Here is a 72,089-nt window from a genome sequence, read left to right as displayed (position 1 = left end):
TTATATGACTTATATTGATCACTTGGCCTTCCATAATTTTGTTGGTTCAGGGTCTGTTTATATTGACCAATAATGTTCAAATGTAGATTTGGTGTTTCTGATTTTAGTAAATTTCAGATTCTGATATAATTTGACCTTTTTAAACGCTAAATATCAGGACAGAAAGCTGTAACGCAGGGTTGAAATAATCATATTAAACCAATAAAGACATTAATGTTTTGCAGTGCCTTTTTTACTTTTCTCTAGTTTTTACTCCTTGCATTTTGTCTCAAGCTGATCTTTAGCCATTCTTGTGTAAATAAATAAACCACCAGCAACTTTTCTGTAGGAATAATCGTCCTTTAAACTAATCAAGCCAGTTCTTTGTTCTTCAGGTGTTGATAGCAGTGGGCCGAGACGCGTGCACAGACAAGATCGGCCTGGACAAGATAGGGGTCAAAGTCAACCCCAAGTAAGTTTATTATCTCCATTTTATTTTTTCTACATATGCCGATCCCATTACATGTGGCAGCCTGTTCCTTTAAGACTCATGGTACAGTCAGGGTGATTCAGCAGTTATTGCCATCCCATGGCTCTCTGCAGGGGTGGTGTGTGAGTGGGTTGGGGGATTTGATGGGGAGAAAGGAGGGTTGTCTTGTTGGCAAGAAGAGACAGGCCCTGTACAGTATACGAGCAGCTGTTTAATGTCGTAAAAGAAATGATCCTAGTGCTTGGTGTGCTGTTGTCATTACATTGCATTCGACTGCTTATTTCTGATTAGACTTAATTTGGTAGATGTCTTTCATTGGTTATTAAAATTTCCTGTTGTCCTTTTTTATCACTTTTAAACTTAAGTTAGAAAACTAAAATTTAACTCTTATACAGCCATATGTTTTGCAATTGACTATTTATTGAAATATTACAAGCATAGAAGATGTTGTCTTTCCACTTTTTTGTGAATGACATAATAGTTCTATGAGGCCAGCATGGATTAAGACAGCATGAAAGAGCACTCTGTGAGTCACATGCCAGCGTCTTATGACCTTAGTAGTATTCAGATGAAGCCAACACACCGCTAAAGGGCAACTGTGTTTTGCGACGATCAGCAGGTTTTCTTTTTGCTGTACAGTGTAGAATATAGCACGGCCTTGAAACAGGAAGTTGTTGTAACTTTACTGTACATGCTCAGATCTGTACCAAATTTTACGTGTTTAAAGCTGATAATACATGGAGCAACTTTTAGAGCAATGGTGCTGGGCAATGTTGACGTCAATGGTAATGAGTAAAGATTACTACTGTAATCCCCTTTCCCCACCACTCCGTCAACCTCCCCGCACCACTGCTATCCGTTCAAAACATAGTCGGACTTGCCACTAGCAACATTGCTCAAAAAGTTGCACCGTGTATCATCAGCCGACATTCACCCACAGTCATAGCGCCACCTGCTGGCAACAGGAAGTGACCTTTAACGAAGCAGCCCCCGCCGCACGTTTGACCTACATGTATAAAATTTCTGTGGCACATTTATCATGTACCAAAAAGCCTCTTCCCAACAGGAAGTCAGCCATTTTGGATTTAATGCTCATTGTTGCCGTACTTTAACAAACTCCTCCTAGGGATTGAGTCCGATCGACTTAAAATTTCTGCTGTGCCTTCTAAAGGCACTGACGATGAAAAATCTGTGAGTTATCGTCTATGGGCGTGTCCATGGCTTGGTGTCCAAAATTGATGATTCGCCGTGAAACATGAAGTTGTTATCTTCAGTGTGCATGCTCAGATCTGCACCAAACTTTACATGTATAATAATAAGAGTCGCGCCCTGAAAACATCCATATGCCAATAGTTACTCTAAGTCACAGCGCCACCTGCTGGCAAGAGGAAATGACACGTTTTACTCTGTAATGCACTACTCCGAGCAGGTTGGACATCAGAACTGTCCCAGAAAACCCTTAACACATTGATGAAGCCATGTTGTTAAATTTTCGGTTTAACGGCTTGGCGGTGGCGTCGCGGTGAAGTTGTTTCCCCATTCTGCATAATTTGATTTCTGCCCTGTGATGGATAGATGGCTCTCTGCTGCATTTCTAGAGGTGTTGTATTTCCTTTGGACAAATGTCATGGTTTACCTGTAGTTACCTACAATGTTTAGAATAAGTTGGAATGAATACTAACATTAACCAAAGATGATTAATACGAATCGAATAGGGATACAACGATTACAGATTTTGTTGGTACAGTTAGTCTGAGGAATAATCACGGTTTTACAATTATCATGATTATGCATTAATTGATTTCACTAGTAATGACAAAAGTTGATTTTTAATAATTAATTACATTAACAATTATATTTCTATAATATTTCAGTACATATAAGTTTTAGTGAAAATGAATGAAGAAATTGAGAACATCTCTCATGCAGTGTTAAGAACTGAAATGCAGTTAATTGGTTCAGTCCTGGAAGTTTACAAGCTCCTTATGTTTTGTTAGTGATTTACGCCTGCCAACATTTTCTCAACACAGACAGGAGGAAACGTTTGATGTAAGTGACTGAAGGTCTCGAGAGAGGACAACATTCTGTCTGCCATAAAGGCCCTTTCAGAAAAGCAGCGATTTAAAAAAATTTATTGGTGTACCCGAAATGCTCCCACACTGTCGACTTCTGCCATTTCTGTGGTGGAAATGAAGCTTCACAGTTTGGCCCCTCTGCCATAGTTTAGCCAGCGAACAGTTAGTCTCCATGTCTCTGATAAGCACCACACTTTAAGCTTGTGCACCGCTCGTGTAACTTTGTTTTCGTTTTGTGCAAGTTGCAACAGTTTTGTTTCGTGCAACAGAAACACTCGGTGTAGCGGAGCCTTTACAATTGGTTAACCTTGACGTTTTTAAAGCGCGGTTAATGTTGAAATCCGGTAATTGCTGCATCTCTAGAATCAAACCTTTCAGACTGTTTTCCTAAAGAAAATGTAATTTTAATCTACAAAAAAAGGCCTAAAATTGAAATGAAGTGTGGTTTGTTCTTCCTCACTGACCTCCGTACCATCCTCCAGGAATGGAAAAATTCCAGTCAACGATGAAGAGCAGACCAACGTGCCCCACATCTACGCCATCGGAGACATTCTGGAAGGCAAGTGGGAGCTGACACCTGTGGCCATTCAAGCTGGCAAGCTGCTGGCACGACGCCTCTACAGTGGCTCAAAACTCAAGGTACATCAGCATTAAGAGACACTTAAACCGTAGACCTGCAAATTCTAGGATTTACTTTTAGCATGTTAGATTTTTAAATGTAAATGTAAATGCTCCGTACTTGTATAGCGCCTTTCTAGTCTTTTCGACCACTCAAAGCGCTTTTACACTACATCTGCATTCACCAGTCACACACATTCATACACTGAGCCTAAGTGCTCAAACAGAAACTAACATTCACACTCATTCATACACTGGCGGAATAGCCGCCAGTATCTTGCCCAAGGACACTTCGACACGCAACCAGGGAGCCAGGGATCGAACCGCCGACCTTCCGATTAACAGCCAACCCGCTCTACCTCCTGAGCCACAACCGCCCCGCCATGTTGACAATAAGGAGGAAACTATCATTCTCAGAGCTTCTTAAAGTTTCAATATAAATACCAGCACAACAGTAAAACACACTACAGTTCATAAATGATAGTAGAAGTAAATCCATCTGACTTCATTTATATTGAAAATGATGCTCTTGTTAATGTGGTCATGATGTACAAACATATGAAAAGAAGAGAATTGTGATGCCTCAAAAAATCGAATTGATTTGTTGCATCCTTAATGAAAATCTAGTAGTCCAACTTGGAGATTCAGTTTCATTTATATAGGAACACTTGATAACAAAAAATATCTCATTGCACTTTTCATATAGAGCAGATCTAGACTGTAATATTTGTGATCTCCCTTAAACTGATTTTGTCATGTTCAAAAACAATTGGCTGCTTTTAGTGATTTAGGTGTGCCACAATAAGAGGTGAATATTTGTTGCCTTTTTATTTGTACTTGTTTTAGATAATAGAATTAGTCTTTCTGCTGTGCATGATCAACACCTTAATGAATCCACTGAGATTCATATTTCTAAAACAATGCCAGGAGGAATTCCTAATGTGAGGTTCATTTTATAGACAATGTTATTATGAAAACTCGGAACTAATATGATGTGCAACATGTGACCGCAGGAGGACTTAAATTACAAACCGTTATTAATTGTCTCGTTTTATGCAGTGTGACTACATCAATGTTCCCACCACTGTTTTCACCCCACTGGAGTACGGCGCCTGTGGTCTGTCAGAGGAGAGAGCCACTGAGCTGTACGGACAGGACAACCTTGAGGTAACGAACACGTTCAGTCATCTGAATCATTTATTAGCTGTCTGGTTCACCTGGCTGTGTGCCTTCTAACAGACTGGCTAAAGTAAGACACGAGTTCTGCTGTGTAATCAATGAAGACATTAAAACTCTTACATGAGTAGACATAGCTGATTTCAGTTGGTCATGTTAGTAAGTTTTATGCTATCGTGCAAGCTTATGTGGCGTTACCTGTTAAAGAACTCATCCTGTCAGACTAGTTTTGTCTGCAGTTTCCTTCAAGGTGCTGCTTTAAACCTGATTATCCCTGTTACGATTTACTAATCATCTTCTGCTTGTGTGTGCATGCAGAATGAACCATATACCAGCCTGAAATTATATGTTATATGTAATATTACACAATTCCAGTACACTCAGACAGACTTTTACCGCACACCAACTGAACTTCCTCTTTATTTTTAATGTTTTGCAGTTTTGAACAAATTGCAGACATGGTAGATTTGTTACTGGATGTGTCATAAGTAATAAGCGTTAAAAACACCTACATATAAGTAATGGGATATCTGCTCTTTATGTTCAGGTGTACCACAGTCTGTTCTGGCCTCTGGAATTTACTGTGCCAAGCAGAGACAACAACAGATGCTACAGCAAGATCATTTGCAATAAACTGGACAACGTAAGATCATTACTACTTTTCCAAAGTTGTATAAATTCTGAGCCCGCAGCAACCAGCAACCTGTACCCCCTTGTTGTGTCATGTGAATGATGGTCTTTTCTTGGAACTATCACACTGTAGAATCGAGTCATAGGGTTCCACTATCTCGGTCCAAATGCTGGCGAGGTGACGCAGGGCTTCGGTGCAGCCATGAAATGTGGCGTCACCAAGGAGCAGCTAGACGGCACCATTGGCATCCACCCAACCTGTGCTGAGGTAAGACGTTAACGCTGTCATTATTTGCCATCATTTAATTAGAAGTTTGTTTTTATTTTTTTAATATTGTTTACCTTCCATCATTTAATGTTCTGTAGTCCGGTTTGGTTAGCTGTCCACTCTTGTCAAATTCTAGCTTACAAACAGTCAAGTTAAGCTCTAGATTAAATGAATATACTTTATATACTATATATTTAAATGAACCAGTTGCACAAAGCTGTTTGCTTCTCAGTTATTTTAAGTCTGATTAATTTGCTATGAATTCTGGGTAAAGGCTTATTTCAAACTAAAAAACACTGCTGACTGAGCAACCTGTTAAAACTCTGGTCACCCCAACAGAAACGTTTGCCTACTTGAAAATGGAGGACAGTTTACTGTGAAATTTCGGAATGTTTTTTTAAAAATTCAAGAAACTTGCAGTGGCATAAAATCTAAGCACATCGCAGAGCTGTAGCAGAGCTGAGATGCTGTGGCTTCTTAAAGGGGCGGGGCTCAGTGCTTTAGCTAATCAGTCACGCTCATTGTTTCCTACGTCCTCACTGCTGTATATATCCAACAGGTTACTGCTCTCTGAAACATTCTCTCTTGCTCTACTACATTGTTATAAAAATAATTTTACGCCACTAGTCCGCAGGTGTCAGATATTGGTTGGTACTAAACGTAATGGCTGAAATGTTGAGGAGCCAAGACACAAGTGCGTACCGGTGATCAGAAACCTGCATACTGTGAGAATCATGGATACAGGGAGATGGTTAACCAGGTTCATATCCCAAATGATCCCAGGCTCAAAACCAGGACACTAGTGCGCATGTGAACACACTCACTTTTTAGGCTTAAAAAACTAACTTGCATTAGACTAATGAAAGAGCAAAATTAAGATTGGGTTAACACTGCAGACCAGTCTAAAATATCATTGTGATACTTAACCACTTATCCAACATTTCACAGTATAACGAAACATCAGCTGTTTTTTATAGCATGTTGCAATAGTATTCTGTTGACCAACTAGTAAGAAGAAGCAGGAAATGGGGAAAAATGCTGTGCACAATGTATAAAATGTTTTAAGCAGGAAAAGGAACACAGCAAACATGTTGAACACAAATAGAGAGCTCTGTGTCTGTACATTGCGCACTGATTTTAAAAGATTTGCACTTGGGTCCCAAATATACCAGGAAGTCCAAAACAGTGAAAACTAAAAATCGTGCTCAACTATTCCCCCTCATTTGACTAGTTTCTTAATCTGTGTTAAGGATTTTGCTGTGCCAGACACAGATTTGACCAGAATACATAAAACAGGGCAGCCACAGGCAACGGCTTAAAGTATTAATGTGTGTTTGTAGTGGAAGGCTGTTTTCAACCATGTTTAGTTTTTCACAGATCTTGATGCTGAATGAATACTTCAGTTTCAATTGTTTCCGTCTACCATGATCCATGCTGTGTGTTAATAGCGTATTAAAATATCTGAGCATTACTCATTCATTATGTTAATGTATTATGGAGAAAATTATAGCACATTAAGCTACTCTGTTGTCTTTTGTTTGTTTCACATTACTAGCATTTATATTTTGCAACAAAGTTTGGCCCTTTTTATCTTTATTTTGAAATTAATGCAAGACACGTGGTGGGGGGTTTTTTTTTTTTTTTTTTTTATGGAACTATAGTTTTTAAACACCAAGCTGCAGTATTCACCGAGAAACCAATGAGTTTTTTTATTTTTTAATTGTTTAGTTCCAGGCAGCCTTGAACCTTGCCAATAGCCTGCTGCGTAATGAAGCTGCACTGCCTGACGTATGTTGCTCTTTTTCCTTTTAGATCTTTACTACTTTGGAGGTGACCAAGAGCTCCGGTGGAGATATCACCCAGGCCGGCTGCTGAGGTTAAACCCTGCTTGTTTAGTGGGCTGCTCTCATATTAGACTCTCCTACCAGCTCCTCTCATCTTAGTTCCCGGTCAACCTTTTAAGCTCAGCCTCACCTCAAGCTGTTTGGTTTACAGAGCAGTTGTTTCTCAGGAAAATCCTAACAACGTGGCCAGCGTCTGAATCGGTGAAAGCCCTAATTCAGGCTCGCTGGGAGCAAAGAGGTGACTGAGAGAATCCAGAGCTGAGGACGTATGAGTCTTGATATGAGGGCAGCCTGCTGAACAGCGGGGTTACTCTGCTGACATCTTTACCAGTGTGTCTTTGTCAGAGGAGCACCAACACACACACACAACTGCCGAGTATGTTTGTGTGTTTGGGCTGTTTGTGACGTCCTTGCCCGTAACCTGCAATACTGTGGTGGGCAAGGATCGATGTCCCTCTGCAGAAGCACCTGACCGTGGCCCTAATCCTTCGTCCAAACCCCAGCTTCAAACACTTCTCATTCACCCCCAGTGTACAGATGGCGTACAAATTTACTTTAGTAAGACAAATTTAAATTGGCACAGTTCCACGGCTCTGAGCTCTGGTTTAGCTTGTGATGGAAATGTATAATTTAATCTGGAGTATGTGTATAGATTATGTGTAATCACATCTCTTTTGTTAAGCCTTCATCATTCCACACATTTTTCTTACCAGGTATTTAAGATGAAACTGAGATGTATACATGTTGCTGTCAATATTTGTCTTTGCTATGTGGAGGCACCTGGGTTTATTTTATTTTTTTTTTATCTCTACCAAAGCGTTTATCTAAACAAGTCTGAGAGCTCAAGAGCCAGCAAATTCCCACCTTTCAAACGTGCTGCATCACAACCCTATCAGTTTGAGATTCAGAATTGAATGCAACCAGAATTGTAGTGAATGTTGTGTGTAAAAAAAAAAAAAAAAAACAAAAAAAACAAAAGCATTTTCACTAGTTTTTACTCAATTAATTTAATGCTTGTTTGTTGCAATTTAGTTGTTTGCCTCTGTATTTTGTGTATGTAAAAGATATAATCCAATCTTCTATAGGACAGTTTTCTGAGTGTCAGACTGCTGTAGATCACTGCTCTCTGAGAATGTAATAAAGGATGAGTTCATCTTCAGTTTTGTCAGACTCCCCATTGGTCTAAAGCCATAACCTCAACCGACTTGCCTTTCATAAAATTTTTACAGAGTAATTGCTTTAGCAACCAGTTCATCTCTATGCTGAATAAATAAAAAACACTGAGCTTACCTAATATTTTGTTATAAATATGCAGTCCTAAATTGGAAAAGGAAGGGAGGACCCGTGTAATGCGGTCTGGTTTCTCAGTGCTACAGTACAGGAAGATTCCTCTCTTAGCAGGTTCTGCTTTCTTAAATTAGTTTACAATGCTTTGGTTTCTGAAATATTTTACATGGTTTATTTCATTATTTAACCACTGTTTAATTGTCCTGGGGCCCTTAAGCAGCACAGTTTAAATAAGAGAAAATGTGGCGGGATTATTTTGAGCGCTGCACAGACGCAGGTACAGTGGATCAAAATCCCATTGAAGTGGTCGTCCTATTCATGTCATCTACATCAGAGACCTGTGGAGAAATAATAGCATAATTTCCCTTTTGGTGTCTGTTTTTCTGTGGGACTATTCAGCCTCTACAAGTGGCGGTCTTGATCAACAGCATCCGTACCAGCTCACATCTGAAAACGCTGTCACCTGCATAGGCTGCCATGACAACCCAGGCTTTGATGAGTTTTATATGGCTGATACATTTTATTGAGGACAATCTATCAGTGATGTAATCTAATTGATTCACTGGTGTTTCCAGCAGCAACAACAAAAACAGAGGCCTTTTTAAATGTTTGAGAGGCTGTGCTGAGAGGTTTCAGAGCTGAGAGGCATCTACCTTGGCCAAATCACTTTATGTAAAGTTTAGTTTCAATCTCCCTTGAGGAAGTGTGAGTGGAGTATTAGACCACCAATATCTTAGTTTGCCAGCTGACCCGGGCCCTGTTTCAGAAAGCAGGTTTAGTGAAAACATCTGAGTTTCCTGTTTCAGAGACAGATCAGATGAACCCTGGCTCAGTAACTCTATTCGAAACACTGCGACTCTGGACATGACAAGGCAGCTCTCAGGTTAGCAACAGTTGCTAGCGGGGGCTACATTACAGCAGTAAGCCAATCCCTGTTTAAATCAAACAAATCTTTATTAGGGCTGTAACTGATCAATGAACCAGCATTTGTCATGAATGTTCCAGTCAGATCATTGTTAACTTGTTGGAGATAATGGTGAGAATGATTAGCAGCAGAAATGATGTTTAAAAATGAATTTTTGAACATTAGCTGCATATAGTGTTAATGTGTTTTGACACATTAAATGCTTATTTAAAATCCAGTGTAACATACAGAAGGATTCCAGCACTTTATCATTCATTATGGAAATTTAAGTCTAGTAAATGCTGAATAAGCGGACTACACTGAATAAAATGTAATGTTAACTTATTGACTCCTTCCTCCACTCGTGTTTAGTATACCGTGAATGTCATGGTCCATGTTGGCACACATTCATATTTCTAGCGCCTCTGGATTAAAAATGGAGGCTCTGCTCTTAATTTACCCGTTGCCATAGTGAATTGGAGCTCCATTGATGTCTTCTTTTTTTTTTTTTTTTATCAGGTTGATTGAACTTATTCTGATCCGCTGTTCTGGAACTGAAAACTCATTTTTTCTGTTTTCAAGGACAATGCAGATCTTTTAAAAACAGAAATCCGCGCTGTAAAGCTGCCTCACCCTGAGTCAATCATCCGCTGAATTTATTTAATTTCTCTAAAGCTGCCCAATTAAAGAGCTTATTGTGAGTACATATGACTTTAAAGTTAAACGCCACAGTTTCCTTGTAATTGGTTCCCCTTAATAAAGGGTCCTGCATTGGTGAACAGATCGACAATATTGATCAAAACGAATCTAACAATTAACAAAATCTTAACGAGGATGAAAGGTCTGTATTTGAATAGGCCTTTCCGACCACTCAAAACGCGTTAACACTGCATCACATTAACCCCATAGGCTGAGCATAGGTGCCAACTGCTCACCAGGAACAGCACCGATCGCATCAGGAGCAATTTGGGGTTCAGTGTCTTCCCCAAGAACACTTTGACATGCAGACTGGGGGAGCCGGGGATCAAACTACCGACCTTCTCATAGGTGTCATTTACACTGGGGACGCTGGGGAAATGTGTCCATCACTTTTTGAAAGCATTTGTTAAAAATGTTGGAATAAAAATATTCCATTATATTTTTATATTCTGAATTGTCACCTGCCACCTGAATTTTGTGCTCCCCTTTCTATAAATAAAGACATTTCCACCGTAAACTGGTGCAGAAAATGTCTCCAGAATACAGGAAATTAAGTTTTTAATGCTCAAAATCTTCTGGGGAAAGACCCCAAGACCTTCTTATAAGTTGACACCCGCTCTACCACTTAACCAAAGAGGCCCCCCTGTAGAGACATTTTTCAGTGTCTTTGCCTTGTGGCCCAGCTCAGTACTATTTAGCTTTATTTCTGATAATATTTTGCAACAACCAACCTGCAACAACTGTTGAAGAAATCTGTTACTTAACCACCCTTCAATAAGGAAGTATCATTTGAAAGAGCTAATGTTGGAACTAGAGCAGGGACTAGAGTTCAGTTTGGCCTCTTCCCCTGTCATGTAATATAAATGTCTTTGTTTCTCTATGTTATAGCTGATGGTATATGTCTGTCGAAAGCTTAGACCTTTGTAATTATATTTTAAATAAAACCCTATTTGAAAGAACCGCCAGTTTCCTTTGACTCCTGCTGCAGATTTTTGGATCTTTGTGGACAATGTGGGACAGGATCAAGTGTCCTGGAAAAACTAGAAGTTGCCAGAAGGAAACTCCAGCCTTCTCTGACACAATGGTGTAAAACTGAGAAGTCAAAAGTCACCTCTGTCACTATGACTTGCTAGTTTCAACATACTCCTTATCATCACGAGCTGGCTCCCATATATTACAGCTAAGGATGTATAATGACTGGAAAAGTCCTTTGCATTATGCTTGCTGGAAATGATTTACCTACACTGAATAACATCAGTTCAAGTCAGCCTGGGAGTGTCATGCTGTTTAACATGGTTATTGATTAATAAGATATTAACTGTCTTTATCTGAAACTGAGTCATGCAATCAGTATTTGACCCAGAAATGTTTCTGTAATTTCCTGTAAAAAAAAATGCATGAAGCTGCAGGCTTTCTGTTTTTTAGGATAATTAAGTCTAAACAAATAATTACATTAAGCATTAGTGATGATGTGTGCACTTTTTTCATATGAGCGAACGACTTCCATCAAGAAGGGATGACATGACTACCTTTATCAGACATTTGTTAGCCTCAACTAGAAGATCTGCATTCTTCTGTATAGTGAAAGTGGCATTTAATTATAAAAATATATATATATATACACATATACTGAACAAAATTATAAACGCAACATTTTTTTTTTGCCCTCATTCATCATGAGCTGAACTCAAAGATCTAAGACTTTCTCTATGTACACAAAAGGCCTATTTCTCTCAGATATTGTTCACAAATCTGTTGAAATCTGTGTTAGTGAGCACTTCTCCTTTGCCGAGATAATCCATCCACCTCCCAGGTGTGGCATATCAAGATGCTGATCAGAGCATGGGGATTACACAGGTGTGCCTTAGGCTGGCCACAATAAAAGGCCACTTGAAAATGTGCATATATTTATAGTAATCATTTAAGACAAATTCATTTTTCTTCATTTAATACAGAAACACTGTTTTTGATCTCCAGGATTTGCAGAGTCTTATTATGTTCACTTTTGAATGAGACTTGGCAAGCAATCCTTGATCATGTTCTCCTCTCCTTGTAGTAGACAGAAGCTCATGCAATTTGTACATTGTGATCATTTAACAAAAGCCAAATCACTGAAATATATCCATGATTTAGATTGCACTTGTGACAGATGTAAATGAAAAATTCCAACTACTCTGATTCACATGCTTTGGTCATGCCCAGATCTGCACAGCTTCAAGGTTTTTGGAACACTGATGTTGTGGTTATTGAACTCTAGAGGGCAGCCCAGTCTCACAAATGTCTGCATCATCTTCTGGCTTTGTATGCACTGAGAGGACACTTTACTCTGGGCTAAACAGTGTATTTTGTTACAGCATGATATACTTTACCCTATAATCTGCTCTAATCTAGTACATTCTTAAAGTATGAGGCACCTAGCCACAGAAAAGTTAGGTATACCTTCCGGTGTAGTGAGTTACCACCACATCAACTTTTTGTCTCAAAATGAGTTTACATTAATCAAGCACAGTTTATTCTGTTAAGTCACCTACATACTGCATGCTAGCAAGGCATCATCATTTATTTTACAATGTCTCTCTGGGCATTGTTGCAGTCTGCTCCTTTTGTACATGATGTTCCCCATAAACCAGTGTGTGCCCCCCCCTCCACCCTTTCTGCAGAAATGTGTTTGTAATGAATCTTCAGGGTAGGTTTTATAGAAGGAGAGGAGGACTTGCAGCATATGTGGGTGTCTCTCCAGCTGCGAGTTGAGCCCTAGACTTCAGTCAGATACACAGAGAAGGAACACGGCTCTGTTCTGTCTGCATTAAGTCACTATATCTTCATTTCACAAACATACCACCACGCTGGACAGAGGAGGCACAGATCACGCAAGAGCTGGCAAACTGCTGCCGTGTCCTGATGCTCTCAGTGTTTTCCTTTTATTTAAATTGCGCAAGAGCAAAGTTTCAAAGTGGATTAGGAGATAAGGGTTTTTATGAAATGTGTTGCACTGGACTCATCCCATGAAGTGATCTTCTTTCATTACTTTTTTGTGCCAAGTACATTTTGACTTTATATCCTCATTTATCTGCCAGGAAAATATCAACCGATCTCCATGCTCTTTTCAAACAGTTTTCTACCGAGAAGCACTTGGCTTTAGAGCAGATCATTAGACATTTTGTGTCTCTTTGTGGTCATTTTGTATGTCTTTGTAGTAATTTTGTGTCTCTTGGATTTTGTTTTTGAAGTCATTTTTAATCAGGGTATCGTTTGTTCTTTGATTATTCCGTTTCAACTGAATCAGACAAATGAAAAAAGCAAGTTGTTTTTTGATTTCGATATTTACTGTGTCCGGTTTGTGTAACCAGGAAATTGCTTTGTGTGTTGCAGCAAATACAGGTGGGTGATGGCGGTGCCTGATTTTGTAATGAAGATGAACTTGAACACAAGTAGGTTTTTAGTTAGATAAAGAGGTCTGAGTGGGTCTCTCGTATCTTACTCTAGCCTAAAGCATCCACAAACCTTTGGTAGCCTACTGTGTTGTGGGAGAATATTAGCCTACCATTTGTATTCTACTCTCTCTCCTGTGGCTCTGTGTTGTCATTTATTTAATGGATCTCGACAGTATTGTTGAAGTTTAGAGCGTCACTGTTTAAAAGAACATGTTCCCAAACATGTTAGATCAGCCCCAAGCAAAATGTTACCTGGATTCTGGCGTGCTTCACCAATAATTAACCGCAATCCGCGGAACCGTGAATGTTTGAGTGGCTCTCCAGCAAAACAACAAATCAAGAGTAAGTTGGTAGTCTACTGATTTTGCTCTACTGAGTTCGATACCCAGCTTGATGCCATCATGCAAAAAAAAGGCCTACCCTATTTTGTCTTTAATTCTTCATTCTTCATTTTCGTGGGCGGCTATAATGTAGTGCTCATTTTTACAATCATATTCGCCGCAGTAGATGTGAGATGGAATTTGAAAAGGAATATGTTTGTGAACGTGTGTCGAATCTGGGGACGGAGGCACAGGTGCTGCACACATCTCGGTAACCAGTTTGAAACCCAGTAGCCTACTAAGCCTAGGATACAACACCGGTCAGAGAAAACTGACCACAGCTCCTTTGTTTTTCTATTTCCCTGTGTTTTCTGTTCTGGTTGTCCTTGATCATGTTTTGATTCTGCTTGACACCTCTTTCCTGATTGGTCAGCTGCTTAGGGAATGTTCACTGACTCCTGGCCAGCCCTAACCTGTGGACGGTTAAACATCATTCCATTCTCAGACAGTAAACACTGACAGACTTCACATCGTCTTGCCATCAGGCCTGGGTTTGTTCTGTCGTGTGGAGCTGAACCCACATGACTTCTCCCAGGTACCTGATCCGTGACATCTGGGAAGATGGATGTTAGGAATGTGTAAAAGGTCAGTGGTCAAAAGCAGCTCTGCAGGACGTCCTCTCTGCTCTAATAAGCTCAACTTGAGTTCCTGTCCTGTGATTGGTGGAGCTACAAGATGCCGTCTCGTTCACCCCATCTAGCTCTGAAGGTTCAGAATGGAAGCAGTTGTGTCACATGTCAGATTAAATTCAAACTCTGAAGGTCTTGCCACAGTCATGGGCTCTCTCCTTTGAAGGTTGCACTCTCCATGACCTTAGATCTCTTATTTACTGATGGTTGACACATTGTGCAAGAGCAAAGTTCCAAAGTGGATCAGGGGATTAGGGTTTTGGTGGAATTTGTTGCATTGGACTCATCCCATGTTATCTTCTTTCTTTACACTGGCAAAAAAGAACAGAATGTCCTGTATAGTCCTGTCCTGAGTCTTCAGGTTATATCAGTGACTTCATATTCAGCAGAAGGGTTGTGTTAAAAAATGACACACGAACGTGTTGTTACATGTGATTTTGTGTGGATTTCAACATAAGATGTGTAAAAAAAAAAAGTTTAACAAAATCTGTGGCCTAAAACAAGAAGCTCAGTAATTGCAATATGTGTTTTTACTCAATTAAATTGTTTATTAGCTATTATATATTTGCTATATAAAATGAATAAAAGGTCAATTTATTGGTCTTTTTCACAATCTTACCCTCATCATGATCTTCACCAAATTTATCCTAATGTAATTAATCTGATATTGCATGAGCGACCAAATATGGGCCCTGACTGGTACTCTAACCACACAAAACACTGACTCAGGCCCGAAAAGTAAAGTAAGATAAGTAAAAGTAGAAAATTAAATACATTAAAATACACAAAAATTAAAATACAGATGATGACAAAGCCATGTAAAATTAATCTAATCAGCAACATGACGTTCCAGTGCGGCGGAAAAGGGGTCGCTCTTTCTTTTTGCCACAGACAAAGGACAGTGATGATGGAGGCTGCATCGTCGCCATCACCTGGTATACATTTACATTTAGGTGACGCTTTTATCCAAAGCGACTTACAATTGCTATACATGTCAGAGGTCGCACGCCTCTGGAGCAACTAGGGGTTAAGTGTCTTGCTCAGGGACACAATGGTGGATGTGTCACAGTGGGGAATTGAACCAAAGGTAGGTATCCATTACTAATTTATCTGAATGTAATGGAAATATGTAAACATTCTGAAATTGTGAAATTTGGAGTTTAAATAAATTTAGAGTTAAATGAATATTTTTGAGTTAGGGCAAGTTTAAAGTAATGCTAACTTTACCACTAGCAGATTAAAATCAACTAGCTAAGAACCAAAGTTAATGTGCCGCTAACGTGAAATTATGTTAGTGTTAGTTGTGTGTTTTATTTTATTATGTTAGTTGCTGACAGTTAACTGGTGGGTCGATGATTAAATGGTCAGGGAGTCCTGAGGGGGCATTTGAGCTTGATGTGGATTTTATGAATTTCCAGAATTTGGAAGTATTATTAAGGTTTTCGATGATGCTCTTTGAATAGAATTCTGATTTTTATTTCCTGATCATTTCGGTGCATTTATTTCTCAAAGTTCTAAAAAAATCCAATCAGCAGGTATGTCTGAATGTCTTGCTTTGGCCCAGGGAACATCTCTCAGTCTGATTAACTCTGCCAAATCTTCGGAGAACCATGGATTATCTGTTCCTGTAATCCTTAATTTATTCACCGGGGCATGTTTATCACAGATAGATATAAAAAACATTTTAAAATGCTCAAAGGCAAGGTCGATCTCAGGAATTAATGTGGTTTGCTCATTACTTGATACATATCACGCAGAAAGGCTTGTACTTCAAAATTCTTTAAAACCCTCTTGTGAATAAAATGAGGTTTAACTTTTGGCAGTTTTGCATTTCTCACACAAGCAATTACACAGTGATCACTGACATCATTACAAAATACCCCAACAGAATTATTTTTATGGGGAGTTTTTATTAAAATCAGCACGTTGACATACCAGGAGTACAGGGATTTAGTCTTGTTGGTGCATTTATCAGTTGTGTAAGATTCAGAGAGTCATATAAGTCCTTAAAAGTGTCTGATGGGAGCCAGTCCCAGTTCAAATCTCCCATTAGAATAAGTTCAGACACTTAGTTTGTGCAGTACTCAGGGCAGAGAGCGGCCTGTAACAGACCACTGCAATGAAACAGTTCACTAGGCACGAATTTATCTTGGTGTCCCCTCATCCCACCTGCCCAAACCTAAACCGTCAGTAACATAACCCACCGCAGTGTATAGAAAGTCCTGCAGCCTAACATATAAACAGCCAAGTCAATAATCAATAAGTGTAATCAGCATACGCCATCCTCCAGACATCACAGCCTAAATTGGGAGATTAAAACCTAACCAGGTATTTGGGAATGTTCCCCTCAAAAACTATGTATCAAACAGAGATTGTTTTCCTTCATTACAGTTAATTCATGGGGTAAATTTTTTGCAAAAAATGCAAAAGCATTGGAGGGGACGGTCATTAAATGGGGGGTCTGGGGGACCTCCCCCTTGAAAGTTTGAGCATTAAACTCTTAATTTACTGCATTCTGGTGAAATTTTCTGCATCAATTTATTGTGGAAATGTCTTTATTTACATAAAGGGGAATATAAAAATTCATGCCACAGGTAAAACTTCAAAATATAAAACAATAATAGAATATACTATTGCCTTTAAATATGTTTTCTCCTGTAGATCAATGTTTCTTATTCAATAAAATCTCTGCTGGGTCAGCACACATTATTTAGCCTTCCCTCCTCTTTTATGTCTATTGTTTGAGGAGGTCACTTCTGTAAATGTGCAGACCTGGCAGGTTTTTAACCTCAATGATAAATTTATTCATTTTAATAATTGTTGTTATACTTTTTGTTACAAACCCCTTAATTGCTCCTGTGTTTCAGCAGGTTTTCTGCTCCTGATCAAAACTTTCTGCACATTCAGAATCTCTCGCACATCAGTGTTAGTGAAAAAAAAAGTCGTTTATTAAGAGACTAAGGTCATTAAATTAGAATTCATAGTATTTTTGCCTTCCCTATAGCTACTCAGTGCATTAGCCTGTGTTACTTTTCGGCTGATACAGACAGACCATCTGACGGAAACAGAGCTGGATGAGACCAGCAGGTGAAAAAAACCCGAAAATTCACTAACTGAAAACACTTGTGATCAGACAGAACTCTCACCATAAATCTGTTTCTACTCTGTCACAATCTGGCTGCCACTCCGCCGCTCACAGCGCGAGTTGGCTGCACTTTGTTCACTATCACACACTGGTGTCGCACCAGCCTCTGCCACGGGCCCCTGCGACCTACGAAAAAAAAAGGAGAAATAGTGATTCATCTTTGACATTGATTAACAGTGACTAATGAAGCAATGTTGAAAAGATGAGAGGAGGAACCAACAGCAGATGTCTCATTACAAACCAATCCATCAGTTTGTCACATATTGGACAAACACCGTGAATGTTAACTGAATTCAGACCTCGATCAGCCTCATCAGGAGTTCATGGAGCAAACTACGATCTCCCATTGTGTCCTCGCTGGGTTTATTCTGGGTAACGTTACCCATGTTTGCCAAGACGCTTCCTTTAGTGTGTGTCCATTTGTTTGAGACAGGGAGGCCTAGAAAGCTACTATGGAGAGGGGGCGCCTGCGGCTGTGAATCGGAGAATTAAAACGTTATTTTCCGATTGTTTCCAAACGGTAAAGTTCTTAGCACGAATAAGAAGAACCCCCAACCGCCGTGCAACTCCGCACAAGCAGAGAGAAACGGGATAAAACCGGATATCTGTTCATTTCGTCTTCAAAATAAAAGCACAACATTGCTTTACTTCACACTGTGTGTGGAGGCCCAATTTATTAAATTGTTCTCAAGACAAACTTGTTCTAACCCTCTTACACATTTGCCTGTGCTAATGTGCGCCAGTGTCCATTGCGTCCAGTGCCAGTTTTAGAACATACATTACATTACATTTGTTGGTGAGATGGAACGTTACATAATTTCTTTTCTCATTGTATTTCATTTAGTCCAGTTGTATTTTCATCTTTACCTCTGTGCCTATTTTATTTTTTACTTCAAAGAAGGGGGTGGGTGGATAATAAAGGTGCTATTGATATTTATGTAGCGTGTCACCACGAAGCAGATAGAAGGCAAATGTGGCCATGTCACCTCAGCTGAATTGATTTTTTTTTTTTTTTAAAGTTAAATTATTTTGGTCAATGAATACTGTCATTACACAAACAATTTGGAATAAAAGATAAAATAACAGCAACAACATAGCATGAACACTTTTGACAAAAGTGTAGGCTGACAGCTGACAGTCCAGCTTTCTAATCCTACAATTTTTACAATACACAACCTATTTGACATAAAAACCCATAACATAGAAATGACAACATGTCTGATCTATATTTTTAAATTTGTTCATTAAATTAGTTTTTTAAACTTGCGGTCTGCTACACATTTTCAATTCATCTTTCCAGCAGTTCCACAAATTCACATCTTCAACTTTCTTTGGGTTTTGGAGCCTTTTATTTAATAAATAGCGGGTTACTTTGGTTCTTAAGATGTTTTGTTCACAATTCTTATGACTCTCATATGAAGCCCACCACCGCATCTCTCTGTGAATGATGTATGTATTCTGTCATCTCAAAATAAAACTGAGTGAGCGCAATATAAATGAAAATAGATATTAGTCACCAATCATGTCATAATCGTCTTTTTGGGTGTTCTGGTGGCAGATAATGTTGGTTTTCTTTTACATAAGAATACATTATTAGTTGAGATTTACAATTTCCTTCTTATTCATTTGGACTGACAGAGGTTTCTGTCACCTGTAGGTGTTTTATTTTGAAAGGTGCAACCGGAACTCTCTCGTTAAAAGGCATAGGCTACAGCTCGACCGTAATTTGTAAAGGCTCGACAAACCTTGTGTTTGGGGAGAAAGGGGTTAACGAGTCAAGCAGACGTTTGGAACTATGCTGTTCGGGCATTTATCCCCCTCTTAGACAAACAAACCGGCGGCCTCTGCTCGGACTACACGACAGTGGCGCGGACTGGTCCCCTGAACCAGCGCACGGTAATGTTCAGGGAACGTTAACTGTAAGACAGCCCACGGCAGACCGAGCGGGTTCTGCTGCCCGGCTCGTTTGTTTCTGTCTTTTCCTTCTTCACCGCTGCTTCTTCCAGAGTGGGCATCCAAGGATGTACAGGAAGACAAGGAGCGGCAAAGGTCAGCGAGACGGATCGATGCAGTTATCGGTGATAAAGTAGACAAAGGCATCAGAACAAAAAGCTTGTTTTTCGCATGAACCCTGGCAGGATTCGGTTCGGCTTCGTTTCTATACACTCATGATGAGGAAACCCAAAGTCATTCGGATGGTTTTTGCGTTGTGTCTGGGATGTTTCGTCATGGTCATCCTCTACTTCAACAGCAGCCTGAAAGCAGGTGAGCAGAAATTCTTCTTTATCAGCAGTGCAACTGTACCCCAATAACTACTTCCCCAGTTCTTTTGTTGAACAAAATGAGAATGTACTGCTAAGATCTGTCTCAGGATTTAGAAACATAGACCTACATATAAGGATACTAGAGAAATCCCAGCAACACCAACAAAAATTCTAAAATGTAAAAAATATTCAAAAAGTTTCATAGGATCCAAAACAAAATTTCCATAAGCCATGCAATATTTTTTCCTTAAACGTGAACATTTGTGCATAGACTGCATTGATTTATAACATATTTTTGACATTAGAAATATGTTTTGAATGGCAAATGAAGTACAGTATGGCCTAACATTAGTTGATCTCATAGTTTATACAGTACAGCAGGCTAGCTTGTCCCGGGCTAGTTCTGCTCTTGTAATGTTCACTCAATCTCACTTGATCTCTTTATAATCAAACCCATTCTGTCATGTGCTGCCAGTGCTTTAAGGCGTAATGATAATCAGATGCAAATATCACAGCGCGTGAATGGAGAAAGGCCGTTTAAGCCATTCACATCTTAATCAAGGGACTTCTGCGTCTGTTTTTGATTCTTTTGATTGAGTCTTTACGGCATGTCCTCCCTCCCTCCCATCACCTCCTACTCTCCCACCCTGTATCTGGATTTCCACTAGAGCCACAGATCTTGGTTGCGGAACAATTTCATTACCAAATGGATAAGTGGAGTGTTTCCTCTGCAACGTGGAGGAAGGCTGGGAGAAGTTGAAGCTGGCTGGCAGCGAGATTGGCCCTCGCCAAGATCTGTTTCCACCTCTTTCAGTTCCCTCTCTGCCACATACAATGGCCTCATTCAGACGTGCCCAGTTATATCATGGGCTAAAAAAGGTTACATAGCCCATACTGTGAAGAATGTTTGGGTTTTTTTAAGAGAGAGGTCAGTCAGTTCTTGATGTGTGTGATGTTGGATGTATGGCAAAGACTGTTCAGAGTTAGGAATCTGTGAAAGACCAGCCTCTTGTGGAGACCAGAAGGTTTCCATACTTTTATACTTCTGAAAAGTATTTGCTTGAAATGTCTTGTTACACCACTAACGTTTTTTTTGGGGGGGGTCACACCCTGTGTAGAGCAGCTGGATTGATTAGAGGTAGGATTGCTCGCTGCATGGCTAACCAAGCTAACGGAAGCTAACAGTTAGCAGCAGTAAAGCTATTTGTTCATCAGGAAACTCCCTACAGAAACCTGGCACTGTATTCCCTGACTTCAAACTGCCCTCCATCTGTCTCTGAGGCTGTGTTCGGTCCCAGTCCAGCTTTGTTCACTGGGAGGCTGCTGAGCTTGGTTGTGTTGCCCACTCGCCCAGCTCCGGTTCTTGTGCCCATTGGTGCTGTTTCCCGTCAGCATTCTTGCTGGGTCACGCTCGCCCCGGGCCCGAAAACCTCTTCCTGTCCGGGCAGTCAGCTAAACTTCTACTTTAAAGCTTTTTGTCCATCAGGAAACTCCACAAATCACAGAGAGTTGAAGCAGAGCGGCTGGAGGACATCAGAGGAAAAAACAGAAACCCTTTCCCCATAAAATATGATCCAGTTTCACCCAAACCAGTAAATAAAGTTATAACGTTGTGTACGGTAATCATTTAGGCCCAGAATCACTCCGGGGGAAACAGAAAAGGGTTTTAGGTGGCGAACACCTGACGACAAAACGACACGTCATGGTTTTGCTAGCTTGCTAATTAGTAAATCTTAGCTCTGTGCTTAGCTTGTGATTGGGTGGATGTCATGATATTATTGGTTGAAATTGTTGGTTGAAGCGTACATAAGCACATGGTATTTAGTTTGAAAGGAAGAAAACATGATTTGTGATGGATTTTATTTTGCAGACGTTAAATAGGTGCATACTCAAACGGGGGGTTACCTTAATGGGTTAAAAGGGCCTTTTTCATTTCATCTCGAACAGTTTGAGTCAATTCAAGGAAACCTATTATGACTGCCTGAAAACTGCTCAATCTCTTTTGTAGAGCAGTTTTATATCATGGCAGAGCAAGGTTTTACAAAACTGGATAATATGGTGGCTTCCTGCCTTTTGGACTCTTTGGTTTTCAGTTCCTTTAAAGGTCAGCGCTGACGAGATGACTTGTAGTTGGTCAACTCATGTTCTCATGATGAAGTTCCCTTAAGTTGAATTCTGCACAAAAGCATCTGGTGAATGTATTTAACCTCTGCAAGCATTTACTGATCATGGGGTAGTTGTAAATGCTGGGATGTCCAAGCCCTAATTTTAAGATTCGTATTTTACTTGCTGACACAAAAGCAATTTTGCATCTAAGAGGTTGCCTCTGGGGTTTTAGTGCACAGATATGTAGCCAGTCTTGCCCGAGCTGCATATAGAACCCCCAAACCTTCCCTCTCTTGCACTACATCTGGAGTAAAGGTCATATTGTTTGTTTGAAGACTGTGTAAAGCTGCAAGAGAGCAGCCACATAACAAAGGAATGCACTGCCAAGTCAGAGTTCCACTGTGTAAAATTTTATACTCACACAGGATTCACTGCAATCATCTAAATTTAGGATATGGATGCCAGGTAGGTCTACTGTACATGTTGTGTCAGACACAGAGGATGGAAATTGTAATTTTGAAGAACACAAGATGCCTCCCACACTGCAAAACCCAACCATTATAACTAGTCAGGACATCTGTTTTTGGTTTTTGTTTTTACCTCTCATTGCAGTTTTTCTCAAAATGTGCAAAATCTGCCTGTTGGACTGACATCATTTTGTTTGTTTCCAATACAGATTGTGTTTCATACATTACATTGACTCAAGACAATGCATATTAAACATTTATAGCGTGAGCCACATTATTACCAAAAATCTGTGTTTGAATCATCTCAAATTGTCCCTGCTCTGGCAGATTTTTGTCACTGAGAAAGGATTCTTTAAGATACGCATTCCTTCCTATGTGTGGTGTCTTTATTACAATGGCAGCTGTGGCTTCCATTACGTTTACACAAACAGAAGGAAGTAGGCTGTGTGTCGCAGCACAGTCTGGAATGGGGTATGTCGTGTTGTAGCATTGTCAGGATCCTCTCGGTAATAAAACCCAGGAACTCTGATTTGTATATCGCCAGTAACATTTACAGATACAGATGTGAGTTGATGTTTATCAGGTTGTTCTAGCTGTTTAATTACGAGCAGAAGCTGAGACTGCTGTCATTATCCCTGTAATGGGGATGTACCCTCACCTCATACCTTCTTTGTCTGGGCTTGACTTTAGGCCATGTGACAAATAAAACTGTTCAGCACTCCAGTTTCATGGGAACGCCCTCAAATTTGCTCTTGTTGTCTGACATCTGCCAGATATCTACATTGCCAAATATCTGGAGATCCACATCCAGCCAATGAGAGCAGGCATCTGGCAGAGCAGGCAGCTACTTTTCGCCGCAAAATACTTTTTACTCACCTCCAGCTCTCTCTGTAGCTCAAACAACCCTACCTGCCTGTGCTAATCCATCCTTTCACCCAGATTTTTGTCTTTATAATAACGAACAACTGATGTTTCGTGTGTGTAGATTCGCAGCATTTCCCCTTTCACATTTGTCAAGAGTGTGTTCTTGACAAAACGTGGTTTGGAGACCAGCGTCGGCTGACACAGCCGCTGTCAGCTCGTGTAGTGTGTGACCTCCTGTCACCGATCAGTCACGTAGTGTGAACCACAACGACTTCAAGACTCCCGTCACAAGACGTCAAGTTGTGTAGTGTGAACAAAGTTGTGTAGTCTGCACGAGGCTTAACAGATGCCAATATAGTCACAATTTTCTCATGTGATGCAACAGTTCCGCTGGGACCTTACCTGACGGCATACCGCCAGAGATCTGTAAACACGGAATTAATACAATAAGGCAGACAGCGGCACAAGTAAGGAAGCGTGGCCGGAGAGGAGGAGTGAGGCAGAGGCTACGCAAACTGGGGCTACGCTGCCTGCCACTTCCCTCTATCATCCTCGGAAACGCACTCACTGAGGAATAAAGTTGACGAACTGCAAGCAAACGTGAACGCTTGTTTGATCACACTGACTGAAACTTGGGTAGAAGACCATGACTTGAGCCAGGATTTTGATTTATCTATTTCACTGCACCAGTTCTGTCTACCACGGGAAATCCCACAAGTATCGTTGCCTTGTTTGCAAAGCATTTCCCCTGATGCACCAGATTTTACACTTGCAGATTTTAACCTTTGTAGTCTTAAAAAGCTCCTCAGTCTTTCTAGCCCCAATTTATCAACCGGCCCTCAAGAAAGGGAGAGTTGAGCGCAAATAAGTTTCTATGTGGACAGAGGATGCTATTCGGGAACTGAATGGCTGTTTTCACAGTACTGATTGGGATGTTTTTAAAGATTCCTGCTAAATGATTATTCTCTGGAAGACGCTATAGTGTATCCTAATAAGCCTTGGGTCACTAAATCCCTCAACACTCTCATTCAGGAAGGGCTAGCTTTTCACCGGCACAGAGGTGCTCAGAAGCAGGGTTGGGTATTATGTGAAAAATTTAGATGCCGGGGGGCGGGGTTTTACAATCACGATGCCTGCTCAACCATCGACCATCTGTCAGCCATCGCTGATGGACGAAGTTAAGAATGGTAATTCTCGCTATGCCTGGAGAGAAATCAAATCTATGGTGGGAATTCAGAACAAGGAAAGTAGAGTGTTGAACACTGATAAGCCTAACTCCTTCCTGGCAGAGGAGTTAAATCAGTTTTGCATGAGATTTGACTCCCACAATTTTATTGATGAACTGGCTGAATTTAGTGTGGCTTCAGAAGGCAGTCAGATTCAAATTGATGAAAGGGATGTCTGGAGAACTCTCAAACAGACAAATGAGAGGAAAAGTCAGGGTCCTGACTACATCATGTTTTTGAGTGGAATTTTCATTTTTATTTTCCAGCTCTCCTCCTCGCGGAATAAAGTGTTGTGGAAAGAATGCCATAGCGACACTGCTGGATCTTGCTGTTGGGAGGGCAAGAAAACACATGTGCGCCTATGTTTTGTTGAATTATTATTATTTTTTTCCCATCAGCTTTTAACTGGATGCAGCCCCATATCCTAGCTCGTAGGTTTTCTGAAATTTCTTGCGTTGACTTTGGAACCACAGGTTGGCTGGTTGAGTTCCTGACAATGAGGTCACAAAGAACCCATGTTAATGACACTGTCTGAGGCCTTGGTGTGTTCTACAGGATCACCCGAGGGGTGCGTCTTGTCGCCTTTATTATTTGTACTTTACACTAATGACTGCCAAGTACGTTTAAGTCCAGGTTCATAATTAAGTTTGCAGATGACTCTGTGATTGTCAGCCTCCTGCAGGACCATGAGATGGGTCTTGGACCAGTCCTGGACAATTTCATCAAATGGTGTAATGACGCACACCTGCAACTCAATGTCTCAAAGACTAAAGAGATGCTGATCGACTTCCGCCCTGACCATTGGCACTAACTTGAATGATCTTGACCACGTTTATCAAGAGAGAGCCATTCGGAAGGCAAAGGCCATCTTGGTGGACCCTCGACACCCTCTTCTTGCAGAATTTCAACTTCTGCCATCAGGGTAAAGGTACACTTTCCATAGGAGGGCCAAATCAAACCGATATTTGAGATAATTTGTTCCGTCAGCTGTTGGGGTTTTAAACAAACTGTAAGCCTGGTTGCTGTTGTACATATACTGTACTGCAGGAGTTATGGATACACTGTGCTCTATATCTCATGCTAGCTTTACTGTATGTTGATGACATCTATTACATGTTAAACGTTCTTATGTCTTCTAGTTATTATTTGGTTTACGACTACTGTTGCAAACCAAATTGCCCCTCGGGGACAATAAAGGCTATCAAATCAAGTCAAATGAGCAGAAAACCTGTTGAAACACAGGAACTATTAACACACGGTAGCTTCGCTTTAATCTTGAGAAGCTGCAGAGCATTCATTTTTATTTACATTATATGTTGATATTTATCAGTAGTTCTATTTAAAATAAGACATCGAGCACCCCCATATTGCAAAAATGAGATGATCCTCATTTTATAACGCTGCTGCGAAGATTTGACGGTGAGATTGGCAGTCGAATCGGGCTCCTCCCATGGAAGCATGGAATCTCTGACTACTCGGGGGGTCAGCCCTAGGCGGGACATTAAAAAGAGTTTGACTTGCTAAGCCTACAGGAAACTTTCAAATGTTGAACTCATTGTTCTGCATGTATTAAATGTTATGATTATTGACAAGTTATCACGTAGCATTAACTAGTTAGAGACTAACTCAACCACCGTGTAGAGCATTTTACTTGCACAATCATTTAATAAATGAAAACAACCCACAAAAATTCTGTTTACTGCTGTAACTGGAATTAATATACTAGTGATAAGCTAGTATTAATTAAATGAACATTATATTTGTATTGCATGTGTTGATATTGTAGGCAATGTGGCCCGTCCGCTGCAGGCAACTCTGAACTTGTTACATGGTCAGCAGTTTTTGCTTGAAACTTTCAAGTTGCACAAAACTTGCTGGGACTGATCATAGATGTATATAAAAAGGGACTGATGCACCACCCTCCACACTGAGCCCCCCCACACTTCTTACCAGTGGTCATTGATTAATACCTGTACCAAAAAAAGGAGGGGGGTGAGTACGACCAAATCATGTGCCGGTGCGACCAACTGAGAAAGTTAGTCTGGAGCCCTGACCCATGGTTCCTCTCTCTTCAGCGGTGTGTCGGACCCCACAGGTATGGTGGAATCCCCCTCCCCCCCTTCAACACACACACATACTTACTTTTTCTCCTGAAAGGATCAGGCTTTCCCTTAGACAGTGTCTCTCTCAGTAAAGCTGCTGTTTGGCAGGAGAGGCCAAGGAGGGGCCCCCAGTTTTGCCAGTGGGTCCTAAACACAGAACTGTGTTTATGGACCAGACAGGAGGAACTCTCATAGGCCTTTCTATATTTTGCATTTGCTAAGCCCTCAGTTCTGTATGAGCCAGAAGGAATGCTGATGAGTTTTGTCGTCACAATGAACAGTACATTCCTCTTCATCTGATATCCAGTCGTTCAGCTCTGACAATTCAATCAGTTAATTTTATTTTTATTAAACACCTCATGGCAAAATGTGGATATTTAATGTCCTTGCTCGCTAAATAATGCCACATTAATGCATAGTACTGATATAATATGCGCTCTTTCAGCCCAGTCAGTGTGCCATCTTGCTGTAACACTTCTATGTATTTGTTAGTTATTTCAGACATCCGCTCTGCTGACTGGTGTTTCATCAGTGAGGTGTGAAAACGTCTTTGGTCGGCATGTTGAAAATGTGTTCTTGAGTCACTGGTAGTTTCCATAAGGAAGTCGTCACGTGTTTAGAAAACAGTTAAATGAATCGGTGTACAGTTGCAGAGTGCACACTTCACTTTGGTAGCTCAATGTAGGACAAAAGCTTCCTTGGGCAGCAGAATATTTTATGCATGTTTATTGCAGTATTACGGCATATTATGGTGTCTTGGCAAACTTGAGTTCATTAAGCAAGACGATTCCTCCTGCAAACAGTAACTTGAGCAGCTGTTGGGCAGCAATTATGCACACCAGAATTCATTATATTCAAAATCAACTTGTCTCAGAATCAGAAGGAGCTTTATTGCCAAATAGTGTTAAATACAAGGAATTTGCTTTGGTGATGAGGTGCCACATGTAGACAAACATACAGTTGACATAAATAAATCTATAAATAAATAAATATAAAATAAAAAATGCAAATTATATAAGAATAATAAAAAGAATAGAGAAAAATAATACAACTATTTGCAGAGAAAGAATGTCGCAGATATTTACATGTGCATTATTCTGGGTATGTGTTGTGCAGACATATTGCAAAGGAAGAGAGTATTGTGTACATATATATTTGGCAATATAAAAATATAGAACAACAACGATTAACAACAAATATGTACAATATGCCAGCTTTGTGCATATTATGAAATGAAATAATATTTACATGTGCAGACACATTTGTATCATTTGCAAGGGGGGAGTGTCAGTGGAGGACCCGGGCCTTGTTAATGAGTCTAGCTGCAGACGGGAAGAAGATGTTTTTGTGGCGAGAGGTTTTGGTCCTGATGGACCTGCAACCTCTTGCCAGAGGGGAGAGTCTGAAACAGTTTGTGTCCGGGGTGGGAGGAGTCAGCTGCAATCTTTCTGATGGAAGATTGCAGCCAATCACCTTCTCTGCAGAGTGAATGATACGCTGCAGCCTGCCCTTGTCCCTGGCAGAGGGTGATGGAGGAGGTGAGGATGGACTCAGTGATGGCGGTGTAGAAGTGCACCATCATTGTCTTTAGCAGGCGGAACTTCTTCAGTTTCTTTTAAATACATTGTGTGAACTTTAGTGTCCCCGTAGTGGCTAAGCTAAGCTAATGAAGTAATAGATTTGCTAACTTACAGCTAGCAAGCTTGCTAGCTTGGACTGCTTCATTTTCCCTTTTCAATAACTTTTTATTGAACAAAATGGTTTACAGTGTTAAACAAAATGCCTGACTAGCATGTTAGCAGTTAGCTTGCCAGATACAGACACACATAATCTTCTCTCCACCCAAGAGTAACTTTGTAACCAAGGAGATTGTGGAAGTAGCCTTCACAGGGTCTGTCCCTGCTGAAGCTGAAATTTACTGTCATGAAGAAAAGCAATTTCAGCTCATACGTCATACAGATGTCCCACTACTGAATGATCTGTGGGGTGAGGGAGCGCCATGAATGTGTATGTGTATTTACACGCAAACAAAGTGTTTGCGTGTAAATACACTTGAAATGACAAGTGTAAACGCTAGACCCTATGAAACCTAGAAAACATGTTTGAGATAAGTAATCCATCTCAATATACAGGAAATCTACTTGTAGATTTAGGTACAAATGCATGTCAAACATGTATGGGTTCCAAACCAGAAACAAAATCAGTCTAAGGGACCTGAGGGCCATGGATCTGAGAAAAATGGAGAGAGGTCCTCAGGAATGTGTTTCAAGTGGGCAAGCTGCTACCAGCCATGTCTCCGCACATTATGGGAATATCCAGAAAGACGCCGACAGCGGAAACAGCTGATCAGACGTGAGTTACAAGTTCGCCATGTCAGAACTTTTTCGGCAAAAGTGTTTCCATCTCCCATTTAGCGCATTTACTCTTTTCGGCAAAGACAAAAACCACCTCAAGCGAGCATAAAAACTTTTTGCGGAATTAAGGATTTTTTCCCCCCGAATTTTGACATTTCCATCAACCTTTTCTAATGCGATACTTCAAAATGCGCATTAAAAAAATGGTGATGGAAACACGGCTACTGATAGTCTAGAGCTGTGATGTTAGAAACTTAACCTAGAGTAAAAGCAATGAACACGCATGGACATTTTAGAAAGGGTAATGTGACTTTTATTGTTTCTTGCATTAAGCTGTTGCAGTTCAGGGCCAAATCTAAATTGTTGGAGTTTCCTTGAACATAAACCAAAGTAGTTCACAGTGATGGAAAGAGAGCAACTATATTAAGTGGTCCACATATACTCAATTATTCCTTATAGGTTGGTCATAACTACACAGTCAGTACTGTACATTGGCTGTCTCCATTATGTGTGTCAGTGAGTTTACAGCTTATGAGCTGCCTGGCATTCCCCACAGCGTGGAAAGAGGCATATACACACAGACATGGTCACTCAGCTGAGTCTTGCTGTTGTCTCGCTATTGTGTCAATGCATCATTCTCTTTACATAATTGCGCTCTTTAATGAATGCAACTAATTAGTATCAAATGCTGTGTACATATAAATGCAGTTATAAATTATATTGCTGTCTAAGCAACCCTGGTGCTTAATGACTGGGTAACATGGAGAGAAGATATGAATTATTTAATGAGGCTCTTTGAAAGCAGTAACGCATACTGAATTGAATGGGACTTTTACATTAGTCTGAATTATGACACTGCAGAAGGACGGGATGTTCTCAAGAGAGTAGTTCAAACACATGTCCGGCTCCTTGACTCAGCATCGAGGTCGACTGCTGATTCCCAACTTGCAGCTTCAGGGCTCTGTTTGCAGATGTTTTCTCCAATGATGATAATCTTTTTCTCTTAGTGAGGAAATGGGTGTCATTTTATTATCTCCGCCAGGTGTAAACCTGGAGGGCATTATGGGTGTGTGTGTGTGTACCATATGGTGTGCACATGATATTTTTTGGTGCACATTTCTGACTGTAAGGACCTCTCCTGGTTGCGATGATTCTACTATTTTAATGACTGCTGTGAATCCTCACTCCTCTTAACCGGCCGATAGGGGCTGCAATTGATCATCAGCTGCTTCAGTTTGGAACCTTGTTTCCACTGGGGACAATGTACCATCATACACGTGAACATCCCAGTCAGAATCACTAACCCGCGCCCACGCCTGTGGACACAATGACATCAATCAAAATGTGCTTGATTAATGCACACTCTGTGGCAAACAAGGCTCACATATTAAATGACTTGTTTATAGGGGGAAATGTACTATGCCCTGTGGATTGTTCATATACTGGGACGCCTTGTCTGTCAGGCCTCGGTGGAGGTCTGTAGTCTGGAAGAATCAGGATTCAGGTTTTCAGGTTTCGGTATGGTCGATCACTTCTCGACACGTTTGTGTCTTGTCTGAAACTTTAACGGCGTAGAGAATGCAGTCCTTTTAATGAGCAGTGCTTTATGTCACTGGACAAAGTGGAACCTCTAAAGATTAGAACGATCTGCAGAACTTCTCCATGGAGGATTCCGCTGCCTGAGGTGGGAGTGTGGCAGAAGACTACTGGGCTAGAAGTGCATAGCTTATACCTCAAAGATCTCCGACATTCTTTCAATTAACTGGTGAAAGAAGCACGGAAAGATTACTTTGCTAACTTCATCTCTCCCTCAAACCCTTTTAATGAGCACTTATTAATATCTGGATTCATAATTATAAATATTAAAAATCCATAAAGTACAGTCATAACTACACATGGATATACTTAAATTAAAACACATGTACATATTACATTGCATATGCAGTGAAGATTTGGTTGACAGGCTACAACGTGTGGGACAAGTTCCCCTGGAAGCCTCTCTCTGAACAACAAAGCTCTCTGTGTGTTGATTTGACTTAACGTTATGGCTGGCAGGCCCACAACGTGGTGCCTTGAAGGATGAGGAATTGTTCTAAAAATAAAAAGGTTCAAAAGCTCATGTGGTGATGTCCACAGTGTCTTGGCAATGTCTCAAAGACTCTGTTGTTATAATATATCAGTAAGTCAGAGTCCAGTCAATAGTTTATTAATGTGTGACCTCTTCTCATCTGTTGATAGACTGACCGCTTCAAATGCAACTGCAGAATATGTAAGAACAAATGGAAGTAATAACCCTTTCTGTCTCACAAAGATCCCAAATATGCAAATATGTGCTTCAAATTAATATCAATATGTAAAAGAATACTTCAACATCTTGGCAAATACGGTTATTCAGATTCTTCTGAACCTTAAAGACACTAGGAATTCACTGTCTGTCACATTAATCCCTCTAAATCCACAAATTATGAATTAAACAAACAAAATGTAACATGATGATCACTGAGCTGTAGGGGTTCTGGTAATTGGATTTTGTTACAGAGCCACCCAGGCTTGCTGTTTTCCAGTCTTTCTGCTACGTTTAGCTAACCATCTCCCGGCTGACTCTTTTCTGGTATTAGTGGTACACCACAGTACCACTCCACTGTCCATTCATATGCTCATTTTTATGGATGGATTTTATGCTCACATTTCTGCTAAAACATGGCAAAATGAAGAACTTAAGTCTTTATATATGACCCTATCAAGTTTTTATTAATAGGTGATTCGTTTTACAGCCATCTTTCAAACCTACAGGAGGTGCTACTCTAAGAAGACTTGTTAAGAACACTTCTGTGTCTTTCATTTTTTTAATTCAAAAACTGTGTTTACAATTGTTATATCAACCGGCCCACAGAAAGGAAACCCCGCTCTCTTTGGTCACCACTTTCCTGGGTGCCCTTAGCGTATTATGAATTCAGATACTTTAGATTCCAGAGACTGAACACATAATCTGGAATGAGCTCCTTAAAAGGACCAGTTTACTGTTTATCTGTAATGAGGAGTGTTAATGTAGGCAGTGTGAATGTTTAAAGAATAAGAATGCTAACTTACCAGTCCGGAAGAGGAGGAAGAAAATTAAGACAAAAAGAGATGGGAAAAACTCTTTCTGGTTTCTTAAGGTGTGCACCCAAAGAAAAAGTTATTTGTTTTCCAAAAAATGCAAAAACAAAAGCCCCTAAAGTTCCCCCCTTTTTCTCCTCTTTCACCCCTTCTTCTTTATTCTTCCCCCAAAATCTTCTTGATCTTCTTGAATCTGGGGTCAACAAGTTAAATAACTGTTCGGCAGGAAGGACATCACCCCTTTTCCAAACGTCCGTTGGCTGCCAGGACATGCCCATCAGATTGATTTATTGGTTCTTACATTCTCACCTCATATCCTTCCTCTTTTTTTAGAGGTAGCGTACACTTCCTGCCAGTAGTTGCAAGACCCCTTTGTCTCTAGCCACAAATTAACAATAATAAATATCAGGTAAAATAATAAAACATATTATGTAGATTCAACAAACTATGATTGTGTAATATTTTCTAATTTCCAATGCCTATAGACCAGAGATAGAAACTCCCAATTTAAAAACTAGACTAAATAAGCATTTCTTCTCTTATACATCTTAAATGGATCACACTAATGAAAATCTCAAACAAGATGCAGAAAAGACATCAATCATGGGTTGTCTCTTTTTTTTTTTTTCACTTCCTTCTGTTCTTTTATTCTCAAAATGATCTTACTTTCATTTTCACAATGGCTGGTGACGTACAGGCAAACAGTGCCTTCTTTCATGATTAAAATGATTATCTTGATGTCATCATGGAATGCGTACATCAGAGAAGACAAGTCTTAACTGATATAAACTCGAGAAGTAAAAACTCCTGACCCTCCCATTTTTAATCACATCTTTTTTCACACCTCCCCTCATGTGTGCTCGATACACAAATGCGTCGTCAGGGATGCTTTACCTTTTGGTTTAATTTACAGCAAAAGAGTGGACCTTAGCTTCCTCTTTACTGGAAACTAGCGTTATTTTGAGAGTTCAGCACACACTGACGCTGAGCATGACTAACCATACACAAAGGTCTCTTAAGGCAAAGATAAGGTCAGGCACAAGAGAAGCAAAGCTATAGGACTTATTAAAGAAAAAGAGACCGTATCTCAAATTAAACATCTTTCTTACTTAAAATGTTGTGCTTTTGTAATAAGTGCTAAGCAGTTAACGATTATAACTCTTAAAGCAAAGACAAATCATTTTACTATATGGCTTGTATGTCAGGCAGTCAAACAGTTTCTAAAAAGGCCCCTCAAGAACCAGAACCAGTCACTTCCAGTGTCCTTTTCTTCACATTTATCTCGTTCTGACAGCACAATATTTTGTGTCATCATCAATGGAGCTGTTATGTTCTTGTGGATATACCAGAAATTATTAGTTCATTGCTTGTCTTTGTTCTAATTTCAATTCTTTTTTCCCCCTCTTTGTGGGTTGCATTGGGTTGGTTGCTGTACAGTAAGTGCTATTGTTTCAAAATGCACTAGTCCTAATGTTGCTTTAACTTAACATATCATTACTTTGGAAGCACTTTCAGTCCGATTTAATGACAGATGTGTTGTTTCCTCAGCCTCGGAGCCAGTCGGTGAAAGAAACAGTGGGCAAAAATCAAGGAGGAGTCCGCTACAAACGCTTTATGATGGTGACCAGGTCAGTCCTCTCTAACCACAATCCACTAACTTTACTGCAAACAGTCTGTAGTATCACTCCTTATTAGTAGCCTGAACCTTTTCTGCACACATCAAATATTTATTTGAAAGTATTTATTCAAGCTTACTCATGTCTCTTGAAAAAAAATATGTACATATTTCAGAATGCAAACTCAATTTGAGCTCCTCAGACAAGTACTCATAGCAAAGAGACTGGTGGATGAACAATTTATGATCCTGATTCCTTGTGTGTTCCTAGCACTGATACCTGGTATGTAAGGACAGTGTGAGGAAAGGCCCAAACAACAACTGACAGACAGTACTAACCACATGTAAGCTTGGCTAAATGTTTAATGATAAGTAGTGTCTGATTTTAAGATTTTGTATTGGTTTTCCTGCATGGACACGAACGGCATGCTCTTGGCGTCGTGTCCAAAATCGATGATTCGCCATGAAACAGGAAGTTGTTGTAAGTTCACTGTACATGCTTAGATCTGCACAGAACTTTACTTGATTTGATAAGAGTCCATTCCTGAACACAACTACAGGCCAATATTCATTCACTCATAGCGCCACCTACTGGCAACAGGAAGTGACAGATTTTATGCTGTGGTGAACAACTCCTAGCATTCCACATCCACTCCAAAACTGTCTCTGACAAGCCCCGAGACATTGATTATGTTATGTGAATATTATGAGTTTTCGTTCAACAGCGTGTCCGCGGCGTGGCGTCGAGGTTCCATGGTTCGTCATGACACAGGAAATCATCATAGTTTTACTGTACATGCTCAAATCTGCACCAAACTTTACGTGCTTGATAACTCTCCCACCCTGAACACATCTACATGTCAGTATTAAGTTATAGCCATAGCGCCACCGGCAACAGGAAGTAAGTTCTGTGTGACGCTCATCATGCGACTTAAATAAAATTTTTAATGATGTTCCACACTTGACGGACTGGGACTTGGCATCCAAAGCGCATGACAATTCAAAACCGAAACATATTTAAATACAGTATGTGAATGCTTTTGTCTTCCTTTACCCATCCATTTTGCATTTTTCTGATGTGCAGCAGGTAATTAAGTGAACAGCTAAGTGGATAATGGCCTGCAGACCCGTGCAGTTGACAAACTAAGCTCCGGCTCTATGGACGTTTTGAAGATGTTATATAACTGATTTTAATTTGGACCAGTTATCAATGGTTTTGATATAATGGTTTGACTGATGAACAGGATGTTTGCATATTTAAGTCATTTGGATAGTGGCTGACTCCCCAGCTAATGTGTCTGAATACAAAATAAATAAATACAAACATATTTTGTTAGTTCTCTATAGGTGATGTCTACAGTCCAAACCATCTGGCTTCTACAGTAAGAAGACTGCACATACATAAAAATATATTAATATTATTCCAATCAGAATTAAATTTAAAGGCTGCATTAAATTTGTATTTGGAGGGGCTGGTTTGGGACAGCAGAACAAGCTGTAAATACAACACTGTTTACACATCTGGTCGACTGTAAGCGACATTAGCATACTTTTCGACCCAACTGATGGGGTCGAAAGTAACAATGTGCCACTTATGTTTAAAGTGAAATTATACGGAAGTAGTTCTACATTTGTACAAAATACCACCTGATATTGATAGACCACACTTGTGAGTTAGTGACCACAGCAGAAATATATCACTGTCTACAAAATAATCTTTCTGAAAAATGGTACTTTTGCCCCTGCTCTCCCCTATACAAACCTCTGATGAGAGAAGGGTCAGTGTTGGCTCTACAGTTTCTGGCCAGTCTGGTGTATCCTTGATGTTGCAGTGTCTGCCAGTAAACACAGAGAGCCACACATAGCATCAGGCGCTGAGTCAAAGTGAGAGATTCAGGTCTCCGACCGCTGCAGTGGTGAAACATGCTGAGTAAATGAAAAAAGTAAATTAGTCGTTTGTGCCACGAGGAGGCCAAGCAGAATGCAGATGGCAGGAATAGACCATGTTTAAAACCTCCAGAGGAGAGGCGTATGTAAATGTACTTTCTCAACCTAAGAACTTGTAGGTATTGGCTATATGAAGAATGTGCAGGGTATCCGCTCCACTTGGCCTACTTTTACACTCCGGTTTCTTTTTCGCAGTGTGGCCTCCTACAGCTGACTTAAAAGGGAAACAAACACTTTCACACATGCTTAAAGGGGAATTCCACTGGGTTTTTTTTTTACAAATCAAAGACCTATGACAGGTTAGTTTTGGTTGGAGCTGATAACTAAGTTTCAGAATGAGGGAGTGTGGAGTTATAAAGAGTGAGTGCATGAAATACAAAAGAGGTCATCTCTGGTGCAATGCTAAAATGGGTTGTGGTTATGTCCTTGTCAGACTACAATTTCCAGTGTACCAGATTGAGATCACTACTAATGGTTGAAATTTTGCACTTGGCTTTGGTTCTGAGCAAACAAAGGCACACCAGGTTCACTCACATTAGCAACAGATTTTATTAGGGCCCGAGCATGAAACATGCGAGGACCCTATTAAAAATGAAGGAATTGTATATCTGCAAAGTAACCTCATTTTTGGCAGCCTCAACATGCACCAAACTTTTCAAGGGTGGTGAAAATTTACGTGTCATATGGTTTTCACGTATGGGCGTGGCAAAATAGCTTGTTAGCGCTCCCTACAGAGCAGCCTCTGGGTTACGTTTCACCTAATTGGATGAAATGTTTGTGGCAGGTGTATCTGGTTTGGACCTACAAAAAAAGCCTCTGGGAGTAATGCTCTAAACCCAACAGGATTTTGGGCAATTTTGGGTATAATGGTAATTTTTGGTGTTTTACACACTTTGTACTTTAATGAAAAATTGTAAATTTTCACTGTGCAGTCTAAACCCACTGACGATTAAAACTTGTACAAGCTTTTATTACCAGTCGACCAGTTTGCCCGTGGCGTGGTGTTGAAAACTGATGATTTGCCATGGAACAGGAATATTGTTATAACTTCAATGTACATTCTCACATCTGCACCAGTCGCGCCCTGAACACATCAATATGCCAATATTCACTCAGTCATAGCGCCACCTGCTGGCAACAGGAAATTACACCTTTTACGCTGTAATGTACTACTCCTAGCAGGTTGGACATATCAACTTCAAAACCCAACACATTGACGATGCCATGTGAGGTTTCGACTAATGGCGTGGCGGCAAAGTTCCATGCATCGCCATGACGCAGGAAGTTGTTGTAACTTGACTGTACATGATCAAATCTGTACCAAATTTTACACGTTTGGTAAGAGTTCTGCCGTGAGCACAGTATGCCAAAAGTCAGTTATAGTCATAGCGCCACCTACTGGCAACAGGAAGTAACCGGGTATTCTGTAGTTCCACACAGTCGTCCCTGCAGCATCCGAATGCACGTGACCATTCAGAACTGCGTTGGCAGAGCAGCGGCGTCACCCCGACACGCTTCAGATGCGAGGGCCCGCCCAATTGTTGTTTATTATTTGAATAAACAACAATTGGTTAAGACTGCACACCGAAAACTTGAAAGTTGATTGGACAAATTCTGTAGGTGGAGTTTGTTAAAGTAAGTACTGTGCAAAAATGACCATTAAATCCAAATTGTACTTGTAGGTGAAACTTTGGCCAGGGGCTGCTCTTTAGATGGCACTAGCGAGCTATTTTGCTGCTCCCACGTGGGAGACCAATAAAAGATTTCACCCCACCTGATGTGTGTGCAAAGTTTTGTGAGTTTTTGAACATGTTTCAATATGGGGTCCTTGCACATTTCATGCTCAGGCCCTAATAAATTTTCAACACTTTTCTTTTGAAGGTAAAAGTGCAACCACCCAAAATATTGTCCACCACCATCGTTATTGTAACGCCCAACCCACAAAATGATATTATTATTATTATTATTATTATTATTATTTTTAAATAAACCTGCGTTGCATCTGCCTCGGACTTCTCTCCTCCCCACACTCAGACAAATCTAAACCTCTGGTCTCTCATTGCAACACACCGGCTTTCCTCGCCTCTTGCTGTCTTTCCCCCCTGTCTGACATCGTCCGATGGAAATTTTGTAGACATCACCCAACCCTATTAGCAGACCTTCATTGCACTATGAGTATAATTTTACCATTCATCATTGTTTTGTCTTTTAACTTTGTCTAACCTGGGCGAGTGGGCCGAGTAGAGTATATGTCGAAAACACTGTAACACAGTTACCGGAATTATGCTTAAAAGTAGAGTTATTTTTTATATATATATATATATATATATATATATATATTATATGCAATAACTTCAAGTTTTATTACTTTGTGTAAAAATCTCCTTCCCCTTTTTTCTGTAGGTTGAGTCGGCAGTACAGGCGATCCATCAGGGCCGACGGGAGGTGTTAGAAGAAGCCTGCCGCTCCTACACCCGCAAACGCAGAGTTCTCATTCCTGAGGACCTGAAGCACGTCATCGTGGACGACCAGCACAGCTTGCTGTACTGCTACGTGCCCAAAGTGGCCTGCACCAACTGGAAGCGGGTGCTCATGGTTCTAACAGGCGTCTCCGGTTCCCTCCGAGACCCACTGGCGATCCCTGCCAACGAGGCCCACGTCTCAGGAAACCTCCGCACCCTGTCAGAGTACTCCACCTCCCAGATTAACCAGCGCCTGCGCTCCTATCTGAAGTTTGTCTTTGTACGCGAACCTTTCGAACGGCTGGTGTCTGCGTACCGCAACAAGTTCACACGGAGCTACAACACAGCTTTTCATAAACGATATGGTACAAAGATAGTGCGCCGGCACAGGCTGGACCCACAGCCAGAAGCTCTGGAGAGGGGAAACGATGTCTCCTTTGAGGAGTTTGTGTATTACCTTGTGGACCCGGCTACCCAGCGAGAAGAACCCTTCAATGAGCACTGGGAGCGGGTGCACTCGCTGTGCCACCCCTGCCTCATCCACTACGATGTGGTGGGTAAATATGAGACGCTGGAGCAGGACTCCCGCTACGTGCTACAGCTTGCTGGGGTAAAGGACCAGGTCAGCTTCCCTGCCTCATCCAAGAGCACCAGGACTACAGGAGACATGGCTGCCCAGTTCTTCCACAACATCAGCCCCTTCTACCAGAAGAAGCTGTACAACCTCTATCGCATGGACTTCCTGCTCTTCAACTACACCATACCAGCCTACCTCAAGTTTAGATGAGGCAGAAAGGTAACTCATCCACGGACTCGACTTGAACTTGTAGAGCACTGACTCTTTTAAAAGTGTAGTTTGTTTTGAAGATATCTCTCTCTGTGTGGGCCTTTTATTACGCACTGCAACTGCAAATACTGTCGAAAGTGTATCCTGATTAGAGCTCAAAAGCAAATTAATTATTTTTACAGAGAGAACATAAGGCTGAAGAACGCCTGTGCACACAAGATAAGGAGGAGAAAACATGTCATAACAAGATAAAAGTTGTTGCCTAAGGAAAGCCAATTATATGTGAACAGGGATCCATTAGTCAGTAACTGCCTTTGAATGTGTGAAATGCCATTTAACTTTTGGTTTAATTACAGTTGTTGTCTGCTGGTTTCAAAAGTGTAATTTGCACAACAAATGTAATCTAGAGTAGCATAATTAAAGTATTAAAATCTTATTATTATTTGAATGTCTCCAAACGCATGTGCCTTTGATCGTGGGTCTAATTTTCACCCCAGCAGACAATGACAACTTTTGTAACTGTGACAGTTTTTTTTGTACTGTAGGAAAAGATTTTTGTGTAACTATGATATTGTCTTTATTTATTGTGTTATTTCTGACTTTATAGTCAGACAAACCAAAATAGATAGTTTCTTTCACAATTTTCAAATAAATGCATCTCAGTGAGAATTTGTTTATTGGTTTGAATACTGGAGTTCATAATTTTTAAGTTTTGAAGGCAACAATCCTGATGTTTAACACTGCTATACAGATATTTTTTACAGCAGTCATGACTTACATGTCAGTCTTTTTTTTAAATGACAAAGCATGGTTGCAAAGATGTCCTCTTGACAAATGTGAGAGCACTGCAAAGTCCAGTCAAGCTTGATGCCACTGTGAAAATTACCATGTTTTTATGCTATTTTCAGATCAGTGAGGACAAGCACTTTTCTAGAAGTGCATATCAAACAATTGAAAAGGCCACATTCAAAGAGATTCATACTAAATACTGTAATTTGTTCGGAAAAATAACACAGATATATCTGTATCGTCATTCACTGGGACACAAACTAACATAGATACAGTAAAGTGTAACTGTGTATAACTATGATCAGTGACACTGTGCTGCTCAAAAAATAAATTATCCAGTAGAAATTTGGCACACCAAACTCAACAGTTCATAGGAATTCATCAGACAACTGAAGGCTTATCACGGATTAAAGGCAAATATCTACATAAAATAAACATTTTGAAATCTGACATTCATCCAGATGGAACAGTGTAGGATTTATGTTACAATACATTTACGCTCATTTAGATATGATTATTGCCTTAATAGAGTCATTTGCCATCTAACATTTAAGAGCAGATAATAGGTGTACAGATGTACCAACAGTTAAAAATACAAAGGTTCTACAATATTTCAACTTGTATCCATTTTAGATGGATGTTGTTACTACAGAGCCAAGCTGGGTGGTGTTTGTATCAAGACCAGTGCAACACCAAGGAAAAGTATTGACCACAGTGAGCTGGAAAACACAGATCAAAGTCACAAATCAAACTGTATGTTTTTCTCTCCTTATTCTTTCTATTTTAAACCAGGTTTGTTCCACTTTTGTTGATGCAGCCCCTTATTTATAATTGTGCCTCAATCCTGGGCACAAAGGGATATTTTGTGCACAGAAAACTTTTTTTTTAGCACATGTACATGTTTTATAGAGAAAGTATCTTACAAAGTACAATTTAATTTGTAAAAAAAAAAACAAGAAAATCTATGTACTCAATGAATTATATACATGTTTTCTAGTATCTATGAAAGCACACAATAATAACCTCTCACTCAATTTTACCCATTTCCTCTGTAATTCTCTGCAAGACTAATAGTACCTAAGTTAGCTAGTTGGCTAACTTGAATAGTCTACTTACCCTCCAGGGCATTATAATCATTAATGTAATCTCTTTAAAAAAAAAAAGAAAGAAGAAGAAGTTTATCTATGCCGCTAAATGAAAACAGTTGAATATATGATTTTTGGGGGGGCAGTGTGCTTTAGGTGGTTAGTAGTAATTCTTAAGTCAGCTATACAATACTAAATTCAACTCAGGGTTTTACACTGGCATTTTTGACAAGTGCCATTGCTGCTGAGTTAAAACATTTAAAGCCACTGTTAACTGATTATAATACCTTATCGGAGTAGCTGGCAATGATCAAGTTAGCCAGCTAGCTTAGCTAGCTACTGGCCACTATCTCAATAGTTGGATAGAAATCTAGTTAGCTACCTTTCATGCTAGCTAGCTAGAGACTAACATACAAGCGGTTTATTATCAAACTAGTTAAGTAACTACTTTTGCATAGCTGTGGTGTCCCTACTGACGATTTTCCCAGTGCTTCCCTACTTCCCTAGTTACCGATAATCCTACTAGCAATCAAATTGGAGACAAAATAGCAAACCAGAAACTGCCTACTCCAATTTTTTGACCAGCTGAAATTGTAGCACACTGTAAAGGTGTGTTCAGACAGAAAGTGAAGCGTCATTCTTGCAGATTTCACTGTGGGATGGTTTGTGTTTATTCACCACAACCAGCCAATGTACCAACTGAACGCTGGCTGTAAGCTAGCTTGAAACAGAAGGAACAACCATATCTTTGTAGTTGTGATCAGCACAGCGTCAACTCACCAGAAACTACAGTTCTTTCTGTGATTTCCCTCCAGTCTCTCCATGTCCCTCTCACTGTGTCACCTCTAGAATTTGTTTTACTGTGTGAGGTTTAGCAAGGCAAACTTGAGCACAGATAGAGACAGCATAGGAGACACAGTGGGCAGGTGTCCAGAATCCAGGGAATTGGTGAGCGAATGAGTAAAACTGAGTGAGAGGTTATTATTGTGCACTTACATGGGTAATAGCAAACATGCATAGTGTATATCTTTGTTTGCTCAAATTGAATATTCTTACAAAATAAAATTTGCATGCTTGCAAAAAACATATGTTTCTGTCCCATCACATGCACAGTATTGAGCCACAAATACAACAGGTAATCTTATGTTCTTTTCTCGTCACCTTCCTTCTTAAATCCAATTAGCCCTGTAGTGGGTCACTTGCATATAGACAACAGTACATGCATCCGTGTGTCCATGTCAAACTCCAGTCCCAGAAGAACTGACAATTAGGATCAGTCTGAAGCTCAGTGCCAAGAAGCCAGTACCCAACAGGTCACCAAAAGCTGTGAGGTAGGGGATGGAGAAGTTGTCTGGATCCAGTCCTCTTTTCCACAGCCATCGCACCATCAGGCTGGCCACGTAAAGCAAAATCATCACCTGGATAATGACAATATTTGGAGAAGTTTCTGAACATGTTTTAATTTAGTCTTGTACGAGTACAGTTTTTTTTCTTGCCGTATGAACAACAAAGCTTTTTTGGTTTATCTGACCTGAAGCAGAGCTGCACAGAGGTAGCAGATGATGAAGGTGGGTGTCATGGCAGTATGGCCTCCCTGCAGGAGGTGGATGGTGTACAGGAAGAGCAGGTGGCCCGGGACTACAAGGATGACAAGGACTCTTGCTGATTTGGAGTTCACATCTGGAGAGAAATGAAATGAGTAGCAACAAGCTGTGTGTACTGATGTTTAGTTTTAATTAACGTCTGGACAGTTTATGGAGCATTAGATTTCTCTGCTGTATGCTTGTTTCTGTTAAAGTTCAAGTTTATTTGTCACATATGATGCACATCATACAGGATACAATCATAATGAAATGTTTCTCTGCAAGCTCCTACAATTCTTTAATTAATGTCTAGCATTAGATTCTTAAGACTGAAACCAACTACTGCCAACTTTAGAATGTTGGTGTTAGTTGGGCGCAATCTGAGCAGTGTGCAAGCAGCTTTAGTCTTACACCAGCTGCTGTAAATGCTCTGTTCACTGCACACTTGGGGCCCACACGTCTTCTCCAACTATTGAAATTAGTTAAAAATGAGTGAGAGAAGTGGTTGTAGTAAACGCAAACGAGAGGGAAAGAGGAGAGCTAGGCCATCTATTCAAACATTCTTGAAATGGAGCCAGGAGGATAATCTGGGTGAGCAAGCTGTGGAAGATGACGAGCAAGCCAACCAGGGACTGGAGGAGGCTAGTGTTAGCAGTGCAGCACGACTTGAGGCCAAGGCTAGAAGTAGCAGCAGCAGCGGGAGCAGCGTTGTGGGGTGCAATCAATGAAGTCGCTCTACCTGTTCTTAACGATTGCGGACCTGCTGCCTTTCATAACAGAAGGAGCAAATATCCAGCATCACCCGGTGATGGGAGTTTGGGCGGTATTGTGCGCTTCCTCACTAATGATCTGCTGTGTTGTCAACTCCCAAAAGGGGAAAAAGTTTCCTGAGACTGGATCACATATTCACCATCCACAGGTAATAGCTTTTGCTTTGTCTGAATGCTTTTTTCAACTAAGAAAAATCTATTTGTTAGTTGTTATGATTGCATGTTAACACTGCTTCGGCGTTCATCTGTCACTGAGAGCAGGACTGTGAACACTAAACTAGTGCAACATATGGAGGGCGAGAAGCGGGTTGTGGCTGTCATTAAGTTTTTAAGAGAGAGGGCTGTCCTTCCGTGGCGACGATGAAGTACTTGGATCACACATTCTGGAAGTCATCTCTTAGTTTGATCATTTCCTCGCTGAGCACATTAATAAGTATGGACTGAAGGGGAGGGGCAGCACATTCTATCTTTCATCCACTATATAAGAGGACTTTCAGCTTATGGGAGACAATCGCACACTGCCTGGCATATGTAAATGCAAGCAATATGTTGGGGCGTGGGCTCACTAATCCATTGTATTCCCTGAGCAGCACATTCTCTCAATTTGGTGGTTGTCAATTTTGAGCATCAAAAAGTTAATTTCCTGCATTCTGGTGATTTTTCCTGCACCGATTTATGGTGGAAAGGAGAAACACACAAATCAGGTGGCAGGTGACAATTCAAAATCTAAAACTATAAATATAATGCAGTGCAGCTCTCAGGTATTCTGTGCTGCTTTCAGATTTGCTTCTCCTATAGATTCTTTTCTCATATAATATCATCCCTGCTGAGTCAGCACACTTGCAGGTATGATTTAGTCTGCCCTCCTCTTTGTATCTTTGTTCGGGGAAGTAACTTCTTTAAATGTGATTGTGGAACCTTTTCACCTAAATGATAAATTCATTTATTATATTTAGTAAACTCCTGGACTTTAATATCTGCACACATCGGCACATTTTTTAAGTCTACCTGCCCTGGACTCTACTGTGCATTAGTTATTGCTCTGCTGGTAGTGTCCCCTTCGGACTGAAGCACTTGTGAAACACTTGTGATCAGGCAGAAATCTCACTACAAATCCACACATGTTAACTTCACCTCCAATAAAGTGCAACTCACAGTGTAGAACTACAAGACATTTCAGGGGCCTCTGAATTCTTAATCCTTTCTACGACCAGGTTGAAAATTACATTTATTCATTTAGCTGACGCTTTTATCCAAAGCAACTTATAATTGCTATACATGTCAGAGGTCGCACGCCTCTGTAGCAATTAGGGGTTAAGTGTCTTGCTCAGAATTGCCCAAATTTACAGAGCATCTGGTGTCATTGTGTTTTTTAATAACAATTCCAAGGAAGGTGACGGAATCTTTCACTGGAAAGATTGACACAGAGTGTATGTTGTCAATTATTTTAATAGCTGCACAAAAGTAAGTTCCAAAGCCAAATGTCTCCAAGGCCTGTAAGGTTGTGTTGTGTTGTGTTGTGTTGTGTAATTATAAAGAAGGAGAATTGGCTGCCAGTAGCCAATGCAAAGCAGATGTTTTGGAATTAAGGATTGAAGTCCTTGAGAGAAAGTGTGAGGGGGGTTTTACTTTCAATGTTTTCTGTGCACACAAGCCGTGGAGGAAGGAGGCTAGTTGTTCAGCAAAAGCGATATAAAACTTTTAGATGAAGCAGCACTTCATCTGAAATTATTGAGCTATCACTAAAATCTTTTTGGTAACTCAAAATTTACTTTGTTTTAATGAGATAGTCTAGTGTTATTCCAAAAGTGTTAGCTGCTCATTTTAATGAGAATCACACACATTACTATAAAAAGTGGAGCAGTGATTAGTTATCTTTTGGGGATTATTAGTAATGACTCCATTGACACGGAGTCTGTGAATAGAATTGGTTTTGTTGTGGGATCGTTCTAATTGAAACAAATAAGCAGTGTTTTGCTCTCCTTCCTCCCTCCGCTTTTGCTCTATATATTTCATTTTAAAGATTTTGATTACATCCTGTTTGCCATTCTAGAATTCTATTAAATTTTCTAAAAGGTTTTCAGAGCAGTTATTCTAGTTATTACCTTTGTTTCTTCAGCTTTTCTAGATTTAAACAAGGGCCGATACTCTCTTGAGAAATTTGACACCTCAAAATTAAAAAAGCTCCCAGTTTCTGGAAAAGCATTTGTCATTTAAAGCCTTGTTCCAGAAACAGTTAATCGATGTTTGTATCATATTAGTTACTAGGTCATGTTTTAAAGCAGAGTTATTAAGTTTCCAAAATAAGCCTCTAAATGACTGACTAGCATTAGACCTAAAAGAGATTTGGGCTGACGCTGCGCTATGGTCTGTTAGTGGAGTTGTTGTGGAGAGTAAATCAGCCATAATGTTAATGCTATTTAAGCAGAAATTAACCAATAGGCTAGTCTATACGTAACAAAGAAATGCAAGCTTTATTACTACATGTATAGAGTTTAACATTAGGATTTTTCCTCTCTCCATATATCTAACTAATTGAGTTTTTGCATTAAAATCAACAGATTGGAAGGTGAATATTTTTTTTGCATTTGGAGGCCATCTATCTAAGGAACCATTTAAGGCAATGTTGAAGTCACCACCCACCAGAAGCACTAAATTTGGGTATTTAGATAAGCAATGTAAAAAACGGGTTTCTATGACTTCAAACAAAATGCCATTTTCAGGTCTAGTGTTATATCCGTTTATGTTGGAATTAATTTCCATGCACTGGAATGGCAGCACTGGCCAAAGCTTCTTCCACAGAGCTTTGTCAGCTGCAGTTACATCCTTTGCAAATCTTAGGTTGTGCTCTTTGAGGAAGCTACAGCCCTTTGCCATTCTCTCCAAACCAAGTCCCACGTTGATCTGTTGCAGATGATCTGAGGTGCAGATGATGGTCGTCGTCGGTCACTTCTGCACGTCGTTATAGCAACCCAGACAATATCAATATCATCTTTGATCTTTGCTTGGGTCTCTCTGACAACAGCGCAACAAATGTCTGTACCTTTCTCTTTTATGTTTTCTTGTTTGCCTTCAGGAATACCTTGGAGTCGTCTGGATTCCATTACCTAGGACAGCCTCTGTACATTATTCTAAATTAATTAGTGGTAAATATACCACTATTTAACAACTTGCTAAAACAGACACCAAAGCTCAGTAGAGCTGCAAACAATGGTACCAACTATTTTCAAGCCTCTTCAAAAAGTCACTTTATTTCACGTATAGTAATTTCATTCATGAATTAATAAATGGTGAGTAATGGGGCTTGAATAACACTGTCACATGTTTAACTGTTTAAATTATGGAAGGGCCACAGCTGTGCACTGCACCTTTAAATCATGTATGCTTTTCTGTATCTGACCTGAGGAGCAGAGGGTAGCACAGGGTCCAGGACAGCTCCCGCTCATTTTAAATGGAAGGGCTCCAGGAACACCCCAGGAGTGGAGGTAGGTGGACATCCTACTGGCCTGGATGGCCACCAGATTTCCCCCTACACCTGCATAGACATGGAAAAGTGTAAGAGTGTAGCCTATACTGATCGATTCCATGAAGCATTTTATGAAAGTATGAATAGGACGTAGAAGATGTGTAAGGTGAAGATGCTTTGTCATTCAAGACAAAAAAATAATTTAGTTCCTGAACCTTTCAAATATTTTCATAACCAAAAAATTATTGTTTTTTTGCATTTACAGTATGTATAAAACTGCATCACCATGTTTTTAAGCCATTGCAGTACTCTTAACACGACAGACCATTACTTCCATGCACTCTGGCTCTGCCGACAAGTACACTTCTGGAAAGAAATAACCACTAAACTAGCACAGTTCCTTGGATACAACATCCCCCTATCCCTATTACTGTGTTTACAAGGAGATTCGGGTACACTTGACACATCAAAAACAAATCACATATATATATATATATATATATATATTAAACATATATATCACATCAGCCAGATCATCACAAAGACTGGCTACGGGTACCGGTTCCAAAGTGGAACAACCATCAGTCACCTCCTCTTCTGTACATGGATGACATTAAGCTGTATGCCAGAAATGAGCGAGACATCGCCTCACTGATCCACACTACCAGGATCTACAGCAATAACACTGGAATGCCATTCCGAATGGAGTGTGGTCGCATGGTATCCAAAAGAGGGAAAATGATCAGAACCGAGAGCGTTGAACTACCAGAAGGCCACATTGCAGATGTTCAGGACAGCTACAAATACCTTGGGGTGCCGCAGGCTAACGGAAACCAAGAGGCAGCAAGGAAGTCCGCCACAGTCAAATACCTACAGAGAAATGGGAATGTGACAAACAAGATCCAAGCCATCAACACATACTAGTCATCAGATACCCCACTGGTATAATAAACTGGCCAAAGGAGGAGATAGACGCCACTGACATCAAGACAAGAAAGCTCCTCACAATGCATGGAGGGTTTCACCCCAAATCCAGCACCCTGAGACTGTACACCAAGCGTAGCGAGGGAGGCGGAGGGCTAGTGAGTGTCAAGACCACTGTCCAGGATGAAACGACTAAGATCCAGGAGTACATCAGGAAGATGGCCCCCAAAGATGAAGGCTTTGTGAATACCTCAGGCAGCAGAAACCCGAGAGTGAGGACAAAGAAGATGAAGAACCTTCATGGAGGGACAAGCCGCTGCATGACATGTACCACAGACAAATAGAAGAAGTGGCTGATATTAAGAAATCCTACCAGTGGATGGAAAAGGCTGGGTTAAAGGACAGCACAGAAGCACTAATAATGGCGGCACAAGAACAGGCACTCAGTACAAGATCAATAGAGGCTGGGGTCTACTACATCAGGCAGGACCCCAGGTGCAGACTGTGCAAGGATGCCCCTGAGACAGTACAGCACATAACAGCAGGGTGTAAGATGCAGGCAGGAAGTGCGTACATGGAACGCCATAACCAGGTAGCTGGCATAGTGTACAGGAACATCTGCTATGAGTATGGGCTGGAAGTCCCAAGGTCAACATGGAAAACGCCTCCTAAGGTAGTTGAGAATGACCGAGCTAAGATCCTGTGGGACTTCAAGATCCAGACTGACAACCTGGTGATGGCTAACCAACCAGACATCGTGTTGATCGACAAACAGCAGAAGAAGGCTGCAGTGATAGATGTGGCGATCCCAAGCGACAGCAACATCAGGAAGAAGGAACACGAGAAGCTTGAGAAATACTAAGGGCTGAAGGAGGAGCTAGAAAAGATGTGGAAAGTAAGAGCAACAGTTGTGCAGGACAATGAATGTGAGTGTGGTGGCGTAGCTGCAGCTCCTTGAGTCTCACTCCCACGACTTTTGTGTTTGCTATTAATTCGATTAGCTGATTTCACCATGGCTGCTAAAGGAACCTGACTAAATCGGAAGGATCAAAATGCAGGATTGGCTGCTACTGATGAAGTTACCAGTGAGCTTAATGTGGCAACTATTTTTAGCCTCCTGGATGATCTCAGGAAATCATGGATTTTAAAGCTTCTTTTTCTTCGCTCGAAACTAAACATGACTGTATGCAAGAGACTTTATCTGATCATGCTCAGAAAATCTCAGTACTTGAGACCAATGCCAATCTACAAGACGAGCGTATTTCAGTTTTGGAAACTTCCTGTGCTTCATTGTCGGCAAATAACGCTAAACTGCTGGCTAAAGTGGCTGATCTGGAATCACGTAGCCGCCGCAATAATATTAGATTACTCGGCCTACCTGAATCCATTGAGGGCGGCCAACACACTTCCTTCTTCTCGGGGCTTCTGATGGAAGTGTTCGGCGAGGGTGTTCTGGGTTCTCTGCCAGATTGTGACATGGCTCACCAAGCTCTCTTTGCTAAACCAAGCCCAGGTCAGTGACCTAGGCCAGTTATTATATGGCTTGTAAGGTACCAGTAGGAAAATGTTCTCCTCAGCTGATGAAGCCAGAGACTATGCAGCATCACTCCTTCCTGCTAAATAGAATTCTCTGGTGTTTTTGTTACTGTGTGTTGCAGTTCTGCACTCTGCTGTTTGATTTAATTGTGCTACTCCACTGCATAGATAGGCTAATTGCTCTTTCTGAAGGCCTGCTTGTTTATTGATTCCGTTTGGACAGCAGTAGCTCTGTCTTGACTTTTCTGTTTGAATATTGCTTTTTGTCCCTGCTGATGGCTGGTTGCTTTAGTCTGAGGCCTGATCTGGTTTATTAATTTATCTGATGCCTTCACTGTGAAACTATTATGTATTGATTAATGATAAAAATAAAGTAGAAAGATTAGCCATTTTTATTTATGTGGGTTTTGAGACTCCCTGAGTAATTTATTCTTTATAGTTAATGATCGCTGAGCAATTGTGCCCAGTTGAAATTTGTTGGTTTGTCGTGTGTTTAACTTGTTTTTTGTTTCTATGTCTTTGTATATTTTTGCTCTTGTCTGTTGCTATTGCGGCTTTTTTCACCCTCCCCTTCCACACTTCTCAGTATGGTACCCTGACATGTTCTTCTTCTCTTCTCATTTTCAATGGAATCCGTTAAAGGTCTAAAGGTCATTCACATTAATATCAGGAGCCTTGCTTCAATAATTGTTTTTCTTAGAGCCTGGGTTGCTCAGTACAAACCTAATATTATTACTATTTCAGAAACCTGGCTAAGTAATGCAATTTCTGATAGTGATATTGAAATCAATGATAATGTACTGTACAGAGCCGATAGATTGTCCGGAGGAGGTGGGGTGGTCACACATGCAAATCTTATCTCTGAATGTATTACTCCTGAAGTAGATCCAGCTAACTTTGAAAGTCTTTTTATAAGTATTATCTTTCATGTAAATAAACATTTAATTATTGGCAATATTTATAGGCCTCCGTCTGCCCCATCAGATTCCACAAAGTGCATTTTATCTACGATTAACTCATTAGGCAGGCATAAAGAATTGATTATTCTTGGCGATTTCAACTTCAATTGGCTTGATCGTTCCTCCGCAGGTGATAAAAACTTATTTAGTAGTGTTAATCTCACACAGCTTATAAAGGAACCCACTAGAGTGGATAGCCGGTCCTCATCTTTGCTTGACTTGATACTGGTCTCTAATCCGGAAAGGATATTTAAATCTGGTGTCTTAAATGATTGTTTTAGTGATCATTTATTGTGTTTGGAAAATCAAAATGCCACATTTCCCTCCTAAATATATTAGAATACGCCAATGTAAAAATACTAATGGTGATTATTTTATACAGGATTTAAACGCTATTAATTGGGACAGGTTCCAGCTAATTCCTTTTGTTGACGATGCATGGACCTTTTTTCACTCTGAACTTACCAATGTAATCGATAAGCATTTTCCATTTAGAACTATTCCTCAGAGTTAAAGGGAAGCACTTACCCTGGATCAGTTCTCATCTAATCAATCTTTTTAAGCAAAGAGATAAGGCATGGGCCAAATATCGCCTTACTAAATCTGCCCCTGACTGGGATCAGTATAGATCTCTCAGGAATCAGTGCAAGACTCAAACCCGAAACGCTAAATCCAGTTATTATAGAGACTGCTTTCTTAATGACTTTCATAACCCTAGACAGCTCTGGAATCATTTGAATCGGGCTCTCAATAGGAATAGCAAAACTCCCATTAATCAACTAAAAATGAATAACGTTACAATTTCTGATCCTCCCCTTAATGCTCATGCATCAGCATTTTACCGCTATTGGTGACTCCAAACATGTTTATTCCTATGCTAATGATCATTTCTCAACCTTGTCTTTTACCTCTGGCTCATTCAAATTTAATAAAATCATGCCCATTGATGTGTTTAATGCTTTAGGTGATCTAAAAGACAACAGTAGTGCTGGTCCGGATGAACTTGAGCCTAGGTAATTAAGCTTGCTGCTCATCTATTGATATTTCCACTTGCGGACCTATTTAATCTGTCTTTGACTACTTTCACCGTTCCCGCTACAAGGAAATGTGCGTGAGTTACCCCTCTCTTCAAAACTGGTGATGCTTCTAATATGAATAATTATCACCCAATTTCGATTGCACCACTGCCAAAATATTTGAGAAAATAGTTTTTAATCAAAATTCATTATTCAGAATAACATCTTATCCCCATATCAATCTGGCTTTAGGCCTCATTTTTCAACCACCACAGCTTTATTGAAGTTCACCAGTGACGTTTTCTCCTCCTTTGATAAGGGACAGCTAACTGGTGCTATTTTTATCGACCTTTCCAAAGTTTTTGATATGGTGGATCATTACCTTCTCCTTGACAAGCTTTATGCAATAGGTTTGAATCAAAGTCCTCTGTTATGGTTTAATTCTTATCTTCACATTAGACGGCAGTGTGTTGCTTTTCAAGGTTCACTGTCTGATTATTTATTGGTTGATAAGGGGGTTCCTCAAGGTTCCACTCTAGAATCCCTTTTGTTCTCGATTTTCATTAATGATTTATCGCACATTTGCTCCATCTGTAAGGCTCATATTTATGCTGATGATACCGTAATTTACACTGCTGACTCTGATGTTCACTGTATCCAGAACAGGTTACAAGCTGACTTTCTCATGACTTAAATATGGCTTCACAATAACAAATTATTGTTGAATATGGAAAAGTCCTGTTTGGGACGAGGCACAGACGATCTTGTGCTCTTAACTTGCAACTTTATTTTGAAGATGGGTCCTCCATGGTGAAATAGGAAAAAATTAAATACCTTGGACTGTGGATTGACTCTGAGCTTACTTTTAAACCTCACACTGATTACATCACAAAATAATTTCTGGCTGTCTCAGTTCACTCAATAGATCTGTTAATTGTTTCACACTTGAAGTCAGGAAAAGGTTAATTTCTCAGTTGATATTTCCCATCATTGACTACGCTGATATCATCTACATGAACACTGTTCTTAAGCCAGACAATGTTGTCTTTAACTCTCTATGTAGATTCGTTCTGAGGTGTCCTTTTAAAACTCATCATTGTGTAATGTATGCATCACTAAATTGGCTTCAGCTTAAGACAAGAAGAGACTTCCATTGGTTCCTATTTATTTTCAAATTTGCCTACTTTGATTGTCCTCCATATCTGAAAGAACTCTTGGTTCCTTGTAGTTCTATGTATCCACTTAGAGATATGCAATATCTTGTCTTTACTGTACCAGGAATCTTTTCAGCTGCTGGACGTAAATCTTTTCATTATAAAGCTACTTGTGATTGGAACAATCTCCCTCTTTCCTTGAGATCCATCTCATCTTTTCGCAGATTTAGGTTATCTATATTTCAATATCTTAACAATGTGTGTGCATGTTACTGATGCTGGACAAAACAGAATTGCTTGTAACTGTATTTTGCTTCATGTAATTGTCTAATTGATTTACCTCCTGTGGATTCGACCTCTGTCTTTCTTATGTGATACCTTTTCGTATTGAATCTCTTATGTATTATGGGTTCCACTTGTGTAATGAGGTAAATGAGATGCACTTATTGAGCTAACTATAACATGTCTGAGCTATGATGTGTCTTCGGTCTGGGGCGAGGGTGTAAGCTGCCTAGTAACTCAATTGTTTTGAGCACATTTTTTTGTTTGTTTGTTTGTTTTAGTTGTATAATTTAAATGTGTATTTTGACCCTCTTGAAAACGAGATGCTGCATCTCAAGGGGCTATCCATAATAAATTGAAATTAAATTAAATTGAAATTAAATTAAATTGAAATTAAATTAAATTGAAATTAAATTGAAACTGATATTAAATTATTCGGAGCAGTGGGGGCTGTGACCCCCAAACTGGGAGAGTGGCTACAGCAGATTCCAGGTAAAACATCAGAGGTCTCTGTCCAGAAGAGTGCAGTCCTAGGAACAGCTAAGATACTGCGCAGAACCTTTAAACTCCCAGGCCTCTGGTAGAGGACTCGAGCTTGAGGATGACACATACCACCCCGCAAGGGGGGTGAGAGGGGGAATCTCATAAGTTCAATAAAAAAAGTCTGTGGTTTGCTTGACACACCTCTTAAAAAAGGCTCTCAGGAAACATGAGATTGGATTCCCCTGAATAAGGAGCGCAGGAATTTCCTCTGCCTGGAGCTGCTGGGCTAAGCGTCCATTGGTTGATGGATGTGGAAAAAATCGCTGGGACACACACACTGCAGCACATGCCCCATTGTGAGCATGTGAAACAGTCTTTTCATAGTTAATGTGTTGAAGAGGGAAAAAACTGCCACGCGAGCGTTCCCCTCCGTCACTGCTGCAGAGCTCAACTCAGCGCTGTTTTCAGTATATTTATTAATTCTGAACGTGTTGCATTAAAATTGCATCAAACGCGACACTGCACCCCCTTTGGGTCTGCAGCAACACACCCGCCACGTTTGAAGTCGATTGGATGAATAGTTCCTGACATAATAGAAATACACACACACACTCACACACACACACACACACACACACACACACACACACACACACACACACAGATTCCTTCCTTTATTAGAGAGATACAGTATATACAATATCTCAAATTGGCTTCACACAAACTACATTAAAATGCTCTTACATGTTTTTGTTAGTGATAAAAACTTAATAATAGAATACACTATAATAATATAATGAGTACTTTTACTTTTGATACTTTAAATATGTTAGGTAAAATATGGAATTCAGGAACCTTACTTGTAAAGGAGTATTTATATACACATTATATATATGGTATTTCTACTTTTATCCACTTACTTACTTATTCCACCGCTGGTTTCTGGTCAACAGGGCAAAAGGAGCGCTGAATGCGAATGCAAATGCACTTCCTGTACTGGGAAGGCAATATGCCAGAGTGTTTGGTAGCACTGAGGCTGGCAGAGATGCTGTGCAAATGGGAGCCAGCAAATGCATACTTGGCATTCTGATCAGGCTTGTGGTTTATGTAAAGACCATTGTTATTCCTCTCTACTTATTATTTGTGGGCAACAAACTTCAGTCAGTGAAGATCTGGCCCTTTCTGCCTCTCTGATGTTCGTTTGACAAGGAAGATAATGCTTCAGCAGCACTTTAATACCTCGTGATTGATTAATATCGCAAATTTGAGGCCCTTTTAAATGTCTTTAGCAGTGTTGTCACTTCATTGTAAGAGAGTGGCGACACCAGAACTAAATAAACTGATTATTAACACTTAAATGTAATTTTTCAAAGATTAGGACTGTTGAAACACCATAACCCAAATCACAGCTCTGCTTATTCCTTAAGGAAAGCATGTAAGTGTTAATGTCTTTGCTTAGAGCCTGTGGAAGAAATGTCACAAATTGACTCAGCTTCAATTAAGGGGATTATAACTACAAAATATCTATTTTAGGCAAAGTTAACCAAAGTCATCATCCTAATTTCCTCCCTCGAGGCCTCTAAAATTAGGTTTATATCTGCTCAAGCGTCAGTTGAATACTTGTGAAAAAATTTCATGTAATTCCATGCAGTGGCAGAGGACTTATGTAGATGCTTTACTACTAGTAGTAATATCACAATATACAAAATACTCTGTCACAAATAAAAGTCCTGCATTCAAAATATTATTATATTGTGTATTATAATGGAAGTAATCATATCCCTCACACTTCTGATTTTTTTTTTTTTTTTTTGTACCTTTTGGGGCAGGGCAACATATTCAGTTATCATTCTTAATGCATAGACTTACAAGGATGTTTTATATATTTAAGTCCCTTCTGTTCCGTAGCAGACAATATACAGTGATATAAAAGCAATTGTAAAAATGGTTAACAGAAATAAACTATATTCAGTGGAGCAGTAATGAGGATTTGAGTTTTAAAGTCTGATAGCTGGCTGTGGCTGGGTGGGTACTGTCCTTTATAATCCTTTTTCAAATCACATAATTCCCTGCATGGCTTCGCCTATCTTTGAACTGACTAGATGTCTAATCCGCCAGGGTATTTGAAAACACCTGTGTGGGTGTGCAAAGCCTTTAATTATAGAAGTAATCATTAAATAAAGCTATCAGATAAATACTGAATACTGACTTTGGTGATAACCTGACTTGTCCTCTAGCGCCACCAGCAGAAGTTTTCACTTATTCTGTGAAATGTCTCAACAGTTTCTTGATGAATTGATATAAAATGTAAAACAGACATTTAAGTAAAATTCTCAACAACAGCTAAATGGACGGCCATGAAATTTGGTTCACACATTTATACTTCCCTTAGCATAAATTTGTTATCTTCTGCATTCATCAGGTCTAAATTTCAAGTTGTACAAAACTAAGGTGGTGAACATGGTAAACATTATACCACCTTAACATCAGCATGTTTGCATTATCATTGAGTATTAAGTTCAAAACACCTCTGTGCTAAGCACAGCCTCACAGACCTGCTAGCAACAAGCCTCTTAGTCTGGTTTGTCAGTAAACTGGCGTTGTATGTGATGGGACTAAATGATGGAGAATAAAGGTAAGTCAGTAACACTATTTTAATCCCAAATTTAGCATTTATAAGCAGTACATAAACAATTAACAAAACACAAGATAACACTATCTAAGGTGGTTGAAAGACATATAACTGCCCCAGTGAATCATTTGTAACTAGTAGCGTGACAGTTAAAGGAATGACAATGTAACAAAACATGATATCATAACATATGTATTCACATCTTAAATGAAGTATTATAGTGTGTTATAAACCAGTTCATATACTCCTTTTTATATACGGCTTACAAATGCTAAATAGAGGGGAAGTTAATCTTCTACTCACCATTGATGACTGGAGTAAACACTGCCATGCCTTCGAACTTTGGATTGCTCACTGTCTTATCCAGAATCAGACCACCAATACTGGGAAGAAGACAACATACAGTATGTGAGTCTGAGTGGGACACCTGTGTGTCTAGCTGAAGCTAATTTGCTTAACTTTTCTGTTTTATTTAAATGAAACAGACATATCTTTAAATTTTTCAAAAAACTCTGATCAGAGCAAGAAAAATTATAAAGTTGTTGGGCTGTTGGGCCTCTGATATAGATAGTGTCACAGGTTGGCTCACCTGCTGATGAACATGGCCAAAATGACAGGTTGCCAGCCTGACTTTAGGACATCTCTGACTGATGGAGAGCGTTGGGCAATACTGACCCACAGTGGAATGAGAAGCAGGAAGAAACCACACACTGCAGGGGGCAGGTACCACATGTCTGGAGACATAGCACAAAACACATCTGTCAAAATCTTTGATTACGCTCTTCATGTAGTACACAAATTGGTGTTAGGTGAAAGAAATCACACTTTTGTGCTTTGTTTTTAGAAGATATTCTGACCATGACACAATTGATGAAAGAGAATGGAGAGACTTTACAAATGACTGAGAGATTTTCTGTTGATTTTCTGGCTTGTGCTTCCCTCTTCTGGCTGAAATACGCCTTAATCCTCACAATACTGTGGATATGCAATTGCTTGAAGAACCATTTGTATCCCAGAAACTGGATAAACTAATAGTGTACTGAAAGTGACTCGCAGAGCTTTCTTTACGTAATGTGTGACATCTGACCTCTGTAACAGAAGAAGAGGCTGCTGACCCTAGCAAGCAGAGACAGAGTGATGAGGTCTCCAAGACTGGCAGCGATGGGCGTGGCCACATTATCTGGGTTGATGCCCACTTTCCTTGATCCAATAATCACCGCCACCATCACCAGACCTGCCCAGTAACATGAAGATATGACAAAGAAGTTCAACAACATAATAATGTGTTTTGCGTATCTACTGCATTCTAAGACATTAATTCCTCTGCAGCAGTGTGTGCCTTTGTCTGGTCTGACCTAGAGACAGTGCAGCGATGAAAGCAGTTGTGACACTGCTGGCACACAGGACACAAGCCTGGATAACGTCCACTCTCCCCCTGGTCAGACCCCCGAGACTCACTGATGCAACTGCTGCCAGGAAACCCACAACTGTGGCCTGGACCTGGGGACGAAGGACAAAGCAGAGGGACGTGAGCCTTCTTTATTTATCCATAGTATTTATCTCATTATTGGTCTATCCACCAATCTGTTTACATTTCTATCTCCGTCTTTCTCAGAGAGAAGAGAAAGCAAGTGGATAAAACATTTAGAAGAACATGATGGAAGAGAAGCGTGGAAAATAGAAAGTGTAAGTTGGCGCATGTGCAACCCAACATGGAGATCCCAGAGTTCATCTGGCAGGCCGACATTATACCCACACATTGATGTAATGTTATACTCTCCTCGATACAGTAAGAAAACAGCTTTTTCAATTTCAATAGGCCAAAGTGATATAAATGAAAAATAAATGTTATCATAGAGATTCTCAACAGTGAAATGCTGTACCTGATCTGATCACATGTCCACTCCTTCATTTCATAATGAAAACTATTCACAAGACTGCCTCCTCATTTTAATTCCCACGCAGAATATTAAATACCAGACTTAATGATCACACCACTAACATCTTATTCTAAGTTTTATTTCTTTCTACATTGTCAGGGCTCAGTTATGTGTCTTGAATTATATAAGGTAGCACCAAACAATTCTGTCAACAAATTGATGAACTGTCATTTAAGGTAAAATGTGAGATCAGATACATTTTCCTTTACTTCACAACATCTCTGCCACGGGGGCCGATCTTATCTCGCCAGTAAAGCATCCAGTAGAACTGGACCAAGGTGATGGAGTGTGTTATTAAGAGGATGTATGGTGTACGTTGGCGCAGTGCATCACCTGAATGAGAGCCAGATTACAGAACACCATACTCCACTGCTGCTGAGCATCATCCATCTGCCCTGTGTTGGCCTGTGGACGGAAACGGGTTCACGTAATCACATTTCACAATCACACGGAATGGCTTCAAAGTTGTCACTCCCGCTACTGCAACTTATGTCAACATTATCTCCACAAATGTTCTCTGATTTGTTGACAGAGTGCACAGATAATGAATAATTTGGTGAATGATGATGAACAGTTTTACCTCTTCCTTTGAGAAATGATTGAACCTTTTCTGTTTTTGCTGTCCAATTACGACAGTTTGTGCATGGTACCAACCTTGCACAGCATTACATTTTTAAGGACGAGTCACAAACCTAAGTACATAGGAAGTGCTAATACCTATTATTACATATGTACACAATAAGCCATCTTGTCTAAGAAGTATGTGTGTCACATCTCCTACTAAAGATTAAACAAAATGTATTAATTATTAAGAGTTACACCGTTGTATACATTAAAAATATCTGTCATCATCTCATTCTGCATGTGTATGTGTTCTGTATGTGTGTTTCCACTGACCGCTGTTGACAGTCTGGATGCCAATGTCATCTCCAGATTCCCCTTCAACCCCACCAGGGCTGGCACCAAGATAAACACTTCTGACATCTCCTTGAACACCTCCCAGTGCTGAAAAACACCACAGTAGCCTTTGAATGCACCTTCTGTTCCCAACGAGCTTGTCAAACGCAGCCCACTGTTCGAGTACATCACAGTGAAACTACACTGCATGAAACAAAGTAATTGGAACAGAATTTTTCACCAAAATGCAGGAAAATCTGTATTTAATGCTCAAAATCTTCAGGGAGTGGACCCCCAGACCCCCCACTTATCAAGTGCCCAGTCCAAGAAAACAGTATCTAGGTTCACACACAATTTCTGGGAGGAAAATTCACTTAATGACTCAAGATAATTACTATTCACATGGCTTTTTTGTTCCTTGGAAAGTAATACATGCTGTTTATCATTAACTTACGTGCTTTTTAAAATGTTTTAATAACAATAGTAACAGCAATAATAATAATAATAATCAACAATATTCAGCCTACATCCCTTTTGATGGGGGCCGGTAAGGGACCTGGATAATTGGATAGAGGAGCAATGACCCAAAAAAGGTTGAGAACAACTGCTCTAATGTGTTTATGCTAAATACCAACTTGTCAGTAATCATAACCATTCATGCATAACAACAAATTCCGTTTCGAGAGTTTGCAAGTCACCCTTTTTTAATGTCCAGGCTGTGATTGGTCGGTTCACAGAAAGTCACACTGACACTTTGCAGGGATAATGATCAAATAAGTACATTAATGAGGTAGACTACTTTTGTTTTTCTTTGTATGACATCCTCTGTTTAAATAAAGAGACAAGATTTTTCATTCTTTGGCTCAGTGGTTAGAGTCATTGGAGGCTGATTTCTGTGACAAAGCTACCACTTACAAAAGGTTATAATGTTGAAATATCATCTAGAGATATAGACTTAAAAAAATCTTAACTAGAATTTGCCAACTTGGGTGTTAGTGAAAATTCTGACCTTTGGACTTGGACATAATTCTCTTACGAGCTTGCAAAGTGACTTAGCCGTTGGTTGCAATTTACAACCCTCACCACTAGATGCCACTAAAACTAACAGACTGAACCTTTAAACATGTTTAAAATGGCTTTTCATGTTTCTTACCAGCTCTCACATGAAGTGTTGGGCAGTAACATGTTGCTGTAATGTTATTACTTTTCCCCGTAACTAGTGGTGTAAGGGATTACTATTTCCAAAACAGTAATAATATTACAGTTACTAATCCAAGTTACCAGAACGCCACTTATTTTGTTATCCTTGACGTGTTTGCGGGACTGTGCTGCAGGGCAGGGGCAGCCTGGTCTATCAGTTCTTTATGCCTCAAGTAGAGGCTGGCTGACGTGCTGCATAATTCAGGGTGTCATGTCACGCTGCTGGTGATTTATTTTAAAGAGGTTAAACAGGGAGAGAGCTATGAGGTGGCTCTGTTCTATCTGACTTGGTTTCTGATACTGCTGTCTGCCTCGCTGTGAAAAGGCCACATTTTATCAGACATATAATGTCTGAAATGCAATCCTCTACATCATAGTTTTTAGGCAAAATTGGAATGAAAGATGGTCCGTTAAATTAGCTATTTTGCCAAGGAAAGGCTCATTAGATAGAAATTGTCTTGTTTGGTTTTTTTTTGGTTTTTTTCCATTACATGACGGATTCAATACATAAGGATCATCAAGCTTCATCCTCCTGCCTTCCAGCTACTCACCACAACTCTACATCAAGGATACATGAAACCTAGGAATGAACCTATGGTGATCATGAAAAGTCATAAAACATGTCATATTCATACTGTAGTACTGGGTGTTTAGAATCACATCTAGCTGTCTAGCATCTAATGGTGTGTGCATAAACATAACAGTAGACTCACAGTAGAGTCATAACAAACTGATATCAGTACAGCTGTAATCTCACACACATAGACACACTTTGGAGCACTTTTTTTCCCCCATACTTGCACTATATCCATGACTATCCCAGCTGCCACCATGCCCAGCCCAGACGCCAGGTAAGGCAGCAGGACCTGGAACGCAATGATCCACGAGCTCTCTGGCAGGAAGCCACGGGCCGAGCGGGTCAGTTTGCACGAGAAACCCCTCAGCTTCTTCCCCTGGAAACGCAGCTCCAGAACCAGATGGGTCACCACCATGGCTGATCCCTGTTAACCCACCCCCGCCTGAGAAGTGTTGGTAGCGCGCTTCCAAGCTTTTTGTTGAATAAGTCAAGTTGATTTGAGAAGGATGTAATTTTCCATTTTGAGCGAGGAGAAACACTAACCAGGCGGAGAAGACGATCTCATCTTTTGACTTTTTTTTTGTTCCCAAGAAAACTGCAGCAAAGAGGGATTCAACAAGCTTGTTTTACCCTTCACCTATCACCCCAGCGCTGGTATGGCAGCAACACAAAGTACTTTTGCAAATGGTGGACTAGGCGGAGGAAGCTGCTTTCACCCACTTGAAAGGAGCACGCACACACACACAAACACACACACACACACACACACACACACACACACAGGTCCACTTGACAGCAGGTCTGTGAGGCCTCTTCTGTCACTGCTACTGACAGACTTCCACACACATACACGCGCACACACTTTCTATCCTCATGCCTCACTCTTCAGCAGCCGGGCGGCAGAAGCAGAGCGCCGGAAGCCCGGTCTCTCGCGGGGCCAGAAGAAGGTCCAGGTCCTGTGGGACAAGGACATCCAGAAGGCAAGGAGCTTCTTCTCAGCCCTCCTGTGCTGCCGCTCCTTCACCTCCTTCTTGTGCTGATGCCCTGTGTGAGCTTGACCACTCTGGAGCCCCTTCCTCATTTTTATCAGGGTAACGCCAGGATGTACGTCCAGGCTGTGTGAAGGGACACTGATGAAGGGTATGATGTCGGAGGCTCGTCTGAAGAGGTGCAACTGCTTTTCGCTGCCTGGGCTTCCCTCTGATTCCAGACAGATAGATGAGCCGTGGCGGCGCTCTGTGGTGGACGGAGTGACAAGGCGGAGGACAGTGTGTGTGTGTGTGTGTGCATGTGAGATGATGCTGCAGACGTATGTGTACAAGCAAGGTGACCAGACTGTATCAGGGCTCTTCTTTCTTCAGTTCCCCTCTTCCTCTTGGTTTCTTTTGAGATCAGTTCGGAGGATACCGCAGTTGTGCTCTCTACCTCTTTGAAGGCTCCTCCTTTCAATGCTCTTCTATGTCCTCACTGTAAGGGGGTGACGCACTCTGAGCAGCAGCAGGTGCTGTACCTGTCACCAACACGTGGTGCTGCTGCTGACGGGCAAGGAAACCGTTTATCCTCCTTGATTGGAGGAAACACACAGGCTGCCACTAACTGTGATCCCCTGGACTTTTTCAGTCTGTCAGTCTTTCTGTTTTTTGTTTTTTTTTAATGCCATTTGCTATTCCAAATTACATACATATTTTTCAAGGTTTGGCATGGAGATAAAAACTGATAGCCTACATGTGCACCTACACTGCTAATTATATGTTAAAGAAAGACAGAAATAAAACAAGTTCTAACAACATATTATGTAACTTCTTGGGGGGGGAGCATAAGCCTGTGCAGAATATGTAGTAAGACCATGTCCACACACCGCGCATGCACACACACACAAACACACACACACACACACATACACAAGGACAGTGACTCAGCTGAAAAAGCGTCCTTGAGACATGGCTTGGAACAGGTGCTCTACAGCTCCCCCTTCTGACTTCTGGCTGTAATTTGAATTGTAGATCAACAGCTGCTGAAGGTTGAGTAGTAACTGGTGGTTGATGGTGCCTTTCCTCTTCACAAAGATCTCCTTTTGGAATATTTCGGGAAACCGACAGTAAAAGAACAGCAGCTAGAAAGATGATGCAGGGTAAGAGGGGATGACATGCATCAAAGTTTACAGGCAGAATCTGAACTCAAACCAGCACAGTGAAACAGTGTGCACTGGTGAGGCAACCCTAACATCTTTTTCTAATTCCTGAACCTGTCATTACTTTTCATGTAATACTTCTTTGGCCGAGCTACAGCTGCTGTAAGTAATTTTTGAATTAGACAACAAAAAATGGGAAAGGGAAATGCCTTTTGAGTCAAGTTTTCCTTCCGTCCAGATGTGTGCCCCATTTTTCATCAGAAATAGTGGAGCCCCAAAGTGTTCAATATTAACCCCTTGATGCCTGAATTTATTTACAATAAAAAATATTTAAAATAATTTCTGTTTTCATTTGCTTTCAGGTTGATGTTAAATTAAGTGGAAATTGTTCATTTGTCTAGGGAACATAGAAAAGATATAAATTCAGGTATGATGCAAATTAGCAAAAACAGGCATAATTGAGAAACCAGTGCTTGTAAAAGGTTCCCAAGTCTGTATGGAATATGTACAAACAGGCATTTGGGGAATACAAACTATCTCTGCTGCAGTCTGAAAGGAAGAGGTGTGATGCAAATTTGCGACAATCGGCGTTAAGGGGTTAAAAAGTAATTATATAATAAATCCGGATAAAATGTGTAAAATATATAAATGAAATAATAATTTGTACAATCGTTTAAGAATTTTTCTTAACTTGATTATTGTAAAATGATTTTACAATAACTTTCATCATTCTCATTTTCCTGATAGAAAATTTGATTTCTTTTCCAAATATCTGTTTTGAATTACAAAGTCCCTTTTCAAGGCCTCTTAAGCTACCAGATTTAGCCAGTTAGCATCTGTTAGCTACCGCAAAAACAATGTTCTGAATAGCTGTTGCTCTAAATAATCACTATGCACAGACACAGGAACATCTTTTATGTATTTATGTTAAAAAAAAAAGTAATTTTTATGTATATCTTTGTTTTTTAAAGACAGCTAACTGATGTGATGCAACTCACCTATGTGGACCCCACTCTGCACCAACAGGTGCTAGCTAAACTGCTAACACTGGTTTTCACTTTGATGCAGAGTAATAATCTAATGATAATAATAATAATAATCTAAAAATGATTCCCGAGAAAATGCATTTGAATGCTCCATCAAGTCAGAACAACCATAGATGGGTCAAACCCAGGACTTTTCCACCGGAGACCATAGAGACATATTTAGAGTTTTAAATTAAATACTAGTTACTGACTTACGTCACGTTACTTATGTGACATGATTTAAGTCACGTGATTTATGTACTTTAACCCAAACCACCATGCTATCGTTTCACGTTAACCACCTGTTTAATTTCATGAGACTTGCCTAATATAGTTAATTGGTTTGCCAGTTGCTGGACTGGTCCGGAAATAGGCTCATATGTGTCATTTTGGGAGGCACTGACAAACTACCTATTTTGTCGTTTAGGTACGAGGACATGTTGGAATGTAGCCAACTAGTGCAGCAATCTGGGACAAAATCACACATGTTCAAACTGCATACTTGGATAGCAACGTCACATACTTAACAACCCATCACCCAGTCGCTATACAAATATGTCCATGTTGTTTCCATATTATGACATTAAAGCTTATGAATACAACAAAGTCGGAACAACGACTTTGGAAACGGGACCATCCGAGGAGCATGTGAATGCAGCAGACAGGTATACGTATGCTTGGCCTGGCAGGGTCCTGCATTAACAGATGACATAACACAGTAACTAATTATGATTGGCTGTACCACAGGAAGTCTACGGATGTGTGGCAGTAGTAGAAAGTGTATGAATGCCATGTGTTCATGTCACAGACTACCAAATTTTGATTATGCCATGGTTTATGTTGAGAAATGCATCTACATTTAATAAAACATCTAACATTTACGGCCAGCACAGAATTAAATAAAGAATTTTAAAAATCCAAATATCTTGTGTACAGATACACTGTATACATTAAATATACAAAACATATTAAAACTCAACATTAAAAATATCAATCTGGTATTGTATTATTAAAATATGTATATCTATAGAATTAAATACAGATTTTTTTTTTTTTGCACAATTGTATATACATATTCTCTATTTTTCAATAGACAAATCTAACCTGAGTAGATACAAGATGCAGAGATGGAGGAATTTTGGCCCATTCTTCTTTGCAGAAATGTTTTAATTCAGTCATACTGGAGGATTTTCGAGCATGAAAGCTCTTTTTAAGGTCATGCCAGGCATCTGATTTAAGTCTGGACTTTGACTAGGCCACTCCAAAACCTTCATTTTTTTTTACCCATTCAGACACTTGCTGGTGTGTTTCAGAAAATTGTCCTGCTGCATAACCCAAGTGCACTTAAACTTGAGGCCATAAACTGATGGCCACAGATTTTCTTTCAGGATTTTCTGGTAGAGAACACAATATATGATCAGCAAGTCCTGGTCCTGAAGCAGCAAAGCAGCCCCAAACCATCACACTAACACCACCATGCATAATATTCTCCTAAAAGTCTTGGGGATCATTAAGATGTTTGTTGGCAAATGTTAGACAAACATTTGTGTTCTTTTTGATCAGCAGTGGGTTTCACCTTGGAACTCCCTCATGAATGCCATTTATTCTATTCTCTGCGGAGTGGAGAGCCGCTTGTGGGATGCGCCGTGGCCGCGTCTGGTGGAGCATTGACTAGAAAGGTCGCGATTAGCTCCGGCAACTGCGGTGCAGACATAACACGCTGTAGTCAGAGTAAAATCCACTGACTACGGCCTGTAAAGGTGCAAGCGAATCCAGCATTTTGGGCGGCTTGATTACACACAAATCAATCAATGCAAAGACGCGAATTCCTGCGAATTCGCTCCGGGCGGCGCGAATGAGGCGTTTGTCGCGCAATTCGCTGTTTCGCGCGAGTTCAAATTTTTAAACTTGCGAAAGCCTATCAGCGGCGAGATTGTCCAAACTTAACCGGCGGTTACTGAGCAACGAAATGAACATTTTTCATTATCTTAAGAATGATGAAATAACATTTTATAATAGTAATAATCTCTACATTTATGTCACAAATTATTGTTTCATTTAAGTATTTTACAATTTATTCATATGATTATTTCATAATGTTATATCAAACACAGGAGATTTAGAATCTGATGACAAGTTAACTTCCTGTTTACATTCAGTGTGCATAAATTCACAACTACATATTCTGCTAATGTGTCTACTTATTTCTATATATGCCATATGGCTAAGTTTCCCAGTTTAGCATAGTTGCATAATATGCGTATTGCCATGACCTTTTAATTTGTTCCCTTGGGGCAAGGTCACTTTATAGACCCATTAGGTCACTTTGACCTCAAAACACACACCAGTTCACAGCTCAGTCCATTCACCCCAGAGAGACATCAATCAAGAGTCAAAGAGATGAAGACATATGGTCATATGGGCAGACATGGCAACCTTGTTGGACTTACTTCCAAGTGGAATATTTATATGATCATATTCTTGTTATTACAAGCTTTTTTCCCATAAAAGAATCCAATAAGAACACTTTCTCACTGCATCAGTTACCAAATTTTCAATTAATGTAATACAATAATTCAATAAAAGTTTTCCATATTTCTGCATGAGATTTTGTGAGTGAGTGTGTCACCGACCTGCACCTGGTCCAGCAGCATGCCGGCCGTCGCCATGCCCAGCCCGGCCAATAGGTATGAAGGAACCACCTGGAGGAAGGTCACCCTGGATGACTCTCTGAAAGAAATGTGCAGCTTTTCCTCCTTCATCTTTACAGGACAGCTAGAGATTCCTGTGGTCTGCTCAGCTGCCAACTTGTTGTACTCATTCAAACCAAACTGCTGCCAACTAGAAGAGTCCAAACCTGTTTGTCTTTCAATTTGTCAACCTGCCCTTCTCTATTCTGATCTGGTTTCGGATTTCACATTTCTCAATATTATGTAAGGTGTCCGTTGATGATATGATTGTGCCTCTGTTTCCTCTGAAGTTAATATAATCTGAAGCAGTTAAAACACAAAAGGCCTATGAGTTTTCATTTAGGCTTTTACAGCGAGAGATCACTTCCCACCGGTGCAGTGGCCACACTGTGGCTGCAGTGTCGAAATATCTATGATTAACATTTATGCTGGCTGTTCCAAAAGCAGTGGCAGATCTGGCAGATTTGACAACAAAAATACCTAATTTAATATGTGTATTAGGAAAATGTGCACCTTGTTTTATAAATGAAATCCCGAAATCTTTTAATTAAACCTTTCTAAGTTTTAAATATTATATTCGTACAGTCTTACATAAATCTATGATCCGCACTTTCTTACTGATGGACAACACGACACTGCCTCTTACTTTTGACTGCTTAGAACTAATCTAACAGCCCCATTTCTGCACTAACTCTTCACAACTTTTTAAAGACAGTTTTTTGTCCAGCAAAGTGTTAGTTATTGCGTGTGTAAAGTGATCAAAACATTTAGATGAGACTATGTAGATAAGTATTTATATAACATTGCATGTCTGACATTTGAGAATGCTGCATGTTTTATATCAGTCTTTCTATCAGTGACCTCCCAGTGGCACTCACCTCCACCATCATTAAGTATCAACCTCTATTCAACTATGACTTTATTCTTATAGGCTATAGGCTATTCCAACTTTATTCTCAAAATGTTATGACTTTATTCTCAAAATTTCAAATTACTATTACCTTATACCCTGTTGTAGTTGACAGACTTCAATTCAGCCTGCTGACTGTTAATCGTTTGTGTAGGCTACGAAATACATTGACTAGACACTGATGGCGACAGTGGTTATATTTTAATGATCAACATTATTGCTAGGGATAGTAGGAACACCTAATTTTATGCCCTTGAACAGTATTTGTACAAAATATAGCAAAGAGCAGAGGGAGCTACAGAGAGGCTTAAAGACATTTGAGATATTGTAATTCTGAGAGTGATGAAATTAGTTTTTTTCTATTAAATGCATCTGCAAGAATACACACAACTGGTCTAAAGCTAATAGTAGACAGAGATATTCTGACTTTTAGTCTTTACTGTTGGTCAAATTCCAAAAACACAGGATCCTACATTTCCAATAATGCAACTAGAAAGCATGCACCCACCTACTCCTCCAGTTTATAATACAGACTAGATGTTGAAAATGTCTCAGACCAGAGCTGAGATAACTGATGACGTCACCTCTTTACAAGTTAACTGAACTTCATGTGTAAAATATTCCAGTCTGGTTCAAATCATGAATAAATTCCTGTGTTTGTACCAGGCTTTTATTTAGATGAAATCAGTTCAATTCATTTCAATTTTATTTATGTAGCGCCAATTCACAACAACAGTTATCTCATTGTGCTTTTCATTTACATCAGGTCTAGACTGCACTCTTTGTGATAGCATTTACAGAGACCCAACAATTCCCAACAGGAGCAAGCACTGGGCAACACAGGCAAGGAAAAACTTCCTTGGAATTTGCAACCAAATGTTTAGTCTACCACTCAAAATATTCAAGTCTGTAATCAAACCAATTCTATTTTTTGGTAGTGAAGTGTAGGGTCCTCTTGTAAATCAAGACATTGAAAAATGGGACAAACAACTGAGATATGCAAGAGCATTCTCAGAGTCCACAGGAACAACCCCAACAATGGCTGCCGAGCTGAACGAGGCCAAGTCCCCCTTTTATTTAGGATACAAAAAAAGCAATCACATTTTACAAACACCTAAAAGCAAGTTTCTATCACTTCAAAGCTCTCCACTGCCAAGAGGAGAACATAGAGAGGAGTCAACCTCAACCAGCTGGTCCTGAGGCTAACCTCCTCTAACATCACAAGGCCTCAGGACAGCCCTCCCCCAGTCTGGCCCAATCAAATTATAGCTAAGCAAAAAGAAAATTACTTCTGGACATTCACCACAAAAACTCAATGCAAAATTCAATGCTATTTAGCTCTAAACAGACAGTACACGGTGGCAGACCATCTGAGCACCGTGAGCGATCAGAAACTGACCTAGCTAGCTTTCATGATTGACAGTTAGACAGAGACTATTATTGTATCTTAACACAGATAGAAAAGGACTTAATGATCTGCTGGCAACCAGAGCAGCTGAGCGTTGCGCTGTAACTGTTTGCTGTATCTGCTTTGACCAACAGTGCTTGACCTCATTCTTCTGGAGCTTGTTTTGTTTTTAGAGGAAGATAACAGGGATTGGTATTAGCTCCTCTGTTGCACTTAGATCCCCGACAGCATGACTGACCTTTCACCAAAACGTTTCCACTGATATGAGAGTCCAGATTCCAGAGAACTTTCTGGCAGGTTGCAAAGTTTGGCAAACATGAAGGCAATCTTCCATCTGCATTAGGTACCACAGCTGTATGGCATGCTTTAAACATGAGAGCAGCTAACTGAACATCCAAAACACTTTTATAAATAATCTATCGATCAGAGAAAACTAAAATAAAGGGACTGCTTTTGTGATCCAAATGTGAACAAAAGGTTAGCCCTACCACACAAAATAAAAAGTCAGGAAAAGAACCCTGCTTTTTAAACTGAACTAAGAAGCTATTCTTTTTTATGATACTAGGAATGATCTGTTTCCATCAGTAATCAATAACTGTAACACAAGCCCATAGAGGATTTTCAATTATGATATGCTGAGAATAAACTTTTAAAAACATTTTTAAGTCAAAGTAAATGGGACCATAATTACAAAGCATGGGTTTAAAAAATACAGTTTGTCATGATTAGAATCCCATGATTTGTTAAAAATGAGCATGCACATTCGTGATTGAAGTTCTACTCTGCAGCAACACCATATACTCCTCAACCACCAACAGGACCAGTAACACTGATAATTCCAGGTGTATTATTAAGTTGTTGGATGTTGCAGTTATTAATCACTAGATGGCACCGTTGCTCAAATCTAAGACCTTAAGTCTTCCACTTAAAATGCTGTAAATGGTAAGGGGTATTTGCTTTTGTTTCCAGTGGTGGAAAAACTATTTGGTGTCATATACTTAAGTGAATGAAGCCATGCATCAATGCAAGAATATTACAATTACAAGTAAAAGTCTTGCATTCAAAATCTTATGTAAGTAAAAGTTAAAAAAAAGTGTTTATCAGAAAATGCATTTACTCTAAGTGCAGCGGATCAGACCTTGTCAGAGGTACATAGGTTATTATATTATCAGATTATTATTAGTATTGCACACACATTGTAAAACATTATTTTAATATTGTAGGTGTATTTTATAGGAAGATAATATGTTTAGTATGTAAAATCTTTGGTTATGGCACGCAAAGTACTAGTTACTATTCCTGTCAGTTAAATGTAGTGGAGTAAAAAGTTTAGTATTTACCACTGAAATGTTGTAAAGAAAAAGTGGGAGCTAACCTAAAATGGCAACACTCAAGTTAAGTACAAGTACCTCAAATATATATATTTGAGGTACTTGTACTTAACTTATATATATATATATATATATATATATTTATATATATACATAGAGAGAGAGAAAATACAGTATTGCGCAAATGTACTCAGTAACAGTCCACCGCTGTTTGTTTTTAAACCTCACCATATTTGAGATTCATGGAGGTTAATCCATATTTTCTATTCTCAAATTTTCCTCCTATTTGAGACCTCATAAATGCTCGTATAAATAATGATAAATATCTGTTCTATTGTTGAGCTTTTCTTAATTGACAATTAAAGTAAAGTAAAAGACAGTGTGTGACTCTTCCAGCATCATCTCTGACAACTACTGCGCTGCATACTGGTTGTGGACTGAGTTATGGGCTAGTGTACCCTCATAATCCCATCACTGATTCCTGAGGGCGTTCTACAAAACTTCATCTGTCTTTAGAAATGTTTCTAATCAATCTATTGATAAAAGTAACACACAACATTCTATGGTTGCACTCTCCAAGGAAATGTGAACTGTATACAGGGCTCTCAGGGGGCAAATAACATGGCGACCCTTTGTTGTTGTCTTGCAGTCGGTCTCTGTAGGGATTACTGGATTCATAGACGATGACTTATTCCACTGTAGCAGTTACTGTGAGGCACAGTGGATAAATCAAATCAAATCAAGTTCATTGTCAGGGATAAAGATATGCATTGCAATAAAAATGGGATTAATGCCGCGAGGCTTTAGTATGTTCTCTGTACTTGAAATGAAATCATTGTTTCTATTAAACCTTCTACAGTTGCATCAGATACAAAAACAAACCCTCCGTTCTTCCGGGCTGTTTGGGTTTCATCGCTCTTACATGGTGCTCATTTGTATGGATGTTCTTCAACAGTCTGAGCTGTCATGCCAGTGTGTGGTTGCGGCACACATCCATGCTGCATTGGAGCGCCGTGCCTTTATTTGAGGCTGTCATCGTGTGCCTGTTTCCGGTAGCTATATCCGAAGACAACATATTAGGAGCTAACATGACGCTCAATAGTGACGTTTGCTCCAGGAACTGGCTGGAATTGAAATGTAAAACTGAATGCATCGCAGTGATTATGAGTTACATAATTAAAACACAGTTTGCCTGTGTGTTTTGGAAAAAAAGAACTCCATCACTTGTAATATTTGTTCATTGTTAGTCTCGAGTCCTCATGAATTTTTTTTTTTATAGAATCATCATTTGTTGATATAAATCTACTGTGTGGTTTAAAATTCTGTGTTGTTGAGTAACAGTGACATTGTGTATTCTGTGCAATGCAGCTAAATTACTGTCAAATTATTTTTCAGGAATATATGGAACAAAGAAAACAAAGAAAGCATGAGGTGATCTAGAATCTAAAGCCTTTTTTTTAACAAAAAAACAGAAAGTCATCATCTTTATAGCTGGCAAAAAATTGCTGAACATATGTGTGCTTACCCTTGGCCTTCATCCATCTGAGGGACACCCGGAAGTCAGGACATCCCCCTCACTTTGATGAGAGCATCCCTCGTTCCTCCCACACAGCTCCACAGGTGTCCAGGCTGTTTTGGACCGGACTGGCTACTACCAGCCACCACAGCTCTCTCAGTCAGTTAGCCACTCGTTTTATTACCCCAGACAGTGAAGACAGTACAATTTAAACTGGAGCCGCCATCTGTTCCTCCACCACTGCCAGGACGGAGAATGTGACTCACATAACACGCATGTGATCTCAGAAAAGAAGCTAAAAACTACACTGCCAGTCTGAATGTACCTGACAGAGGTGACGGCAAGGTTGCTGCTTTCTTTTATCCAATTTAATATCTACCCTCCGAGAGAGGCTTTTCTGTGATCTCATGTGCACCTACAGTAACTGTCATTTAAATTGTCTGGGAATAACAAGCTCAGGGCTAAGTATGATCCTACATCAGTCAGACACTATCTTTCTCTAATTCTCTGTTGTAGTTCCTCTGGCAGTGTGACACAAAAGTGATGAGATCATTCTGAAGGGACTACCACCCGTTTATCACTAATGCTGACCTTTGAGAGGAAATCGCATTTATAAATATCACACATTTCTGTGCATGTATGATACACTTTTAAAAAAACACACCAAAAGCACACTATACACAAGACAAAGTTTGTTACAAATTGAAAATCTGTATTGTGCATACAATAAATAGTGCTTACAAAGGGATTTTTGTCTTTCACACAGACAAGGTTTCTGTTTACACTATTGATATGAAACGCATCTCCAACTGAATCAGTGAGACTCGTACACAACTTGAGGATGTGACTATCGAGACTGGACTGGGACTGGTCGATTGGTCACATGCACGTTTCCCCCCTGTGGCATCGAAAAGGACGTCATTCAAAAGAGTCT

General features: G+C 40.0%; 4 protein-coding genes across 7 annotated transcripts in view; 2 read left to right on the top strand and 2 right to left on the bottom strand.

The window, feature by feature from the left end:
• txnrd3 (thioredoxin reductase 3) overlaps positions 1-8,239 on the top strand; it is a 23,794-nt gene extending 15,555 nt beyond the window's left edge. For both annotated transcript variants that reach the window (XM_046028375.1, XM_046028376.1), the window contains exons 11-16: positions 375-451; positions 3,027-3,183; positions 4,222-4,329; positions 4,886-4,981; positions 5,102-5,236; positions 7,049-8,239. In XM_046028375.1, coding sequence (XP_045884331.1) covers positions 375-451; positions 3,027-3,183; positions 4,222-4,329; positions 4,886-4,981; positions 5,102-5,236; positions 7,049-7,111 — 636 coding nt within the window. In that variant the 3' untranslated portion in view covers positions 7,112-8,239. The remainder of the gene's footprint in view (positions 1-374; positions 452-3,026; positions 3,184-4,221; positions 4,330-4,885; positions 4,982-5,101; positions 5,237-7,048) is intronic.
• An 11,018-nt stretch (positions 8,240-19,257) lies between these two features.
• si:ch211-236h17.3 (carbohydrate sulfotransferase 11) lies at positions 19,258-39,520 on the top strand. Of its 3 annotated transcripts, XM_046029183.1 has the most exons (4): positions 19,258-19,607; positions 19,697-19,823; positions 33,589-33,668; positions 38,006-39,520. In XM_046029183.1, the coding sequence occupies exons 2-4, from the start codon at positions 19,727-19,729 to the stop codon at positions 38,849-38,851; spliced, it is 1,023 nt and encodes a 340-aa protein (XP_045885139.1). In that variant the 5' UTR covers positions 19,258-19,607; positions 19,697-19,726; the 3' UTR covers positions 38,852-39,520. The 3 variants fall into 3 exon arrangements, with proteins under 3 accessions (XP_045885139.1, XP_045885138.1, XP_045885137.1); XM_046029182.1 differs by lacking the exons at positions 19,258-19,607; positions 19,697-19,823 and adding an exon at positions 25,082-25,407; XM_046029181.1 differs by lacking the exons at positions 19,258-19,607; positions 19,697-19,823 and adding an exon at positions 25,082-25,413.
• A 2,443-nt stretch (positions 39,521-41,963) lies between these two features.
• On the bottom strand, positions 41,964-60,559 carry LOC123956761 (solute carrier family 41 member 1-like). Its single transcript, XM_046029180.1, has 10 exons — positions 60,365-60,559; positions 58,368-58,475; positions 57,804-57,875; positions 56,886-57,030; positions 56,618-56,764; positions 56,120-56,264; positions 55,834-55,913; positions 46,479-46,613; positions 42,257-42,405; positions 41,964-42,143 (listed from the first exon to the last, which is right to left on the bottom strand). Exons 1-10 carry the CDS (start codon positions 60,557-60,559, stop codon positions 41,964-41,966), a joined length of 1,356 nt encoding a protein of 451 aa, XP_045885136.1.
• Positions 60,560-71,846: 11,287 nt separating this feature from the next.
• Positions 71,847-72,089, bottom strand: part of LOC123956867 (phosphatase and actin regulator 3-like) — a 34,772-nt gene continuing 34,529 nt past the window's right edge. The window contains exon 6 of the mRNA XM_046029360.1: positions 71,847-72,089. This exon is cut by the window's right edge and continues 299 nt beyond it. The gene's annotated coding sequence lies outside the window, so the exon portion shown is untranslated.

The sequence above is a fragment of the Micropterus dolomieu genome, linkage group LG18 (genome assembly GCF_021292245.1).
Source record: "Micropterus dolomieu isolate WLL.071019.BEF.003 ecotype Adirondacks linkage group LG18, ASM2129224v1, whole genome shotgun sequence".
Taxonomy (NCBI): domain Eukaryota; kingdom Metazoa; phylum Chordata; class Actinopteri; order Centrarchiformes; family Centrarchidae; genus Micropterus; species Micropterus dolomieu.
Note: the sequence above shows the minus strand (reverse complement) of the source record. Positions and strands in the feature narration are given on the sequence as shown.

Bases quoted from the DNA above. Each gene is read 5' to 3' on its own strand.
- LOC123956761 (XM_046029180.1), bottom strand. From the start codon at position 60,559: ATGGTGGTGACCCATCTGGTTCTGGAGCTGCGTTTCCAGGGGAAGAAG. The intron at 58,476-60,364 runs GTATGGGGGAAA...GGTGTTTTTCAG, and splicing joins TAGTCATGGATATAGTGCAA to CACTGGGAGGTGTTCAAGGA. The intron at 42,144-42,256 runs GTCAGATAAACC...GTCATTATCCAG, and splicing joins TCTGTGCAGCTCTGCTTCAG to GTGATGATTTTGCTTTACGT.
- si:ch211-236h17.3 (XM_046029181.1), top strand. From the start codon at position 25,302: ATGATCTTGACCACGTTTATCAAGAGAGAGCCATTCGGAAGGCAAAGG. The intron at 25,414-33,588 runs GTACACTTTCCA...TTGTTTCCTCAG, and splicing joins CTTCTGCCATCAGGGTAAAG to CCTCGGAGCCAGTCGGTGAA. The intron at 33,669-38,005 runs GTCAGTCCTCTC...TTTTTTCTGTAG, and splicing joins CGCTTTATGATGGTGACCAG to GTTGAGTCGGCAGTACAGGC.